This window comes from Phalacrocorax carbo, chromosome 2 (assembly GCF_963921805.1).
Source record: "Phalacrocorax carbo chromosome 2, bPhaCar2.1, whole genome shotgun sequence".
Classification (NCBI taxonomy): Eukaryota; Metazoa; Chordata; class Aves; order Suliformes; family Phalacrocoracidae; genus Phalacrocorax; species Phalacrocorax carbo.
Genome location: NC_087514.1, coordinates 162291022 through 162353987, shown reverse-complemented (window position 1 = coordinate 162353987; position 62966 = coordinate 162291022). Strand labels below are relative to the sequence as shown.

The 62966-nt window shown below is 47.2% G+C and overlaps 1 protein-coding gene across 3 annotated transcripts; it reads right to left on the bottom strand.

The window, feature by feature from the left end:
* Positions 1–2899: 2899 nt before the first annotated feature.
* On the bottom strand, positions 2900–37455 carry XIRP1 (xin actin binding repeat containing 1). Of its 3 annotated transcripts, XM_064445106.1 has the most exons (8): positions 37365–37455; positions 35844–35983; positions 34507–34561; positions 32668–33078; positions 31251–31332; positions 14504–14664; positions 13170–13223; positions 2900–11577 (listed from the first exon to the last, which is right to left on the bottom strand). In XM_064445106.1, the coding sequence occupies exons 2-8, from the start codon at positions 35969–35971 to the stop codon at positions 3904–3906; spliced, it is 8565 nt and encodes a 2854-aa protein (XP_064301176.1). In that variant the 5' UTR covers positions 35972–35983; positions 37365–37455; the 3' UTR covers positions 2900–3903. The 3 variants fall into 3 exon arrangements, with proteins under 3 accessions (XP_064301176.1, XP_009512805.2, XP_064301177.1); XM_009514510.2 differs by lacking the exons at positions 31251–31332; positions 32668–33078; positions 34507–34561; positions 35844–35983; positions 37365–37455 and adding an exon at positions 24675–24813; XM_064445107.1 differs by lacking the exons at positions 14504–14664; positions 31251–31332; positions 32668–33078; ... (1 more) ...; positions 35844–35983; positions 37365–37455 and adding an exon at positions 24675–24812.
* Positions 37456–62966: the final 25511 nt, after the last annotated feature.

Here is a 62966-nt window from a genome sequence, read left to right as displayed (position 1 = left end):
ACTGCGCTGATGCCAATGGGATGGCACTGCTGGTGAAGGTGAAGCAGAAATATACTTTTGAGCGAAGATAAGATAGATCCTTCAAGTGGAAAATGGTAGCAGAAACCATGGAAAGTGATGTCATGTTAGCAGGTGTCTCCAAGAGAAATTGAAGCTCTGCACCTTTAGCATGGATGTCATTTCACTGGAGGCTATATGGCAAAGAACAGCGAGTAGTGATGGGCAGCTGCATGAATACAGCATCATCTGTGACATGGAGCAGAGTGCCAGTCCTGCTGATAATAAATCTCAGCCAATGGATCAACTTTGCTGTATTTGGCAGTACAGATCGCAGTTACACCTAGGTACTCTGGCAGGCAGTGACGAGCTGTCATACGGCGTGAAGATGTGTGTCCTGGCAGAGAAGAGAGTAACTGTTGAGGTGTCTTTGTTTTATAAGAAAAAAATGCTTTCCTTTAACCATGACCAATGAAGGAAGCAGAGCTGTTTAGCAAACAAGATCTCTCTACTCTTAGCTGCGAATGAATGCATGTACTCCTGGAGTGTGTTTCCAAAGTGGGATAATCTTTTATATGGGGTGCAGGCCTCTTTCACCAGGAGATCTATTTTAAGTGCTCACTTCTGACACATGGCAAATACTCTTGCTCTTCAGAGGTACTTTTATCAGCCCCAGGAATAAGCCTTCCTAATGTTCTGGAAAGTAGAGGGGTGATTAGCAGCAATCAAATGACACCGTGGGCAAGGAAATTATCTTAAGACTTCTGTGGAAAGCAGTTACAGAGTGTTTCTGGAAGGCTGTCCTAGCCTACTGCTGATTACTGCCATGCTGAAACTCGCAGCTGGCTTTATGGCTTATCAGTTGTTGCCTTTTTTTCCCTAGGTGAATTAAAATCTTTATAGGAGGAGGGGTCAGCCTGAAAATGCCTGTGTTATTGATAGGTGGAGAAGATGGTGAGCACAAAGATTTCTGACCTAAGACTGGGTATCCTTAGGGAGACCAGTGGCTGAAATGGAGCTGGGAAGGGTAGTACTTGATTTAGGCGCTTCAAATGCGGCATATTTGATTTCTACTGCTGCAAAAAAACCAGATCTGTAGCTGAATTTGTCCTTTGACTACTCAAGGCGGTACAGTCAAGACAAGGTCATCTGTCTTCTGTCCACTGGCCCGTTAATTCTCCCATCTATTTTGCTCTTGAAGATACCTACCTAGATGGTGTGAGAATGTAGTGACCCATTAGGGCAGAGAATGGTGAATAACATCATGTCTTGTATTCAAAGAACACAGAAAAACTATGACAACTCATCTGGGATATGAAAGTTTGTATGTAGTCTGCTGGTTTATTTTTGCGAAGTCTGAGAATATGAGCTGATCCTTCAGTTTGAATTTGAGTTTCAGATCTTTGCACTTTTTTTTTTTTTCTCCAGCCCTTTCAGTGCTTCAAGGAGCCATGTATGGGCCTGAAATAATGCAGCATCTGTCTCCTCATGATATTTCAGTTCCTGGCTGATGGAAATACCGTGAAAGAAACAAATCTCAAATGATTTTGCCTCATAAATGCCTCATTGAGATGTTTAGAAATTCTGTAAAACCAGAAACACAAACAATAAGATCAGTATTTGTAAGTCCTGGCAGTGCAGGATACTTGGGTTTATTTGAGTTTCTTGTGGAATCATTTTCACTGCCCAAGCAACCTGTTTGCAGCTTACTAAAACTGCTCTGCAGCTGTCCTTAAAAAGGAATGAAACAAACATGTGTTACGGGCATCCTGAAACAAGCTGAGACAGGAAACAGCAAAGGATAAGAAAGCAGTGCTGGACAAATTTTGAAGAGCAGCTCCAAATTACTAATTGTCCCTTTCCTACAATTGGTCCTACTAAAACAAATGTGAAGGTCTAAGCAGTTATTTTTTCTGATTCCGTGAAACCAGATATGCTCAGTTTATGATGATCTGCTCTTCTACCTCAGCCTTCAGTGTATTCTTTGGTGGAACTGAAAACAATATTCTTTCGGCATATCTCACTTTCAAATTTATGTGGTCCTAGAGGCAAACCAAAGAGCTCAGGGTATGCGCCTGCTTTTCTGAGTGTTGAAACAGAACTTGGTCTACAACACGTTGAACAAGGTATTGCATGATGTCAGATGTTGTTGCTATCTAAAAACCTAGCTATGGACTCAGGGATATGAAGTGGTAGATGTTGAAACAGTCCCTTCCTCCCCAGTGTCCTGCTCTTCAGTCATCAGTGTGAGGTTACTGTTCCCTTCTGCAGAAAAGTCAACTGATGCACTGAGAGATGAGGTGACCTGCCATAGGCCAGCCAGAGGTCTACAATCAGACCCAGGGGTTGGTAGCCTAAGTGTGAGCCAGGCAGTAGGACACAGCTCCCTGAGAAACCATCCAGTCACTCTGGAGGCTCCTCACCTTCTCCCACACCTGGAGCAAACTCCGTGCTTGCTCGCCTCATTCCCAAACTGAGGCCAGCCTGTGATGTGAGCTGAGGCACAGCACTGAGCAATGGCTTGTCCATCAGCTGCCCCTCCTTGTAAGGCTTGTGGAGGCGCAACACCTCTGCTGCCTTCTCACATGGAGGAAATGGGTACAGGCAAGTGTTCAGACCTTTCTTGGTGAGTACATCCTACCTGGTCTCCACAAACCTACACAGCATCCTCGATTGGGTGGCATATATCACCCTGGACTCAACTCAGTTTTCAGACAAGAGTATGAATGTTGCTTGCCACAGGGCTGTTAATTTACCCGCATTGTAAACAAGAGGTAGACTAAATCTCTCCAATGATTTAGAGTGGTCTCAATACGTGTTTCAACTGGTTCATTGAGAGATGATTTCTAGGTACTTTGAAAGGAAACAAGCACTCAACAAAAGAAACTCAACCAGACCAAAGTATTTTTAGAGGTAATGTTTACCTTCAGAACGCAGCAATAGAAGTTAAAAAAGAAAAAAGCCACAAAATATCTAAAATCTTGAGTTGAGAATGTACAAAACAAAGTCATGATAAAAAGAAAATTGCTTTACAAAGTCGCAAAATGAATTTAAACAGTAAACATGTATGAAAGCATGGAAAATCTAAAATAAGGTTTTTTTGTATATATTGAATAATAAATTACAATTCTAAAAATAGAGAAAGGAAAGCAGTAACCATTCTGACTCAAGTAGAGAATCTTTCATAACGTCTTTCTTCGGGGGAATGGCACCGATAATAGCCGTGGGCCTTGGCTTGACAATTTTCAGTAGCATCGAGTATTTTCCAGGAACTGAAAACTAAACTGACAAATACCTCCCCCAACCCCAATAGTGACCACCATTTGAGATTTTTTTTCCTTTTCATTTTTTGTTAATGGCGAAGAGAAAACCTACCCAATCCACCTATCGATACGAACATGTGTGTATATGCGTGTTTAGGATGCCCTTCTTGGAAAGTCTGTACTGAAATTAGAAAAAGGAGATAACATAAAGGTGTGTGCTTGCCAATGACCAGATTGGTTTGTTCTTTAATTGATCCTACCTGTCCTTTCTTCTGTATTAGTTCAGAGAAGCCCGATACAAACACACCCCCACCCCCCCCCCATCCCAACACTCTAGGGGGAAGAAGCTACACTAAGGTGCCCATGGATGGATTTTTCCATTGTGCTTCCAACAGTGTCAGGGCTCTGGGTTGTGGTGCAGCATCAAGTCTGTTGAGCTGGCCAGGTGAGGGCTGTTCTCCAGTGTCAAGGCAGGCTGCATTTATCCTGTCTGTATACGAACACCAAGATGATAACCCTAAAAAGTCCTTAGGGTGTAGATGAAACCCTGTGTGTAAGGTGGATAAGCCAGGATTATTTTTTTTTTTTTATTGTGGGCTTTGGTTTTTGTCTTATACAGTTCTCTCGTGATCTCCAGAATCTCCTATTTCTTTGGCTTGGTGTTGCCAAAGGTGACAAAGACCACTTCTGGCTCCTGAAAGCTGCCATTGGTGTGGAAGTTTTCACCTGGGCTCTTCAAGTACCTCCGAAACATGGGTGAGGCGGATACTTCATATTGGGGATGAGAGACCACATCACATGTGGAGGATGTCTGTGTCTCAGATTGCTTGGTGACTGTGGTGGATGAAGTGATGATTTTGTTTCCAAACTGGTCCATTTCCTCATACTGCTCCATGACAGTCCGGGTGGCTCCATAAAGCTTGGACCCATCGGGCCCTGTCTGCAGCTCCAAGATGCTTTTCTGCCTCCGTGGACTTTGTGGGCTGGGGGCATTCAGAGAGCAGTAGTCCAAAAAGCCTCCTTTCATCCCACAGTGGCAGCTGCCTTTGGAGGTGTCCAGGGAGCACCTCTCTTTCTCACTGATTGGATGGTTGGCATTGCCAAGGGCGTGCTGTTTCATTGAGCTCAGCCCAGCTTTTGTTTGGATGGGCTCTGGTGTCTTCTCAAAGGGGGTCATGTCATGTCCAGTAGACCCTGCTGATGGATGGTTAGAGGAGCTAAAGTTGTCCTGAGCAAAAGCTTCCCTCTTTCCTGGAGTGTCAAGGCAGTCTGGTGAAGGAACATCCCAGGGGGAATGTGCTGTCCTGGGTGATTCTGCTGGTTTCCTGGCAGCAGACTCGATGGAGATGTAGGAAGGTGAGGAGGGAGAGCTGACACGAGATTGAACGAGGCGGGGGACCTCTAGCTCTGCCTTGGTTACCTCAGCCTTTTCTGCCACCTTTGCAGCTTCCACAGATGCTTCTTCCCCTGTCTCCATTGTGATTCCCTCCTGCTTGGCTTTGCTTGAGACAATGCTGATTTTACGGATATTGCTGCTGCTCACAGAGCTTTGGGTGTTCTCCAGAGACTCCTTGAACAGCCCTGAGAGCCCAGCGATGTCTGAATCAGACTTGAGACTAGAGACAGAATAAAGAGCTTTCTTGATGGCCTCCTCAATGTCCAGGAGCCGGGCAAGTGTCTGCTCCTTCAGGTGGATAATCTCAGCACTTGCCCGTTCCAGGTCCCCAAAAACCAGCTCCACTGAGGAGACACTGTCAGTGTCCTCCTTTGCCAGTGTCTCAGCCCTGTCCTGTTGCTTGGCCTGGTGAGCCTTCTGACGAACAACCCAGTCAGGGACCTTCTCAAAGAAGCTCTTCAGAGCTTTCACATCCACTTTGCTTGTCTCCTCCTCAAACTCCTTTACCCGAGTCAAGATCTCTTGCAGCTCCTCCTGCCTCCTGAGGTTCTCAAAGATCTCCATAGCCTCCTTGACATTGCCTTTCATGATCTCCTCTTTGTGCACTGACAGCCTCTTCCGACGCTCATCTTCTGTTTCTCTCTTGTTTTTTTCTCTCATAACAACTGCTGGCTTCTCCTGGGCAGGTGTCTCTACCCCTCCATCAGGACATTTCAATTTCCCACTGTTCTCCTGCTGTTGCTCCTCAAAGGAGTTCACTGACTGTTGATGGAAGGATATTTGCCTCCTCTCATTCACTTGCTGCACGACTCTCTGACTATCCCACAACCCATAAGAATTAGACACACTTTCCCTTTCCACCTTGGACGAGGCATTTTGTGCAATGTCATCTCCTCTGTTTGGGGGAGTGTTGTGGCCCACAGGAGAGGTGCTTGGCTCAGTCTGTCCTGGCACATTAAGTGCCTGTGCTCTACCAGGACAGGTTGGATGTGATACTGAAGAGCACCCATTCTCGTCTTGGCATAGCTCTGTATGCCTCTGAATCACCTCACCTGGGCATCTCCTTGGGGCTGCTCCTTTCCCATTCATCATTCCCTGCTTGACTTCAGAAATAACCACTCCATTTTTTGTTGACTTTGAAGTCTTAGCACTGTCTAATTCCACCTTTCCTTGTCCTCCTTTGCTGGCCTTGTACCTCTCCTCTGCCACTTGAAGAGGGGTTTTGGGAGTGGTTTTTGGCAGCTTTCTCTCAGGGCTCGTACCCTGAACTGTGACAGGCTTGTTCACAGATGTGTCCAAAGTGCAGCATTTTGCCTGAACCTCCCCATGGCCTGATTGTTCACGTACTTCCACACAGCTTAATTCCAGCTCCATGGGGGAAGGCTTTGGCTTGCTGATGTCCCTCAAGCCTGGAGGTTTTGGAGGCAGGGGTGGAGGGATAGGTTTGGTTGATCTGCTTGTGCTGTTATTTGCAGAGGCAGAATGTGCCTCATGTAAGAGGTGCTCAGGTTTTGGAGGAGGAACAGGTTTTTTCCTGGCTGGGGCAGTAATTTCTGGTTTTGGAGAAGTCCTGGGCTTCTCTGCAGGACTATGATCACTGGGTTTGCAGGACAGAGAAGGGAGGGCAAGAAGAGGGTTCTGGAGTGGTGCAGAACATCCTGGGGCTTCATCTTTGCTGGTTGGAAGTGGAAGGGCACCTTCTTTTGTTGTTTTAGTTGAGGGTGGGCAATGCTCTGCTTTCATCACAGCAACTGAGGGAGGAGGAGGAAAGTCATTATCAGCCTGTGACCCTGAAGCCACTACAGCAGTCTGGTTACTAATGACTTGAGCCTCATTTTTCTTTTTACACACAGAATAGGACTGCCCTGCATTTCTGTATATCATAGCGGCTTTAAAATCCCCTCTGGAGACATTAACGTTAGACTTTTCCAGCGACTGAAGTGTGGCTTTTAAATTACCTCGGACAACATCCTCTTTTTCTACCAGGCGCTGTTCTGTGGCGGCACTTTGCAGTGCTCTGATAGCTGTCTGTACATCCCCTCTGGTAATAACATCTCTTTCTTCTTGCACTGATTGCTCTTTGTAATCAGACTCAACAAAAGGGTTTATATAGGTTTTCACAGGTGTGGCAGTATAAAGGCCATCCTTAATGCTAAAATCTCTACTAGGCACAATTTGGTTTTCCTGGCTCAATAGTTGTCCTCCCTGTACTTCCTCTGAAGCACTGACCTTTTTGTGTGATGCTATGCTCTTCTGAGACATGCTTGTGTGGTTCTTGGATGCCTCCTGCACTCTAGTAGTGGTGGTCCTGATGGCAGTGCTGGTGCTCTCCTGCGTGGTGAATGCAGAGTCTTGTTGGCGTACGGTTGATTGAAGGGTCACTGTCCCCTGTGTGCTGGCTGCCTGCTGCCTGCAGGCCATGTGGACCTCCTCCCTGTTCCTCTGTAGCTTGCTCTGGACATGATGTTGAATGTTTTTTGCTTCTGCTGTTGCTAGCCTCAGGCTTTGCATTGCAGCCTGAAGATCACTCCCAAGGGCCTTTTCTTCTGGTTGCATCTGGCTGGCTTCCCCAGTCACCAAACTTTGCTGTTTCCCAGACACTTCTGTCCTCTGAGCCATCAAATGGGTTGGAAATTTGCCTTGTGTCATATCTTTGGGTTCCTTCAAACTGGCAGTGGTGGCTGCTTCTTTCTCTGCCTTCTTGCTGATATCTGCAACCCTTTGGATTGACTTCGTAGTCACTTTAAGCCCTCCTGACAGAATTTCTTCCTTTCCCATCACTGTGGGCAGGGGCTTCCCAAGACATTGCACTGTGGTGCCTGTCACACCTGCTGCATGCACAGCCTCTCTCTCTAATACACCCTCTTTGCCCATGCTTTCACATGCGAATATCTTTTTTGCTCCCTCCATAACCTCTGGCTCACCCTCTGCAATTACTTTCTCTATTTGTTCTTTGTTTGGTAAGATATGTATCTCAGCCCGCTGCACAACCAATGGGGTGCTCTCATCTGCTCCCTGCTCTGCTTGGGAAGAGATGAGGGATTGTATCTCCGACTCCTGCTGGAGATTCTTCAGATAGTCTAGATCTCCCTTCTCAATGCAGCTTGCATAAAGCTGGACGTTTCCCTTCTCATTGTCCTCACGCTTAACCGTTGCTGTTGCTTTCTGCTCCTGAGAAGAAGCCAACAGGTTGCCTATTGTTGACTTCACATCCCCCTTGACAACTTTCTGCTGGACAGAATGGAACAGGAGGGAGTAGAGAGTCATCTTCACTGACCCTGACTTTGTCTCTTGCAAAACCATCCCCTTTTTGATGGAAGCGTCTTGACTGAGGAGACCCTGTAAAGCCTTAGCCACGTTTCCGCTCAAGTCCTCTTTGCCTTTAACAGCTTCGCTCTGGTCCAGTAGCTGCAATGGGCTTACTTTGATCTTGCCTTCTCTGTCCTCCTCCACCAGCACGCTCTGTGCTTCCACATTGGTTCTGTGCAGAAGCTGCAGCATGATTCTTTGCAAATGGCCTCCCACAATCTCCTCTTTCAGGATCTCTGGAGCACCTGGGCTGCTGAGCTGGTACTTCACCATCTTCACACTCTCCATATCATTGGCTTCAATGAGGATCCCATCATGCTGAATAGCCTGGCAAGTGCAGAGCGTCTCTAAAGTCTCCTTCACGGTCTTTTCTTTCAGTTCTGTTTCTATACTACCTTCAGAAGCTCCGAATTTGTCCAAGGGCGTGCTCTCAAAGAGCCACGTTGTACTTTTCACATCTGCATGAGGGATTGCTTCTTGGGCTCCAGCACTCGCCGTCACCTCTGGGTCCTTAAGGGTATCCATTGGCTGGGTTTCAAACAACCAGGTGCAGCGTTTTACATCCCCTTTCTGGCTGTCCTCTCTCTGCACTGTACTGATAGATGAGCTTCTCTCTGCATCCCCGTACAGGGAGTCTACAGGCTGGTTTTCAAAAAGCCAAGTGGATGTCCTCACATCACCCCTCTGAACATCACTGACACTGACCATCCTCACGTACTTCTTCTGGCCCACTTGCTGAGACTCAAAAAGCTGCTTGTTGGACTGAACGTCTCCCTTCTGCACATCATCTACTGTTCTGGGCACAGATGTCTTTCCCCCTGAGAAGGAGTCAAGAGGCTCTGTCTCAAACCTCCACCGGGCAGCCTGGACATCTCCTTTCTTGATGTCTTCTTGGGTGACAGCCCTAATCACAAACACCTCTTCTTCCTTCTTGATCTGATCCAGGGGTTTAGTTTCAAATAACCATCGGGCACCTTTCACATCACCTTTCATGATTTCTTCTTTCTGCACTGAGGTGACCTCATGGTAACCTCCCTCTTTGTCCTGGATAGCATATAAGGGTTGGCTTTCAAAGAGCATCGTGCAGGACTTGACATTAGCTTTGCTCATGGTGTCTTTCTGGATCTTCTGAAGCTCTGTCTCATCCACTTTGTCATGGATTTGGTCAAGGGAATAGGTCTCAAATACGAACCTTTTGCCACCAACATCTCCCCCCTTGATATCCTTTTCTGGAGGGATTTCCTGGATGCCCTCAGAACTGTCCTTCAGTGAGTCAATGGGGTAGTTCTCAAAAAGCCAAGTGAACTTGTGCACAGATCCAGCTTCAATTGTCCCATCATCCTTCTGGGATGTTGGTTTGGTGGGTGTATCCAAGGGCTTAGCTTCAAAGAATTCCTTCACTCTGGACACCTCCCCAGACTGTATCTCCACACGACTGGAGTACCGCACGGTTTTCTTTTGGTCAGCTTCACTGACAACACTGCTGCCCAAGGGTTCAGTCTCAAATAGGTGCCGGACAGTTTTGACATCCACTCCCTGTAATTCCTCCTGACTGTATGCCTTACTGACTTGTAAATACTGCTCCTCCTGGCCTTTCAGGGAGTCCAGGGGCTGAGTCTCAAACATCCATGTGTATGACTTCACATCAGCTTGGGGCACGCTACCATCGTCCTCCTGCTTCTTTTCAGCCTTCTCATACAGGGTGTGGATGGGCTGAGTCTCAAAAAGCCACCTGCAGGTCTTCACATCCCCCTTTTGGGAGATCTCCCGCTTCACTGAGGGATGCTCCTCACCTTGCTGGTGATGAATGACATCCATGGGCTGAGTTTCAAAGAGCCACTTGGCTGTTCTGACATCACCAGCCACCACCTCTTGTTTTGTGATCCCCCGTATTATATCCACTTTCTTGGTGCTTTCGTCAAACTGGTCCAAGGGCCTGGTTTCAAACATCCATTTGTAGTTCTTGACATCACCACTGATGATTTGCTCTCTGCTTACAGAGGTGACTTCATGGAAATTGCCAAAGCTATCCTTGATAGCATACAGAGGTGTTGTCTCAAACAGGATTTGGTTGGCTTTGACGTTGCCAGCTGGAATCTTCTCCTCCTCTTTGGTAATGGGCTCAGCATCAGCCTGCTTAATGCTGTCCAAGGGGAGAGTCTCAAACAGGGTCTTGAAAGACTTCACATCTCCTTTCACTACCTCTTCCATGCTGGTGGCTGGAATTTCTTCCTCAAATGCCTTGGAGATGCTGCCAAGGGGACAGGTCTCAAAGACATGTTTTCTTTGCTTCACATCTCCCTTCTCCTCTGCTGAAAGTTCTACTTTCTTTAAACGTCCCACCTCAAAATTGTCTTTCAGGGTTTCCATTGGCTGGGTTTCAAACAGCCAGAGTGTAGATTTCACATCACCTCCAATGACTTGTTCTTTGGTTACGACGCTTTCTGAAGCTTCTCCTTTCAGAGAATCGAGAGTCTGGGTCTCAAAGAGCATTCGTTGCTTACTGACATCTGCCCCTGTGACAAAATCTGTCGAAGCCTTGAAATCCTGTTCTTCAACTGTAATTTCTCTGATGGCATCCAGAGGCTGAGTTTCAAATATCCACCTTGCTCCACTGACATCCGGCCTTCCAATTTCTTCTAATGAAATCCCACGGATTATTTGCACTTTGGAAGTGTCCTTGTTGATGGTATCCAGGGGCTGAGTCTCAAACAGCCAGCGAGCTGTTCTGACTGCATTGCTCTGAATTTCTTCTCGGCAGACAGACTTGATTTCGTGGATGTTTCCAGTTTTGTCTCTGATGGCACAGAGGGGCTCTGTTTGGAAGAGCCTGATAGTCTTCTTAACATCCCCTTTTAGCTCCTGGATTTCTGACTTGAGTTGTAGGATGCTCTTCTCCTCCACTGAGCAGCAGCGCCCTATAGCATCCAAGGACTGCGCTTCAAAGAGCTGTCTGGCACCTTTCACATCACCTCCCTGGACAGGCTCCTTGAGAACCGCCTCCTGCACTTCAGTTTCATCCGAATACAGTTTGTTTAATGAGTCTAGTGGTTGGGTTTCAAACAGCCACCGGGCAGTGTGCACATCCCCTCTGGCAAGGTCTGTTTCTGATATCTTGGCCGATGTTGACAGACTGTCCCCATTGATTGACTGGTTTTCAAACCTCAGGGAAGTATTTTTCACATCCCCACCGGGAATGATCTCTTCTTCTGCCAGCTTCTTTGTCGCTTGGTGGTCCCCAATGGAGTCAAGTGCCCAATTCTCAAAAATCCAGCGCATGGACTGAACCTCTCCTGGAAGAACTTTGTCCAGGTTCACAGAGCCTGCATTGGGATCTTCAGTATTAAGCATTTCTGCCAGGTCCTCAGTCACAGCTTCTTCCAAGTTCTTCCTGAGCTCAGGATGCATGTGTCTGTAGAGCCTCTTTAGCTCGTTCACTTGACGCTGCTGGTAGAACTTGGAGAAGGCTTGCTTTGGAGGAGGCACGGGGAGTGGGTTGAGATCCTGGCTCCCTGGAGCGATGGCCTGGACTGAGCCAGGGGCAGGGGGGGGAGGTAAGTCGTCTTCCATTTTCTTGATGGCAACATTAGATGATTTCTGAGCTTCTGACATCTTTAGGGAAACAGTTTTAAATGTCAGCATCATCTCTTACCCCCCAACCCCCATGGCTGTTAATAGTAACAACGGCAAAGGAAAAAGCCAGCTAACAAAGGAAATCCATGCACCTGCTAAGCTCCATACCTTTGGTTCAGTAGCACACAGCACTCCAAAGCACCACACCACTGCACACGCTCCAGGTCTGGGGTTAGCTCTGGTTCCACAGCAACGTGCTCTAAAGCAAGTTCTCTAATCCAGGCATGTGCGGTGGTTAGTCTACGGTCGCCAGGATTCAGTCCAGCTACAGTGTAACAGAGATGCCCAGTGTGGGCTGTGTCAGCAAGAGTGACCACAAGAAGAACATGAAGTCTGCCTCACTGAAAGCTAACCTCTCCCTCCTGCTCCCGAGTGTCCAGGGCAGCGTGAGGACCTGCAGAGAGTCTGGGAACATCAGATATGGGTGGAGGAGAAAGCCAAAGAGCTATTTGTGAAGAGGTCTCAAAACGAAAGTAGGCTGATGAGGACAGCCTATTTTTGGGTAGTGAGCTAGCACGATGGGCTTTTGGTAGCACCATGGGCTGCCCACCGCACAGGAGCTTGGGGCAGGACATTTGTCTAATGATTTATTCTGTTGGACTCCAGAATGGACCCCACTGTCATCATTTGCATAAGAATAGATGCACAGTTATACAATTAGAGACTTAAATGAAGCTTTTCTGACTTGCGGACTTGTACAGGCATGGGACTAACTGGGATTTACACACCGCTGGCATTAGCAAGCCGAATTCTATGCTCTCTAAGGAGGACAAAGCAAGGCTGAGGGACAAGAGGTTGAGGTAACATCCACAGCTGGGGGCCAGCAAAAGTTAGACCTGTTTAGACTCAGTCAGCCCGAGTTCAGCTCAAATTCACAGCAGCGTTGGTATGGAAGTGAACAGCGGGTGCAGTCGTGACGGGGTGGACTGTCATTGTTTAGCCTAACTTTGAGCCTCACTTTCTGCATTTTTTCTCCCTAGCTTGAGAAGCCTGGGTGCTGAACGCTGAACTGAATACCTGCAGCCTGCAGTAGTTTGGCATTTATCCAGAGGGAAGGTAGCTGAGGCCTATAATCATTATCTAAAAGAGACTAAAGAGACTGTAATCCTGGTGGCTTTCCTTTCAGTAAACAGATCTGCTGACCCTTGGCATGCCTGTGGAGTTACGTCTGTAGAGTTATGCCCGGAATATTATTAGTTGTTGCTCAAAGCAATGGCGCGTGGTGTTATTTCACTCTTACACACAGATTGTTCCTGCTAAAAATAAGTATCGAACATTAGTAAAAAAAAAAAAACCACCCCCCAGAATACCAAAATCAGCATATTTTGCAGCAAGAGTAAAATGCAAATCTTTCACATGAGCCAACGCACTTTGAATGCATTTTTTAAAATAAGGGGTTTTTTTTTGATCTGTGAAGAGCTTCTGAACGTGGGGAAGGGCGACCGAGCAGCCAACAGCTATATTCAGTATGAAAACGCTCCTTGCTGCCTTGTGTGGGTATTTAAATCACACTTCACCACAGTCCACAAATATTTGGTTAGATAACGGTGCTTATCTTTAACATTTCTTACCTTGCTTTTTTTTTGTCTGTGGGGAGAATGAATGGAGTTGTCCTTCACAGTACTCTGGAAAAGACATGAGGAGAAATGGCATCAAACTGCATAGGAAGGCACGTTTTCTGTATTTATCTCTCTCTATATATACATATATGTATGTATCAGTTACAGAGACCTGAAAACCATAACAGGTGAGGGTTTATTTTGGTTCACTGGCAGCTCTGTGCAGCTGGAAAAAACAATCTTATTCCAGGTCGATCAGAATATTTGTTTCCAAAAGTCTCAGTCAACAAACAAAACCCCAGACACATTTGTTTAGAGTTGGGGGAAAAACAAAACAAGCACTGATTTCTGCAAAGTTTGATTTAGCCTATTTTTTGTTTATATTTCTATATTTTAAAAATAAAACTGATCTACATTTGTAATTGCATTATGGATTGTGTAATTCATTGTTTGAAATGGCTTTTCTTTCCTTTTTCCATTTTTTTTGAACTTCTAACTGTTGTAATTCTCCAGTTACAGTCTCCACTCATTTATTTTGAACTGGGACTGCTTCAGTCCGGGCTCCTCCAGCACAGAGCCCTGATACATGCTTGAGAGACTGCATCTCTGGACAGGGACCCTGCAAAAGACTGAGAGTAGGAAGGAGCATGGACGTGCCTGCAGGAAAGGTCCGGATGTGAAATCACATCCCACATTACTCCTGGATCACCAGTGGAGCTGGGGAGATGGGAAAATGCAGCTCAGTACCTCATAACCCTTATAACCTGAATTACCCTATGCCCCAATGATCAGCCTGGAGTGGGTGATTAAATCCCTGAATCCCAGGCCAAGGGCTATAAACAGAGGAACGCAGTGAGGCTGCACTGTAAAGTTATGCCTGAGCGTGACATCTATGGATGTATATACTTGTGTGTGTTGGAGTGGAGATGTATGTGTTGCTGTGTGCTGAATATTTCCTCCACGGATGTGAGTGTATAAATACATACATGCAAATAAAGTGGAAACCTTACGAATTAATAAACTGTTGGTATGGGCTAGTGGATGCAGAATTGAGTGTGTGTGTTTGGTGTATGTGTGCATGTGTGAATATAATGTGTATATATGTGTGAGTGTGTATGTATGCGCAGCTTATACATCATATCCACACATCTGATAACATTTATACAATATTTGCAGATGGCAAGGAAAAGCTGGGCATTTTTGGAAAACCAAATGCTGTGTTTCTGCAGATTTAAGGAAGCAGACATGTTCTCTGTCACCCTCTTACAACCACTTGCTGGGACGGGACATTGCTTGGATGCCACTGGTGATTTGTGAGGGGGAGGACGGTGACGGGCGGTGCTTACCGGCTGTGCGGGGCTGCCAGCGTGAGCAGCAGCAGCAGCTGTCTGGGAGAGATAGAGAGCCGACAGCTCCTTCACGGAGGGCGCGGAGAACCTCTCTCGTCCTTGGTGAAGTATGTGGCTAGTGTTGTCTGCTATGTCTAAAAATGACTGCGTCCTCTCATCTGAAACAGGGACAGACGTGTGCGGTGAGGTATGTGCCAAAGACGCGAGGGCTCGGCCAGCCTGGAGCGCGAGGGTCGCTTATCAAAGGCTCTGCCCGGGCGCCTCCGCTGTCTGCACACCGACTCCCCCGGCAGCCCCCACCCTGGTCCCCCAGAGCTTGACATCATGCCCTTTTTATACAGGGAGAAAACTTGGACATTTCCACCTCTTCCATTGCTGAAACAGACTTTGAGCCTGGATGAGAGTGACATATCGGGCAGTGACCTGAGGCCACCATCCTGCTGGTGGGGCACAGAGCCCGCACCCATTCCTGCACCCCTGGACAAGGCCATCACCGAACACAAGCGAGTCAGAGGATGTGAAGGAGCTACACATGTTCAGCTTGAGCCAATTCCCACTTTTTTTTTTGTTCCGAGGCCACACCTGTCTCCTGTTGGTGTGCCTGACAAGTCATATCCATTTATCTTTACCTCTCCCCTGGGAGCCTGTTTCAGGGAACAGAGGTGAAGAGGTTATGAGACTTGCCCAAGGAGGTATCAGGGAGTCTTTGGCAGAGTCAGAGGACCGAACCCTGCTCTTAGTTTAGAGATCTGATATTTTGAGCTGCACCAGCTCCCATGGGGTCCCCTCTGGGGGCCAGCATGGCATTGCTGAGATATTAAAGATATTCAGAGTTCCTCCTACCTTTGTTCAGATACTCCCAAGGGAACACAGAAGGGACTGGATGGCTGGAGCAGTCATGCAGTTTTGTATGATGCTCAGGCCATGCTCCTTCATTACCGCTTGTTTTACTTCATCTCCCTTGGTCCTCATCCCCCTAAACAGTGGGGGCTTCCCCTCCCTCTGTGGGAGGGAGCCATGTCCATCCCCAGAGAGAGGGTCATGTCAAAATTAATGGCTCCAATGCAGATGGGTTCAGAGGCAACTCCAAATTCTAGCTAAGAAATTTCTTTTTGCTTGACTCTGCCAGGTGTGAGCAGGACGGCCATCTCCACCTTCCGGCACAGACGTATATACTTCTACACGTAGAAGTATAGACATATATAGACGTTTACACCTGTGTGATGCATCTTAGTCCTCCAGGTTAGCCAGGGCCATAATTTCTCTGTTACCACTGTAAAAACACGAGAAGGTTCTCCTTTTATCTGCAGACTTGCACTGCTGCATTCGGATTTAGTGCGGTATTTGCAATGCTTTCTGTTTGAACAATGGGTTCTCTCTCCACAAATCCAGCTATTGCACAGCCAGGAAAGGGCTGATGTACTTTTTAATATGTGCACATCAGAAGCACTGCAGCAATTCTAGCGTTCTTTGCCCTCAAATCTCAGTCCCTGCATCATGAGATTTTGTAAATAACAAACTTAACACTTCTTTTCCTTTGTTCGCTACATTTGAGTTCAGATTTTCAAGTTTTTTCTTAAAGTACTGAAAGAGATTTGCTTTTTTTTTTTTTGAAATGACAAGAGCTAATGTTATACACTAACAGGATTCCAGAAGCTGGTGCTTTGGATGAAAAACCAGTTCCTATGGGGAGAAACATGCACCAAAAAGCCATGAAGATAAGAGCAGAGGGACCCCAGCGAGCTTGTCAGACACGGGCTGGGATGCTGCTGGAAGGTGTCAAAACCCAAGGTTTCTTTTGTTCTTGGTTCCAGCTGCCCCTGCAGATGTGCAGGCATTTTGATGCAGATCCGAGGCTGGATGCATGAGGAAGCAGTGGGTTGCAATACAGATTTAGCTGCCCGGTTCTGCCAGAGGTCAGTAGGACACCAGGGGAGGAAACAGAAGAAGATATTTCCTTAATGCTTTTTTTGCTAAGTCACCAGGCAAATATGGGACCTCTCTGCCTGATTTCTGCTGTCCACAGCTTAAACACTAAGTCAAAAGGGATTATTGATCTATGGCCAGTAGACATTGGCGCTGCTGGGGCAGATTTGGTGCATCTTAATACAGGCTGTGAGATTGCAACCACCCTCTGATGGCATCAATTTTTCCCCACTCTGCTCAAGAGACCCCAAACTTTGACTAGATCCCTGGCTTTTTCAGATGACCAGCACCCTGAAAGTGGGGAGGAAAAGGTCAAGACATCGCTGAGATCTCACTTTTACAGGAGCTGGTGCCAGTATCTGCTAGCACAAGCCCTCCCATCTGCTGCAGTGGGCTTCTCCCTTTATTTGGAGGCTCAAGCATGCATTTGAAGGGGTCAACTCTGTCAAAATGGAAAATGAAGCAGCTGCCAGCAAAGGTACCTCAGATTTCATGGTCTTTCCTTATTATGGCCGTACCCTGTGAGAAGAGCATTGAAGCATGTGCTGAATTAGCTGCAGAAAGCTTTGAAGAAGGCTTTGAAAAATCTTGTCTGGGAATCTCTTTCTTTTCTCCTACATTGCTGAATTACTGGAAAGGCAAAAGGGATCTAATCAGTCTGGAAAAGAGAAGCTTTCTTCCTTACAAGATAATGAGGTTCGGCTAAGCCTCCCAGTAAGAGCAATGGGGAGAGCTGGGGAGAGTCAGCTTTGCTAGCTAAAACAGAAAGGAAACCAAGCACAGATTTGCAGCCTTTCTGGTTGGGGAAATGAACACAAGCCCTCGGCAAGGGCATGGCCATGCTGAAAAAACTCTCTTAAAATCTACCTCTAGGAAATGGGAGCACTTCACGGCAAGGCAGGGACCCTAGGCTGACACAAGTATTGCTGTACTTAACTGTTTCGGTGCTAAGTGCTTAGCAAAAGCAACCCTATATCCTAGAGCTGGGCTGGTAACGTTTAATGGTCTCCTCCCACGCCAGGCTGTGGGTATTACCGCTGAGCTGCTATAATTTGTATTGGCCCATGGGCCCGTGGGTCGAGATGCTGCACAAAGAAGAGCAATGTGCCCCTCCAGCCAAGAATAAATAATGCAGCTGAAGGAAGATTTCCAGGCCATGCAGTGGAAAATAGCACAGCCTCAGTGCTGCCTAGTCCTTCATCCGCTAGCTTGGATGGATGAAAGGCCACAGGGCTTCTGTTTTAATGACGGATATAATTAGATACAAGGCTTTCGTTGAAGCCTTCCCCTTATCACTGTCTTTCTTTTTTTTTTCCTTTTCCCTTTTCACATTTTTGCAGTGCACAGGCTGTGCACAGCCCTCTGCTTATCGCTTCTCACAAAACTGCCTGCCTTAGATAGGGGCTGCTCAAACCCGCCGGGCGGGCGGCTGGCTCTGCGCTTGCGGAAAGTCTGGTCTCTCCAAGCTGCTCTGCCTGACGAAACAGGCTGCTGCCACCCTCTAAATTGCTAATTATAGATAAGAGCGAAAGAACAACAGTTCATTCTGCTAACGAGAAAGCCGAGCTGTCACGTGTGTGTGGCTAACGATGTCCAAGAGGCACCTAAGACGACTCAAGAGATGTGAGCAAGGTGCTGCTGCACAGCTTCCCCGGGGAGCGAGGGGGGAACTTCCCAGCTGGGGATGTTAAAGCAAAGCCAAAGGATGTTTTGCAGACTGAGTTTAGGGCACTATTTGTTTTGTATGAGAGGGAGGGCATAGAAGTCCAGTTCAAGACCTATGCCGGGCTCCGTGTTTCTGCCTTGCTGAGCAAAAGGGCTCCGCTGGCATGTTCGGCATCCGTTCCAGCGCTGAGTGATGCATCCTGGACGGCACTGATTGACTAGCACTGACTGCGCCCCCAGGGATTTTAAACCTGATACTTCAAGCATTAAAGCAACCCCTGTGAGCTAAAATAGAAGAAAAGAGCTCCTGAGGACCCCCTCCTCCTGTCCCACCCAGTGGCTGGCACCGTGGCTGACGGCAATGCTGTCGAAGTGTAGGATATGGGGAATGCTCCTCCCCGCTGGGGTTTGTCGGCAAAATGTCCTTCGTGCCAGCGTCTGGCGCCAGATGAATCTGCACATTTCATGTGAGGGGCTGCAATGTTAGGACTGTCCATAGAGAGCAGCTGTCAGGATTTCTTTAGCTCTTCCCTTGCCCCATGTATATGCTATTCAGGCTCAGTTTACAGCCTCACTGCCCCATCAGCCATGCCCCTGGCAAGCAGGGAGGGCTGTGGGACCTGGAAACTTTCAGTGGAGGAAAATCATTCCTCATATTCATTTGCACTCACTGATCTTTCTAGGCACAGGGCAGAAGAAGGGGAAAGGCAAGGCAACAGGGGGAAAAAAGCTCTTAAATACTAATCTAAAAATTCATTCACTTCCTCTTCAGCCCATAAATCACGCAACTGCTCTGTCTCCTGCTGAAGATAATATTACAGGTCTCTTGAACCATGATTGTCTTATATCTGACAGCCAACTCCCAAGAAGTTAAAAACAAATCACTAACAAAAACACTATCCCCTTCCTTCCCCTGAGAAAACCCCACCTCGCCAGTAACATGGCTGCTCTGGCTTGCTCTGCTTTCTATTTAAACAGCTTCATCCTATAAAGAAACAATGCTACCCACCTGCTGGTGTCCACCACCACTGCTGCTGGCACTCCTTTGCAGCCCGGCTCCCACCACCAACCCCAGTGAGCTACCGAGTGCCTGAGTCACCTATTAAAAAAGGAAGCTGCAAGCTCAGCACCAGTCTCCCGGGTGGCCTGGCCAACCACATGTCATCGGCTTTGCTCCCAAAATCAGCTCCCTGAGCAAACACAGCTGCTAAACAAAGCCCTTTGTGTCGCTGTGTGCACCCCACGGCAGTCCGTGAACCAAGGGTTGTGTAACGGGGCCTGAGACTGACACGGGGCTTGCACGAGCTGGAGGGAAAGGGATAGCCCAGTGGTGCAAGTCACGCCAGGGTCCTGTCCTCTCCATCACTTGCTGAAGGGAGCGGTGCTCCAGAGAGCATCCCGTCCCAGCCAGACGAATCTGGCATCCTCCATCACCTGCTCAGCACCTGCCCGACATTGCTCCTCTGCTGACCAACACTGGGTTTGCCATGACAGCTGCTGGACCTGGCATGTCCTATGCCATGGACATCTTTTGGTCTCACCCCTTGGGTCTGCCATGGCTTGTGTGCTGCGAGGCATTCAGTGCACCCCACGGTGCAGGACCCAAACCCCAATACTCAGAGGCCAGTGGAAGCAAAGGGGCCCATGTCCTGGAGCTTCTTAGCATCAGGGAGATCATGATAGGAAGACAACTATTTCTTCAGACTGTGAAAGGGAGACTGTTTTCCAAGGAGATTAGAAGTGACCCAACACGGAGATGCTCCTGGGTTTGTGGTGCTCTGGGCTGGCTGTTTCCTGGGAATTTGGGGCCATTCCTGCTAATCCTCCCTGCCTGGGATGGGCCGTGGGTTACTCCCAGTCCAATAGTCATTACCATTTGGGACCCCTGACTCAGGCTGTCTGGCTGGACAAGTGCCCCCATTCCCACCCGCTTGGCCCCAGCATGCATGTTGGTGAAACCTCAGTAACTCACTGTCCCCCTCCTGAAGCTGGAATCTCATCCCTGCAGATGGGGGCCCCGTTTCGAAGTGTCTCTATCCCTCGATGTCGGAGCTGCGTGTGCTGAATCACACCTACACCACCCTCCTCCCAGCTTTGCGCGCCAGAGAATCTGTCCCCTGACAAAAGGAACTTCTAAATACCGGCACCGCTCCATGGCTGGGCTGGGGGAATTTGATCGGATGGGTAAGCACCCATAAAGGCCGGCTGGGAAACAGTGCTGCCGCTTAATCCAGCAGCCTGGCAGCCCATTGGCGGTGCTTTGTCAGCGGGGAAAGGTTTAAATCTCTGGCCCCAACCCCTGTGCCAGCAGCCCTGGTCTATGGGGAAGCTCTGCTGGAGGAGACACATGCCGAAGGCGGCGTGGGAAGAGGGGCAGGCTGCCGCGCTGCCCCAGTTTGGAGGCTGCTGAAAGGGTGAGTGGTCATGGGATGCTGCAGCAATGGGTGTGCAGGGAAGGGTGGTCTGGGAGGGTGGGGGGGTTGGGGAAGGGAGAACATCACTAGCTATTTCTCACTGGCCTCATGAGCCACTCTTGAGGCTTTAGTGCATATTAAAATGTGATGTGCTTCTTTTTCCAAAGGAAGGGGGAAAAAAGATGGGAAAAGGTTGCAGCAGGGAGCACTGACGGGGTTTTAGGCAGCCTCCAGTAAAGTGTGAGGACCTGCGATACTCTGAAGCATTCTGGTTATCCTCACGGGTACTCCCTCCTGACTCCTGGGTCACGCTTTGCTCTGTTTGCAAACTGCAGTGTTTTCTCTCATTTTCAGTTCTACAAAGGACAGCGAGGATTTGAAATTCAAGATTTTTCTTTCTGCCATGGATTGGCCAGTTATGTGAGACAGTGGCAATTGTAAACATGTCTTTTTTTAAAAAGAAGTTGTCTGGGGTTTTTTTTACTGTTTTGGTCCAAGTTACCTCTTTGTTATAATTACGTAGGCTGGGAATTGCCCTTTAAAAGTGAGAACCGATATGTTCGTATGCTCACCTAACCAACTCAGATGTAAGAACACCACTGGTTACAGTTAGATAACTAACAAAAATGGGACAAATTCACAATACCTTTTTTCTGATTCCAAACTTTCATGAGTAGACCTTCGGCTTTCAAATAAGTTTGTACAGCATGAAGTACAATAGCTCCCTGACTTGGGGGTGGGGAACACCTCTGGTATAGAACATAAATGTAATGACTAATGCACATCAAAAAATGTAAATCATTGTCATTTGAAAGGGTTTAAGAAAGATTTTGTACTGTCTGCAAGCCTTATGCTGCAATCACTTGAACAGCTCTGGCACATAGAGCTAATACGTATTAGCTGGGAAATGGGCTGAAAAGTATCAGAACCAGAGGAAGGTGCTAAACAAATAAAGAAAATAAAAATACATAACTAAAGAGCAGCTGTGCTGAAAAGGAAATGAGATTTAAAATATCATTTCATGCTTTAAGAAGTGTCTACTAAATTATAGTCAATTAACATTTTGCACATGCTTGAAGTTGCATTTGCAAATCAGAGGGGGTGAAGGAAAACACAGCTACTCAAGAGAGTCTTGTTTCCAGCACTTGAATTTCAAAATCAGATCTCTCTACAATTTCCAGCACCTCTAAACTGAAGATTCATGATCTTTAATCACTTCTGCAAGTGTTTTTGTCTCCTCGGTGTCAGCTGGACTTTCCTTTGCAGGAACAATATCACAACCCCCAGGTAATTTAAACAGCTCCTGAGAAGATTCAGGAAAATTTAGCCTCAGGCGGAGCTGAGTATCTGCCCCAAGGCAGCTCAGGGCTATTTCTGGGCTTTGCAAAAATCTAGGAATGTGAAAGACACTATTCCTGGTACCAAAAAATGCCAAGAAGCCCTGCTGAGAGACAGCTGCGAACGGCATTGCTGGTTGGGGATGTGGCCTTCCCGAGTGGGCCAACTGCTGGGGGGCTGTCTTTCCTTAGAGAGGGACTTACACATCACCCAGGTTGGCTCCCCTGCTGCTGGGATATGAAATGTCTAGACAAGGTGGATGCAGCCCTGACAACCTGCTCAGCACTGCGTTATTCTCTGTGTTCCTCTGTTATTTGCAAAGGGTTAATAAAAGCCAAGCGGAGGTTTAATACATTGCTGCCCCAGGCTGTGCATCGCTGGGATCTCGGTATCCAGCACCGCCCTCTGATATGTCGAGGATCGTGTATCACACACCATTCTTGAACCCTCCAGTCACTCTGGAGTAACGTGTTATTTATACAGGAGTTTTTCACTGAAACGGTGATAAACACCCCTGCTGCCAATAGGACTCATTTTATTTCCCTCTTTATCTATTTCACCTATTCCTGAACGCTGGCTGGCAGCAGGCCTACTTTTACCCCTAACCCCTCTGCCAGGGACCCCTCCATGCCCTCTGTGTGCTCTACCTGCTCCCGCAGAGCAGCATCTCAGCCCTTGTAGGCTACAATGCTGGATGACATTTGTGATAGTGGGTTCCCTCCCCCTAAAATCCCCTTCTCCAGGGAAAGCAACACTGAGCTACCCACTGGAATAACCTCTGCCCCGGGGAGAGGGCTTCTTGGCATGCCGCAAATACCAGACCTTTTAAGGGAAGCCTTGTCTAATCACCGCGAAGAGATACCTTGGGAATGTCTACGCAGGCATGACCCCTGCGAGCATCACCGGCTGCACATCCCACCTGGGGTGCAGAGCGCAGGCGGGATCAGGGCTGCGGCGTGCATCTTAAAGCATTTCTTTGCCATGCCACGGTGTTTATGCGGGGGCATTGCATGGATACCACGCAGCTCCGAGGAGCCGCTGAGACCCTGCCTTTGCCTTCTATTCTTATCATGGTGTTTCCATGCTGCTGTCAGCTCTCTATCACTGACAGCCAAGAAAGCTTAATACTGTTTTGGAAGAAACAGCCATAGCCAAAAAAAATTTTAGCAGTATCCTTTAAAGAGAAAACCCCAATTCAGTTGTAGTTATTGAGTTTCCCTGGCATTTCCATTTATTTCTGAATGAGGCAAATTGCCAATGAGGATAAGGGGGAGGAGAGAAATGAGTGGATTTAAATACATAAAATACCAGGCTGTATGGTACTTAATGCACAGATTCTTGCTACCATGTTCAAACCAAGACTTGGGGTTCTTTGCTGATGCCAAAGAAGGATTTCCATCCTCTTAGCATGAGGGTTAGGGCATCGTCACCTGGTTTTCCCCAAAAGGAGGCTTTTGTATCCTGCAAAATACTGCATCTATTCAAGGGCTGAAAACACCCTTTGTAGGGCATTCCTGTGAATCTCCACCAATGCTGGATCCCTTAATTGCTGCTAGTGTATTATCTACCACTTTGCCTAGACAAGAACATGGGTTTTCATATTTTGCCTCTTCTCATCAAGTGGTATCTGTACCTGAGGCACCAGCTCCACCTCTCTTTTGCCAAATCCCTGTTCTCTAATAAAAACCTAAAACTACTTCAGATATTTTCCAGAGAGATTTGGGTGAAAACTGGAGACCCAGAGGGATCTGGGGAAATTGAAGAATTTCTGTTATTCCACATCAATCAGCAGGCCGTGTATCCCAGAAGGAAATGTTAATCACTGCCACATGCACGAGCAGAAAAATACCACTTTCAGCTCAGGCTGTTGGGGTCAGGCTCTTCACACAGTGACTGAAGGGCAGCACTGAGACCTGGACCTGGGTTCTTGGCTCTCCTCTGTTGGCCACAACACAGACCTTAGAGTTAAGAGGCTTCAGCAGATGGATAGTCAGTTATGAGACACACACACGCACACACAGAGGGGTAGGTTTCTGCTTTGTCTTACAGAGTTGCTCAGGTTTTTGGAGTTACTTTCCGTACATGAGCACAAATATGAGTGGTATGGCCAGATCAATGCTGCTAACCCAACAGGCTCCTGAAGCCCTTTATTTGGCTCAGGTTCACAAACATATTTCTCAAGCCCTTCCTGGAGACTGGAAGAGAAGGGGGGAAAGCAATTCCCTCCCTAACTAATTCTACTCTGCCTCCTGTTCCCTAGGGATGTAAGATGAAGAAAAGCTCATTTCTCTCTGAACAGTCCACATTTTGCTGCCTACTTCCTACCAGTCCTGAACACGGTTTTGATCTGGAAGCTGTCCCCTCCACCTCCAGCATCCACCTGGCTCACTCAAATCCCCAGTTTCTGGTTACAGTGGCCAAAGTCATGGTAAATAACAGCATTTTGGTGGGACAGAGTAGACGCTGACATCTGGACCCATAAATTTAGGCCTGAAAGCTAGGAACTTGATTATTTCAGGACAGGGGAAAACCACACATGTACAATGCTCTGTTTCTGTCTTGAACATGCCCAAGTACCCTAGACAACAGTGCTGAACCAGACCAAGGCCACCATTGATGGAACAGAGAGACAGCACCTTCTGCAGCAGAAGGTGGGATTTACTAGACTCTGGGCCAACAAAGTAGAATCCATGGCTTTCCATGAGCTGCAACCACTGCTTTCATAGCACGAGGCACTGAGCATCCTCATTTGCCCTGTTTTTAGCATCAGTCTGAGGTTCGTATTCATGCAACACTTCACCCCTCTCTACCCCAAAATTACTTACAGGGAGGTCTCGCTGGTCCCAGCAGCTGTGTCACGCTGTAGACAGCCTCAGTAGAAAATCTGTGTGAAACTCACGGCCGGGCAGCACTTAGTGTATCCTACGAGGAGCCCTGCTCCACTCCCCACACCCTCAGTCCTGTTCACTGCCTCCCAGTGGTCTCTGGCAGCTGGTTTTATCGCCAAGCGCTGGGCTATGTTGAGAGGATGAACTACTTGCTCTATTTTTAGGGAAGAGTGAAATTGCTCTTCCACCAGGCTGAGTCAATCATGAGTTTTAGCAATGTTACGTGGAGGCTGGGAAAGTCTGGGGGGCTGGCTTATTTTCAGAATTTATTCATTCAAAATACCCCTGGCATAATCCGGTATGGGACAGGGGATGCTTCCAGGCAGTGGTGCAGTGGGGTGGAGGCATTTCCTTGACTCACTGTCACGTCCTCATGTTGTGATCTGCATGGCCAGGCTCCACAGCCAAAGTTTTAAGGGAAAAGCTGGGAAGGTGACAGGTATTAGCTACATTTTCTGGTTCTCTATTTCCTCATCAGATCCAATATTTTAGAACCAATGAAGAAAAATAATATTTTGGAAAAGTGAGCGGAAGCATATATGCCAAGAAGGACGATCAAACTGTCTGCTTTATGGTCAGCTGGGAACCACCCCCATCCTTCCAGTCCCACTGTTAGCAATGCAGTGCTGCAGGAGGTGCTCAGGGTGGTGTTTGAGGAGGGATAACAATAAAGCACTCAGCCCTGGAGGGCTCTTGATGCCCTCAAAGCTCAGCTGGCCAATGGGTGCTATTTTTAGCATATTAGAGGTAGGCACAACTGTGTGCCAGAGCTGGGGACCCTGGCCTGGCCGTGCTGATTTACAAATACAGACATAACCAATGGCTCTGGGGTTTCTTTTAATAGTCCACCTTTACCAGGCTGGGATAGTGGTATCGTTGAGGAACCCAGTAATGTTTGAATCAGGTCCAGCTGCTCTCTCTTTGGTTTACTTTTTCTGTCAGCTTTAGAGAGAATAGGCTTGAGTAAATCACCATGTGGCAATGAAAGACGTAGGTTGGCTATGCCGGTACCAGAAGTGACCATCACCTGAGATAAAACTCACACCCAGAGGTGCTTTGGATCACAGAACACAGAGCAAGAACCACAAGAGACCCATGCTCAGTTCCACTCTGCTTGTACACTCCCAGGCCATGCCCATGGCCCGTAGCACCCAATGCCAACATGGGAGTGCAGCGATGGGGCAGAGGTATGCACGGTTGTGAGCTGTGTTGGACCAGACAGTCTTGGGGCAAAAATGGTATCTGTTTTACCTACCAGCACAGAGCTGTCTTAGCTTTTTTCCTGTGGCGTGTTTGTACAGCCTGTAGCGCAGGGACATCTCCATTTCTGCCAGACTCATTGGTCACGTAAAGACCTCAGCAGCATTGTGCTGAGTAGATGAAGTGTGATCCTGGACCCCAAAGGACCTTTTCTCCAGAGGGCCAAGCAACAAGCCACTGATGATTTTCTGGTTTGAGTTGCTTAAGTTTTCTGGTTCCCTCCTCCTGAACAGCTTTGCTGGAGTTTTATAGGGATGTTTGGAGGGGGTGCTGCCCCTCTCTTTCCCCTATAGGTCTGCAGGTATCAGTCCCTGGAGAGGATGCTACACATCAACCAGGCTGCAGGTCAGCATGTGATGAGGGTTCCTCACCAACGTGGCATCATCACATAACATCACATCACATCTCATCCCACTCCAGGTGACCACCTGTTTTCACTGAGGCTCCTGGAAGGGCCCAGCTCCTGCCTACCATAGCCCAGTTTCTTTAAACAACCTGCAAGGCTACGAGTTACCAGTCCCCTGTTGTCTGTGTTAAGCCTGGTGCCTAAGAAGACCATTACCTCTCCCTCTGAAGTGGTCTCCATTTTCTTTGTTGCTTCCTTCAATAAATGAGGATCAGAGAAAAAAGCTAAATTAGAATGGGCTGAAATGTAACCATCTTGCTGATGGGAGGAAATACAGCCACCTTTCTCACTGCTGCGTGCTGAGGAGGAGACCTTACGTCGCGACAGATGGCTGGGAGCCAGACAGCACTAAGCAGCCAAGGAGGTGCAGAATGAAGTGGCCCCTGCTGAGCGTACCCTGTGATGTGGAGCAGGAAAGCGAGGGATGTCGTTAGGAGGGTGGTGGGCAGGTGTTTGCTGATCAGCGAGGCTGTGAGTCAGAGGGCTAGGGACGGCAGGGAGTGTCAGCAAACACTCACCTACTCAGGTAGCATGAACTGGGTGGCAGGGGTGTCAGTAAACAGACATTTTGCACTATGTCCCCAGTGGCAGGTTGGGGACAGAGGTGTCTTATTTATTCCATATGGGTGGAGGGACTTAAAGGCAAGAGGTGAAGGGTAAAGCATATCGGCTCAGTCAGCAGCTCATGACGGTGTGCGTGTGTGTCCTTGCGGTGTGCATGTGCCCAGTGGGAACACGCAGGGTGCATGCAGATATTTACGCGGCGCTCTCTTCGTCTGCAATATATATTTGCCTCTCTGTCTGTCTAGCTGCAGCACACGGCATATGTATACGGGGTGGTAGTCTGTGTGCATGCATGGCTGGCTGTTGTCTGTCTGATCATCCCTAGGTGGAGGACCTGGTCTTCTACAGTTTGTGGCTTCCATGCATGTCCTCCCATCAGTGACCCTGCAAACTGCCCCTGCAAGCCCTCTCCTGCAAGCCTGCAAGACCTGAGCTACCTGAGAGTTTTCTCTGCACAGCTCCTGGGGAAGGGTTTTCTCCTTCTGTCTGGAAGATAGCAACTAATTAGAAAGCAGGAAATGAAAAAAAATAATAATTAATGTGGTGCTGGACCTTTCTGAGAGGTATTGAGAGTGTAATAGGGGGAGACCAGCGGCCTGGGACATGGGTGTCTGGAGCAGAGGGCAGCCCTGAGCCCTCAACTGAGAGGGGGTGGCTCTTGCTGGGAGCTGAGAGAAGAGGGCAGCAGGGGCTCAGCAGGGAAAAAGCTCTTTAGGTTAGATCAAGTGAGGGCACAGACTAGGGCTTGCAGGAAAAACCAACTAGACAGGACTAGCCCGTCTGTTTTGATCGCTGCTGCCAGCCCAGCTGCTGGCAAGCCTTGGCCAGCTGTGAGCAGAGGCTGATCGCTCCCCTGCCCTCCATGACTGCCTGGGAACTGCTGCATACTCCCATGGCAGCCCCCCAAAAAGGTGCCTGCGATCCCAGCCTCCTCAAATAGCTGTCATAGGGGCTGGGAGAGGTAAACAGGGATGGATGGCATCTGCTTCTGCCCCTTCTTTCTGTGATGTGGGGTGCTCTACTCAGGGGGGCAGATGGATCTCGTGCATAAACAACCCAAGTTTCCCTCCTCGCTGAGTCACAGAGGCACAAAATGCTTAGAGTAGGACAGATTGAATACTTACAAGAGTCCTGACATTCAACTGCTTCTTGTCAAGATCATGAAAAGCAACTGCTGAAAGTCAAATGGGTTTTAAGGGTTATTTTGACTGCAGGAGCCTCTATCAGTGGAAGTGCCAGAGCTGCCTTGAACTCAGAGCTGTCTCTAGCACAAGCACAGCCTTTTATCTTAAATCAGCATTTTCCCCCCTCCTTTCAGATCTTTCCTTTCAGATCAGTTCACTAATGAAATTTTCCCAAACCCATCTGCTGAACGCCATTCTGCAGAAGGGGGGATGCTGGCTGCAAGTCCCCAGGTCTTGGAGAGATAGAGGGCAACAGCCTCCTTCCACCACTGGGGCTGAGACACGGCGTCTGGCAGCTGATGTGCAGCAGCATCCTTGTGGAGACCGATTCTGGGACTGAAGTGGGACAGTTTCATTGTCGCTAGATGGCACCGCACCCCCTTGCAGAAGAAGGTGCTTGTACGACAGCAAGGAGGAGAAAAAAACATCCCCTGCCAAGCAAGCATTGCTACCAAACCTGGGTCTCCCTGCATGCAGGATGGGGCAGCCCACTATTCTCTGCCCTCTCCTTTGCCTCCTCTCCTTGCTTTGGAAATTCCCCATGGATAGAGGTCGAAGTGAATACAGAATAGAAAGGCGAAGGGGGAGGAGGGAATTAAATGCACTTTGGAGGCTGTCTGGATGCTCTGTAATTTGCAGTCACGTCAGGCTCCTGTTTCATCTTTGCTCTGCACTGAGGTAACATCCTTATGTGCCCTTCAGCTGAAAGCACTGAATAATGGAGCTATATTAATACATACATGCACAAGCATATGTATGTGTGTGAGCTGGGGGAACGGCATGCCCACATGCGTGCCCCTCTTTTCTCTTTCTTGGCCATTATTTTCCTTTCTCTCATTGCCAAAATTCATCTAGAAGTTGTTAATTTTTAAACCCAGAGTACTCAGGAGACTCTACCTGCAGCAAATTAGCTGATGTCTTCTCCTCTTTAATATTAAAGGACTCAAGCTTTCAACCATTTTCCTTTAGGAAAAGTGGTTCCTTGATTTGCCATCTTCCCTCCTAGGAAGTATTTTGTTCTATCGTGTAAATATTCCACTGCTCAGTTTAATCTCATTACTGCTAACTATAGCCACTTGGACCTCTTTAATTAGTGACTTGGTGACATCTTTGGTGACAGCTTCCTCCAGATGATCTGATATTGTCAGCATGTCTGGGGATGTAGCCCAGCTGGTTTAGCTGCCTGGGAATGGGTTTTTCTAAGGGGTATACCAGCCTTCCCCTTTGAGCAATGCTCAGGAGTCCAGCAGTGGCTCAGAGGTGACTATTTCATGTCTGGAAGGAGGTACAGCAACCAGTGCTTTGATCTCATGTGTAGTTATTCAGCTCTGAACTGTTGCATGGACATGATTGCTGATAAGCCAAATGCCATTAGGCAGAGCCGTCTTGAATGCTGCCCCCGTATCACAGAATCCCAGACCTGAGAACTGTGCTCTGTACTTAACCTTACAACACTGTGTGGCTTCAAACCACTTGACGCTCTGCCTTCCCCATCCCAGGTCACTGCGTTGGCTGGGTGTCCCCTCCTCCGTCCCGGGAAAGGTCTGTGGGGAAGTCCCTGGGTGATGGTGAGGAGGCTCCTGTGGAAGACCTGCCCCAGTCACTGCTGGGGCATGTGGAATGCTCATGTCTCTCTCACTCCATGAGAACAACCAAACACAGCACAGATATTCTCCTGGACGTGTCTTGTCCCAGAAGAGATATATTGGACAACTGGTTCCTGGACTTTTTAAAGAAACATTACAACTCCTGTCTGTCAGCAAATCCAGCACCTACATCAGAGGTAACATTCATATTCCCAGCCTCCTGGCTGCAATTGCCTCCCTAGAAGGACTCCACACCACACAAATCCTAGCCCTACGAAAGAAGCCGGTGCTGGAGGCGACAAGAAATCTTTGCTATTGCAAGGCCTTTGAGTCAGGGGTTGGAGAGTAGTGTAAGGCTCTAAGATAGACCATGATTCATCATACACCAGCCAGAGGAAGAAGTGTTCTTCACTCTGTAAAAGGCACACTGCAGCTAATACTGTGATTGTGCTTAGCAAGATAGAATGGTGACTTCATGTGCATTGATATTAAAAAAAAAAATAATCCCAGCAACGCTGTGGAAACTTCATCTCCTCCATTTGACTGTGTGCTCATGTAAGAGACTTCTTTTCCCATGCAGTTGGGTAATTAAATACAGTGTCTCAAATTCAGGCAGCGTGTGACTTTTTTTCTCTTGTGTGAAAGAAAAGGAAGAAATAGAACAGAAAGAGACCAAACCCTAGAGAGATGGAATATGGGGTCCCTGGATTCCTGATCCAGGCCCAAATTATGCAGAATGACCTCCCCAGTCCTAAATCCACTCATTATTGGATTGTTTGAAAGTTGTTTCTTTCTGTCCCAAATCTATAAAGCCTTCCCGACAGTGAGAAAAATTCAACCTTTTCCCATGTAAAGCTTCAGCTTGGATCTCTCACTGTTCACAGATGTCTCCTGACTTGAAATATTCCTGACCTGCTTTAGTCCCAATGATATCATAGCATTAGGGATCACTTACATGTCCTATCTTAAGCCAAGGATGACTGTGTCTGATACACCACTGCTGCCAAATCCAAAGAGGAGCCCAGCCAAGAGTCCTTAGTTAGGTACAAAGGAACCTCTCCCTTTTCCTATCCTCAAAGCTGAGGTTCAGGGAGATATTACTCATCCCAAACATACTTCTCTCCTGGTATTTAGTACCAGCTATTTTTAATTCCTGGGATAACAGTATAGGGAGAGTCAGCGTGGCTCTGTGGACTCATCACTGGCCCAGATCCCAGCTGTATTGGGATTTGCCAGCTCCATGCAATGAGACCCATCAGGGCTGGAAGGGGTATGGCTGGAGTCGTGGGGTCGTCTGCTCTCTGCATTCCCTATCCTTGGCAACAGTCCCACATGGCCAGTCCTGGCGGTGCCCACACCATTCCCAGCCAGAATTGCCTGGTCAGCCTCTGCTACAGGATTACACGGGAAATAAAACTTTGCACAAGGATCAAGTAGACCCTTCCCAGTTGCAACTGCAAAGCTGGCAGTAGAGTAGCAGTGATGACTGGTAACCAAAATAAATCCAACTCACAGCTTCTGCCTGTGGCTGAGTCATTGGCTGTATCCGGCACCGAGGAGATGATCATCTGCCTGTCGCGGAGCAGCTTCCCTTCCTGTGTGGGAACAACAGCAGGGAAACAGGTAAATTCCCCAAAATACAGGGGAGGGACTGCACAACACCCCAGTGTGGGGAAGGCGACTGCACCAGAGGCGAAGGTGGCCCTGACATTGCCTCCATACACTGTGTGTGGTTTGGACTTTTTCCTGTAGACCTGACCCAGGCTTGGCTTTGCTCTGTTCTCTCCAAGGTCAGTACTTCACAGCATTTTAGGTGCCTCTCTATTTCCAGACCTAGATGGTCTTTTCTCTGCCCATCCTCATTTTTGAGGCAACCATTTCTGCATTGGGTTTATCCATGCATTTCCTTTACTTGCTCCCACAATGATTTCCATGTCTCAAACCCCATAATGATTGGTGTTGCCCTTTGCTGTACGCAGTGAAGGGACCAGTCCCCTTGTGGAGCAGTAATCATTGGGGTTATATTGTACAGTGGTGAGATGTACATGACCATTTCAGACAGCATCTCATCCCTAATTAATATTCCAGGTGATATTGACTTCATGGGACTCTCTTGTTTCCTTGATATATGTCCCTCTCCAATCTAGGCTGTCCATTCCTACCAACTCCTTTCCCTTCATGAAAAGTATGATAGCAAGGAATAGTTCGTGGAACATATGACCTGTGGCCCTGACAACATTAAATCACCCAGAGCTGGATAGGATTATAGATTAACTATATGAGACCACAGAGAAAATGTTGGGTGTCTGGTCTGAGAAGAGACCAACAGGGCTAAAAGCAAGTTTAAGGCACAGATGATATTCTGAATTTGCCTTTGGTTGTTGTTGTTGTCTGGCTCCAGGTATCATCAGCTGCTTGCATGAATTGGCACTAACTTCCATTTCCAGCTCCTTTGGTGCTTTAGTGTTTAATAGCAGACAGAGTCAGGTCTTTCTTTCAGTTGCCACAGCACAAGGCAACCCTTTTCCACTGGATGCTGTGGCGTTGCACAGCCTGGCCCAAGGAAGACTCGGTGTGTGTTTGTGTCTGCCACCTTTTCATAATACAGAAAGAGAGGTGGCCTTCATGCCATCGGGAGGTGATGTGCCAAGGGGTTTTCTGCAGCAGGCTCTTTTGCTCACCTTCACCACATCTCAGAGCAAGCTCTATCCTGATGGTAGCTCTGATGTTACCACATAATTCCCCTGCAACCTTGCTCCTCCTTCCCTAACCATGGAAGGTTAAGCTTACACAGGGCAGCCCTCATGTCCAGGGATTGGCATCAGTGGATGATGCAGCACCACCATGAAGCCCAACCACTTATAAGGATGACTCTGAACACCCAAAGAAAATAAATTTCCAGGAGCTTTTGATGAAGAGCACCTACTAACCTTTGCAGGAGACTCCTTCCATTTGATGGTGGCAGGACTCCATTGTGCCTTCCTCTGGATGCTCTGAAGAGAGGAAGGGAAGGATAGGTCTTTATGGGGTTTGGTCTCCATGCTCAGTGGTTGGATTGTCGTCATCATTCTGGCATCAGCCTCCCTCTTCCTCAAAATGCCATTGGGAGACGGTGTCTTGAGTGGAGCAAAATGTAAGCTCTTACACTGTGGAGTGGCTTTAGGAGTGTCCAAGCTGGTCAGGAGTCCTTTGAGATTCCTTGTTGGAGAACTGTTGTTAGGGATGGGAAGACTCTCCATGGACTTGCTTGAGCACTTATCACTGGGATGGCTTTGAGATAAGGCGTGTTTTTTACCTATTGGACTGATGTTAGTCTGTGATACGAATCTTCTCTCCATGAGCTAAAAAAACCCAAAACAAACATCAAAATAAGCTCATATCTAACTTCAATAATAAATCTTCTGAAATTCTGATTTCCTGCTCTTTTACTCCAAGCATCACATCTGTTGACCTAACTTTTTGGGATGAAAGACTGTCCCATCACTGTCTGCTCTATGCTCTCTCCCGCAAATGTCAGGGACACAATCTAAACATATTCTAGCCCTTTTTGAAGCGTGGGACAAGTTTCTGTCTTGCCTATTTCCAGCAAAACCTCCTGATTTGTCCATGAACATGCAAGGGAACCTTGGAGTAGAAAAAATATGACCACTGGTTGTCTTCCCTCTTGGATGATTTTCTTATCCCCATCTCCATCCTTCTCCTCTAGCCAAACTGTTTCTAAACAGTCAGGAAATCCCCCTTTCTATCATTTCATAGGAAACCTCCAGTTTCATCTTAAAAACCTGGACTAGAAATAAAAATTTTCAGATTCTGCCTTTTATTAATGAGGTACAATTCATCTTTCTCCGGTCAGTGTGAATCAACCCTGTCTTCAGCAGGGAAATTGGATGAGGTGCAGGGTATCTGTCTTCCAGTGTATGATTTTGTCATTGTTATGCCAGTTTGTAAGAGGCCCTTATCACAAAGCAGGACAAAATATGCAAATACAGAGCAGAGAACTACAACTCATGCCCATGATTTTGCAATCAAATTATAATTTAAGGTACACTGGTAGGTGGGTGGTGCACCTTTGCCATGATGTGAGACTAATAGTCACTGCTTCTAGTTAGGGGAGAATTCAGTTTAAGATGCTCAAATGTAGCCACCTAAATGTAGTTGTGAGAAAAATATATTTGTGAACTTGATGTCTAAGTCCCATTACAGTCAAAAGCTCCAAGAAAGTGATTTCTGCATCCTAGCGTAGAATGACAGAAATCAGACTAAGCACATGCCTTCTTTGGTAGCTGCTCAGTGTCATTTGAGACATGCGAGTAACCCCAAAGCCTCCAGCTGCTGGTACAGAAGGGCAGAGATGCCTCAGTATCGTATTTTTCAGCCCAATGTGGCTGTCTGGGCGCCTTAATGACTTTCTGTGCCTTTGCCTTAGCCTAGATTCTTCCCTTGCTTCCTAACCAGTGCCAAATCCTCTGCCAGGTCCTACATCTCTTGATGGTCTTCCATTAGGTTCTACCCCTACAATTTATCCACTCCAGAGCAATCTGAATGTTATATATGAAGCTTTCATCCCATCCTGGAGCATTTTATATGTGTCAGTCCACCTGGACATACTAAAAGGGAATTGGATCTGACCTGCCCTGAGATGTCTTCAGAACAGCACCAGATATTGTAAAAAATGCTAGGTTTTTATTTTGTCTTGAATTGCCAAGAACTGGAGCATTATGTTGTTAGGACATGCTCTGTTCCACCTAGTCTGAGCCTTTGGCTCTCACCTTGGGATGTTCTTGCTTTGACATGCTGCTTTCACAGTCCAAGATGTTTTGATACCTGCAGAGAAGACAGGAGATGGCACCTTAATCTCTTTTTAGCCTGCCTGACTGTGTTTTTCTATATAGAGACAGGTCTTTCTGCCTTCCCATACCCTCTGGAAAATATCAAACTTACTATACTTCAAAAGCCATTTTGAAGAGTGAGAGAGAGGTGAAAAATCCCAAAGAGGAGTGGTTTTAGGTCTAATGGATTAATTCTGTGCAGTGCCACTAGACCCAGTGCGAGCCCGGTCCTCCCAGGCTCTGTGCAGATGTGACCCTGGAGCACCCTCTCTCCCTGCTGGTGGAAGATGTGCTGGGCCGGGGGTTATATTGGCTGAAAGCACTGTATTACTGCACTTTGATGATATGTGGTTTCCAGCTGAAGTCAGGCTTTCCAGAAGGTCAACATATCGTTTATTTATTCAGCTTTAACCTAATATAAAGAGATTTATCAAGTCATTACCTGACCTAACATAACACCAGTGATGAGTGAGATCTTTGCAGAAGAAACCACCTTCCTTCTCTTCCTTGCTGTGGGGAGTGCACTTTCAGCTTTCTCCAAAGACCCTGTCAGATAGATGGCTATTTACAATGAAAGCTGACTAAGTTTGAGATATTCAGAACTAAACTGTCCCAAGGGGAAGTTCAAGCGACAATCTTGACAGCTGCTCTGTCACTTTTACATTGAAGGAGAGGTACTTTGGGTTCTGCTGCTAATCTTATTTGTCTCGCTCTTGGCAGCGTTGTGGTCTGATCTCAGTTATGGATTGTAACCAGAAAAGAAATTAGCCCTTACAGGGCTCAGTTGGAAATGTGACTCTCCCTGGAGCATTTTGGTTAGAACCAGTTGAGAGAAACTGGGAGGGGATGAGATGCCCATACCCCTCTTGTCTCCCCATCAACTCATCTCTCCAGCATTTGCTGGTTTCTCTCATGGCACTTTAGAGACTATCAAGATTAAAGGCTTTAATTATCCGTATGGGAACACTCCAGTCATTGGGGTTGAGGGAAAAATTCCTCTGTGCCATTGTTTTTGGGGAAGTTTGTCAAGTGGATCTGGCTTTTAAATCAGGACTTCGCTTCCAAGACTAAATAACACATTGGTAATATATAATGGCTAAGAGCACTTACGGCAGAAAAATACTTGCCTCTAGCTCAAAACCTGACACACTGGGATGCTGTGTTTGGGAAAGACCTTATCTGAGTGAGTTTTGTTTATTGTGGAGATGGGAGAGGGAGAGTCCACCCTGGAACCCCCCAGGTCTAAGGTAAACTTATTAAGGGGATTTACCACCCACCTGGCAACCAGTTCAGAGACAGACACAGATTTTCTCAGAACAACTGCTCTGTGCTCTGGGCTGCTCCTTGGAGAATGGCACAGAAAAGGAAAGGACTGAGCTGGCCTCAGCTTCCCAGCTTTTTCCATGTTCTCTGTCTGCTGGCATTGGAACAAGAGAGCAAAGGTTATGGCGCTGGATGTGAAGATCCAGGAAAAAGAGGCCAACAGTTAGTGCATCCGTCTCCATTCCTGGGATCAGTGCACCAGTAGAAGGCTGTGGAAGAAATGCTGTCCTCACTGATACATCTGCAAACCTCATCTCATAGATACACTTTTGAAAAAATAAAATAGGGTTAAAGGACACAATTTAAATTAGATTACTCATAATGTAGGGAATGGGTCTTTTCCACCCCTGCCTATCACTTTTCTCTTTCTCTTAGATCACCTGGTTATTCTCTGTGACAGGGAGAGGCAAAGAACCTGAAGAAGAATTAGCTTTAAATAATTTAAAAATTATTTGATGGAAATTTTTTATATGCATTATAGGTTACATTTTTTCTTTATGTTTCCAATGCTGCATAGACCTGAACCAGCTCTGAATTCAGGCAGTAACTGGAGAATTAAGCACCTCTTGGCCTCTTCTGCCAAAAATATTCTTGTTTTCCAGGCTTCAGACATGTGCAACAGAAGTCTCAGGCATTGGATTTGCAATGACTGATCTGACACTTGGAAGTACATTAGGTCATCTGGGGTTCATTTTCTGAATTTAGACAGAGCTCTAGGGACATACAAGTTCTATGTAATTGCTCTTTAATTACTGACACAGACATTCGAACTATGGGTTTATTAGATACTTGTGTTTAGATTTTGAGAATACTTGTTTTAAAAGCCATGTTGCTTGCAAAATACATTTCATAAGTGATTTCTGTTGCACTGGCCTGAGTGCTGGGCTGTGCCCAGAGCCATTGTCCACCCGTGTTTGGGTGTCCACTTCCAGATGCACTCAAGGGGCAGATTTTCCTGGAGACAGAGGTGTCTTTCAGCAGTTTATGAATCTCTGCCTCCCCTCTCATACCTTTAATACATCAGAAATCAAGACCAGAGGGAGGGAGGTCATCAATTTATCACCAATTGCTTTAGAAATGTCCTTTTCTGTTGTTTTTTTCAGGTCACTTCCCATGGTGTTAGAGAAGAGACAGATTTGTTAGATCACAGGCTCCCACCTCTCACAGTCCAGGATTATTTCTAATTTTTGCAGTGGTGTCTAACATTAAACAATTCCAGGTGAAGAGCCCTCGAGGGATTTACTTTGTGGCAGAAAGAGCCTGTTAGGAGGGAAGCCTTCCCTCATTTTCCATTTATATCCCCCCTTTTCCTTAAATACAGTACAGGCAGTCGATGGAAATACTCTTAGCCCACCCTGAACAGTTCCCACAATCAGCACAGCATCTCCCAGTTGCTAAGGGTTTACAGGATTTTTCTGATATTAATTCATTCCATCTTCTGTGATCTGGGAGGGTTTTTGTGTAAAATCACTTACATGCTAGAGTGCTTTCCTCCACCCGAGATCTGCCATTTGATAGTCTCCTTGGGGCTCTTCGGTACCACGCTTCTGACTCCTTCCTCTCCCCCTTCTTTACAAGACAGGAGGCAAAGTCCCTTGGCATAGCTGCGATTAAATATTAAAAGCTGATGTGGGAATGGGGATGGTGTGAATTGGAGAGCTGGCACTGAAGAGCAGAAGAGACAAAGCCTCCTCCCTGCTCCTGTCAGCCTGTCACCAATTATTGAGGTCTCATTCTTCCCCATAAAAGCACCGGGTAAATTCAGATCCCAGCTGGGGCACCAATAGCCATCTAGATCCAAAGCTAGATTCTGATTTAGGTGGAAATCTTCTGGAATCCATCTCCCCACCTTGTCCCAGGTGGAGCAGAAATGAACTCCTCTGCATGGGCATTTTTAAATGGATGCTTTTGGCACGGGTCATATATTCATCTTCCAAGCCAGTGAGTTTTTTCAGCTCAGCCTGTGGTCCCCAGTGCCTGTGGCTTCACTGGGGAGGTTTTGCATGAGCTGCAGGAGACAGCATCTCCCTGGGGTGCTAACAGCAATAAAGAATACACTGCTCCTCCCAGCAAAAATGAAAGGTGGGCCAGGCCTTGAGGGAGGCAGGGTCCAGATGAAATAAATTTAAGTACTTCACCATTAGAGGCAAGAAAGGGCAGGACTGTCTGATGGGATCCAATTTAAGCAACGTCTAAGTCTGATTAAAGTTAGAGTTTGGCAAAGGTAACTTCTTAGCCCTCTCAAAAATCATCATAACCGCAAACAGAGCTGCTTTTTGCACCTAAAAATAACTGGGTTTCTATGAAGTTCTTTCCGGGGATCTATTCTGTGCACACAGGAAAGTTGACCAAGCAGCAAAGCCAGTGCACGAATAAGAGCAGATAACAGTGTGTTGGTTTATAATGAACAAGAAAGGCTGCATTTGACATCAATTGCTGGAAAATCATTTACCCAGAAATGCCTAAGCTAAGCAAGAAACCTTTGACAGAAGGAGTGAGTGAGATAGGGGAAAGCAGAAATCCAGATAAACAAACTGGCTTTTTCTGTCATTACTTTATGAAATAATAACTTGCACTTCTCCATAAGTTCTGATTCAACTCTTATGGAAAAAAAAATCTTGTTATCAAGCTTTTATTCCAGTACCTAAAAACAACTGAGAAACATTAATGATTTTAGTTCTCTACCCTGTGGAATCAGTGAGCCTGATTTCATATGGTAGACTCTTCTCATGTTCTCAGTCACATTCATTGCAGCAGTGCCTAAGGACCAGCCTAGAGCACAGCCCCGGCTTTGTACATACTCGGATTTGTGCCAGACTTCTGTGCTCCTAGGGTCTCCCTGACCTGCTGGATGTTTCCCACTGAACAAGATTCACTTCTTGGAGGAATTTGTAGGATGACCTGTACCGTAATGGGAAAATACCAGTGACTTTAGTAGCTGCTGGGCTGTCAAAAGACAAGTCTGATGGAGGCTAGGATTTTAGTTGCATCGGCAAAACAAGACTCTGAAGCTGGGATGCTTCCTTGTTAGTTATTTAATTTAGAGGAGATGGATTTGGCTGACAGAATGAAACAATGAACACTGCAGTCCGTCCAATAGTGAGTAACAGAGGCTGCTAAAAGATCGGTGAATTATTTTGGGGACTACTGCTATCCTGTTCCTCTCTCCACAAAAAAGGCTGCATGGACACAATTTTCTGCATCGCTCCAAGGCACACTGACTAGATAAAGTGTGTTTCAAAACTGTTTTTGCCAGGATTACAGTGCCTTAAGCTGCCTTCAGCCACTGTCTCTGCTGGGGGCGTTGCCCAGCTCACAGTGATTTTAGTCTTCGCAGTTAGCGGTGCACTGGGTTTGCTCTGTTGGCAAGCGCCTGCGGGAAGATGGGAATGAATTTTTCCTGCTGAGCAGGTTCTGTGAGCTGAGAAGAAAAGGTGGGTCCCAGTCCAGAGAGAGAGCAATGTCTTCTGCATTAGAGCTATGCACACCTGCACACTGCTGAGCTGCCCCTTTTGCCCCCCTTTAGCCCCTGCTTTCCAGGACAAAATCCCCCAAGTCCTATTCCCTGCTTCTCCTCTCTTTGCGTTATTTTCATGCTGCTGTAAGTAGCTCCACAGGTTTCTGTAGAAAAGTGCCTGAATCAGGTCGACTTGCCTCCAGCTACCAGTGAGGGACTAGTTAGAGGATGGAGGGACTGAATGTACCAGTCCCCAAAAATAAGGAAGGGAAATCATTACTCTTGAAGACTCTTGGGGTTTGCCGCTTGCCTTGTGAGAAGTCAGAAGAGGTTTCTTGTAGAAACTGGGAGCTTTGATGGGACACGATTTCTGAGCTTCAGCGGTTTCCCCAGGTGGAAGAGATAGGGTAAAGAGGTGCTGTGAGGATCCTTCTGTTCACGTTCCCCTGTGGCCCCAAACTCTCTTTCCAGTCACCCTGGAAAGTCAACCTTGACCTGTTTGGGACACAGATTTTCTTTTGGCTGCTCTGCTTCTGCTCTCCAAGGGGAGCAAACAGCTCAGCACTGACTGTGCTCCTGGAAGGGCCTTTCTGGATATCCTTAACTCTAAATAAAATGTGGTGGCCTAGTATGCCAAGCTAGAAAGAGCAGTCAGCCACAAATACTTCCTCTGTTTCTCGCAGAAAGGTGGAAAGAACCATGTTCCTTATGTGTGCCTCCATCCCAAGGACGGTCCATAGGGTCTTGCCCTGTGAAATAAGATAGCTGAGAGGTTTTAAGAAGCCAGGCTTCACTTTCTCTCCTCATTGTGATAAATGGCCAAGTCACACGCTTTTGCCTCAAGCAATGGGGATTTGCCTGCAGAAAATGAGTCCCCCAGCTGCCTTCATGATCCTGGCAGCAAAGTGATGCCACTGGCACCTTCCTCTGTAGGGTCACATCTCTACCTGTTATAGCCATCCACCCTTCCTTGTCCTGTGACTGCAACACAGGCCTTCTCCAGGGTAAGGGCTGGAGTTTTGTTTCAGGCACTACAAGGCTTTATTGCCTGCCCAGGACATCTCCTGACCACCTCGCTAGGAACAAGAAGGTCTGCGTTTTGGTTTTGTTTGCTATAGTCAAACACCCTGTGGGGACACGGAGGGCACTTGGTTTGGCCAGCTGGGGCAGGGCAGGGCATCCAGGCTGGTGTCGCATCCCCTGCCGAGGCGCTGAGCTCTCCAGCAGACATGGGCAGGGGTGGGCAATGCTGCCTGCACCTCGCTGGGGTAGCAGGCAGCAGGCAGGTGGCCATGTGAAGCGGGCAGAAGGAGTACAGGCAGGGCACAGAGGTGCCTAGCGGGGAACTTTGAACTGGGAACTACTAATGGTTAACACAGACAATTATTTCTAGCTGTGTCAAATGGACTGACCTAAGCCCACATGAGATTTGTGCTGACCAGACAGGGACAGTGGTTTACATAACCACCTCTATTATTTTTTTCATCTTCTTTTTTTTGCAGTTGTATAATGTTGTTTTGATAGCTGTATTCCCACTAAAAACGTGCACAATTCCTCTTTTCCCCCATGTGCCCAGCCTGTGTTGCTTCACCGCATGCACGTTTGTGCCCTGCTTATCAGATGGGTGTGTGCGGGGATGGTGGGATGGTGCAGGGTGCGAGCAAGCACAGTAGGGAATAAATCAATTTGGGTGTGAACAGAGATCTGCTAGTTGTTATAAACAGATTGATGCATAAAAGAATTTCTGAAAAATACTGGTTGTGATGTGTGTCTCCTCCAGATATGATCCCCTGTCAGGGAATTTACAGCAAACTGTCTACAAGCAGAGCCAGATTTTGCACTATCCCCTGCATGTGCTCTCCATTTTCGGGGGTAAAGGGAGCTGTGTTTTAGGGGTAAGGGGTGCTGTTTAGGGGAACAAGGTTGTGTATGTGGCTGCATAGTAAGTGTTTGATCCTGTAGCTGAAGGAACTGTGCTGGCAGAGACTATTTCTTTCCTTTGGTCTGCTGGGTAGGGCTCTGCACTAGCAGTTTACTAAGGACGGCTGCATTAGGGGAGGAAAAATCCCTGCAAAGTCTCTGGTATTGCTTTCTCTCCACTCTCTGTCTTTCTTGTGGAGAGTATCTGGATCCTTACAGTCATTTCCATAATTATTGGCTTCATGTTAAGTAACCAAAAAATTATCTATCAAACGCACATGTGGAACTAATGGGACTTACTTGAAAAGACCTGTCTTTGCATTTACAGCTGGCGCATCACTCAGTCCATTTTAATGAGCTTCCACGACATTGGCACGTGCTGGGGAGGGAGCTCACGTGTGCCTTAGCCCCAGGCTGCCCATGCCCCACAGGACTGCGGGGCTCCAGTTTCACCCCAGCATGCTGAAAGACAAATGCGTGATCTGTGGGGGCAAGCGTGGGAAAACTGCTGCAAGAGCCTTCATGAATGCACACCCTTTGAATGCTCGCTGCTGCAGATTGCCAAGTCTTTTTTCTGATTTCTTCATTCAGGGTAGAAAGCTTGGGAGACTGGCTTTTCTTGGGAGACCTCTCTATGGTTGGGTTTTGTGATGGCTGGAAATATCCTGGCAGGATATTCAGTAATTTCCATTTCAGTAAGTAGTATGGCCTCTCTGACTTCCTTAAGGAAAGAAAAAGATCCAGATATTGAAGTTTTTCAGACTTCACCATCCCAAGTTCAGGTGGAGACTGAGCTGCAGAGATGGCCAAGGTTGTAGGGTTCAAGGTGTGGGGACGTCTGAGACCAACTCTAGCTCCTGCTTCACCTCAGCTTTCTCAGAGACCTTGACATGAAATGCAGCAAATCTTGGACTTCAGTGGAGTTAAGATGTGGCCCTCAGGATGTCAGTGTTGCCATCGATAAGCTCATCCACCACTATGTGATACACGAAGATGAAGTTCACCCTGGACTCTAAGAAAATAAAACACTAGGCCCAACATGCTCGAAAGGAGAGAAGGCTTCTGATGGACTTTTGTTTAGAGTTTTATGGTCTGATTTTAAGACTAGCACTGGCTTAGCCTGTAGGACCTGATGGGGTTTGTGAATAGAAAAAACTGCTGCCTGGACTTGACTGTCTTGTGACATACAGGGGACGAAGCTGAGGGAGAGAGGCAAGGCTGTTTGTTGTTTTGGGTTACACTCAGACACAGCCCGTCTCCCCAATGAGCAGAGTGGTCTTTACAGCCTCCCCATGACGCACCACAGCATCTCCCTCTGCATGAAACATCCTGAAATCATCTCCACCAGGGCCAGATGCTGCACCTTGATGGGGTCCTCTCAATGCTCACAGCTTTTTGTGGGGCATCTTAACCACAGGGGTGGGAGCTCCCCACTTTAGGACATGACTCATTTCCCCAAAATGCTGCTGCTTAAAACCTGCTTTGTCCTGTTCCCAGGTGGATTCTGTGCCCATCCCCATGGCTGTCTCCATCGGGGGGAATCAGATCTGAATTTGCCTGTCGTGGACCCAGTGATGTGATCAGCTGCACCACAGGGTCCCCATGCTGATGCTGGGGAGGGGCACCGTGGCACCGTGCCACTGTGGCAGCCATGCCTGTGGAGCAATGCCCCAGGCTTTTCTGAGCTGCTCTAGAAGGCAAATGACTGTCCCCAAAATTACCCTGATTCTTCCCATGCCTATCTATGGGTACAAGCCATGTCCCCTAACTTTTCATTTCACTTATGTATTGGAGAAAGGAAACTACCTATTTATGTGGCAGTGAAAAGTGAATGCTGGAGTGGGATGAAAGGTGGAAAGGAAGAGAAAGAAAGAAGGAAAGAAAGAAGGAAAGAAGGAAAGAGAGAGAGAGAGAAAGAAAGAAGGAAAGAAAGAAAGAAGGAAAGAAAGAAAGAAAGAAAGAAAGAAGGAAAGAAAGAAAGAAGGAAAGAAAGAAAGAAAGAAAGAAAGAAAGAAAGAAAGAAAGAAGGAAGAAGGAAAGAAGGAAAGAAAGAAAGAAAGAAAGAAAGAAAGAAAGAAAGAAAGAAAGAAAGAAAGAAAGAAAGAAAGAAAGAAAGAAAGAAAGAAAGAAAGAAAGAAAGAAAGAAAGAAAGAAAGAAAGAAAGAAAGAAAGAAAGAAAGAAAGAAAGAAAGAAAGAAAGAAAGAAAGAAAGAAAGAAAGAAAGAAAGAAAGAAAGAAAGAAAGAAAGAAAGAAAGAAAGAAAGAAAGAAAGAAAGAAAGAAAGAAGGAAAGAAGGAAAGAAGGAAAGAAAGAAAGAAAGAAAGAAAGAAAGAAAGAAAGAAAGAAAGAAAGAAAGAAAGAAAGAAAGAAAGAAAGAAAGAAAGAAAGAAAGAAAGAAAGAAAGAAAGAAAGAAAGAAAGAAAGAAAGAAAGAAAGAAAGAAAGAAAGAAAGAAAGAAAGAAAGAAAGAAAGAAAGAAAGAAAGAAAGAAAGAAAGAAAGAAAGAAAGAAAGAAAGAAAGAAAGAAAGAAAGAAAGAAAGAAAGAAAGAAAGAAAGAAAGAAAGAAAGAAAGAAAGAAAGAAAGAAAGAAAGAAAGAAAGAAAGAAAGAAAGAAAAAGAAAGAAAAAGAAAGAAAGAAAGAAAGAAAGGGAGGGAGGGAGGGAGGGAGGGAGGGAGAACTAGAGCTACCTTTAATTTCTGAATATGAATAAGCCCATGCAACTAAAAGCTGTGTGACTCTCCTCGCCCTCAGCACTCTGCTTGCCCCATGCACAGCTTTTTCTCAAGAAAAGACTCTGTCTTTTCAACCCTTACTGAACAAACCATCTTATTCTGACCATACAGGACTACAATGTCCCTTCGGGCTGATCATGTTTTTTGTTCACAGGCTTTTCCCTGCGAAAGGGGGTGATTGTCTGAGATTGTTTTATGGAAGTGTTCGGAGGTGGATGTTTCTTCCACCCTCCCCAGCAACATGCGAAACCGCAGATTGTTCAGGCTTCAGTTTCTCATTGAAAAGTATCTTTTTTCCCCTCTGGGGAGCTCTGAAAATTAAAACCAGCCAAAACACATTTCTTGTGAGAAGGAAATATTTCCTGGCTGCCTCTAAGACACCGTGGGGCTATGCGCGTGTGTGGAAACTACACAGTGTGCGTATTCTGTGCTGTTGTACTCTGTGGGCATACATCAGAGCTGGATGCAGCCATAACACAGGGCAAAAGCTTCTGCTTTCCCCATTTTTTTTAATGAGCTGGAGAATACACACTGCTATGATTGATGCTAAAGGAAGGGGACAGGCTACAGCAGCCCCATAGCATCTCTGCCCTCTCCTCCCTGACAAATGTACCCTTGTGCACACTTTGCAGTGTGGTTTTGGGTTGTTTGGAAGATGTGCAAAGGTTTGGTGACCAATAGGGTGTTTTTTTCTCCATGCCTACACTAAAGGCTCTTGGCACTGCAAACTCCTTACCTGAAAGTGCTGACCTGGAGGAAAGGGACGACTGCAGAGCAGCAGCTCAGGGGCGGCTGGCTGAATGGTGCTGCTGCCTGCCAGCCTTGACCACGAGCCTTGCAGCAGATGTGTGGGAAATCTGTTAAGATCTGTCCTGGGGACATGAGCAAGCGCAAATCTGGGTGAGGGGAAGATGCTCCCTGCTTCGGGCTTAGCAGAGTAGGCAAAGGGCCAAGAAGCAGCTCAAGTCCTGCATCAGTACACCGCTGCCAAAACCCATGCTGTATGCAAGCGGCAAGCCTGGCTCTGCTCGTCTCACATTCTCGGTGGTGGAAAATGTGTGTCACTCCGTTGCTTTCAGCTGGGGGTCTGGCCCTGAGCATATCTGGAGCATAATGGCTGCATGAGGACCCAGTGGTGTCGGAGGGCGACGGGGCATCTCCCCAGGGCCCAGCCCAGACAGCCCTGCTCCATCTTCAGCCCCTTTCCAGCTGGCCGGGGTGCTTGGCAGCTGTCGTCGCCTCCTCTCGGTCCCCAGGCTGAGTTCCCTCCTGGTGCGTGGTTAGGAGCAGGGGAAGGGTTTTGGGCCAGGGGATCAGGAATTGGGCAGAATTACATCAGTCTTGTATGTGTTGGGACACAAAACTGCTCTGGCTAGCCTTAAAACCAGATTTTTTTCTACCAAGCTTGGTCTGACCTTCAAGATCAGATACAGAATGAACTGTAGGTTGAAAGGTGCAGGTATGTGCTGGTTTTTGCTGCAAGGGCTTGCAGGCTATAGGTGAAGTGGCTGGGTATCAGTTTTATTAGGCTTTAGTGCCTGCAAGTCCTCACTGAGGAGCTCTATATCTGAGCCCTATGTAGTTATCTTGATGGTCTTCACTTTGCCAGCTTGATGCAAATAGATCTAGCTTCAAATCTGCACGATCCTTTAGGAAGATGCAAATAAGGAGGAAACATTTGCATACCAAAGTGGGATCTGAGTGAGATTTATTCAGTATTATTATTGTTGTTATTATTAACAGTGCTGTGCTTCTGCTAGTCTTTGAAAAGCAGGAAAAGTAGTCCCTGGAAAACAAGAGATCTCTTCTAGCCCTTCTTTTCCTGTAAATAAAGATTTGTGAAGCCTGAAACCTCCCAGCCCATGGTGCCACCACTTACTCAGAATACAGCTATGAGAAACAGTGTAGTGAAGGTTTCAGAGGCTGCCGGTGTGCATCCTGCAGCATCGGGTGTCTGTGGCTCTGAATACGCTCTCAGGCAGCTGTGGAACACACAGAGCTGCAGGGATGTCCCCACCAGGAGAGCGGTCATCTGTCTACAGCAACGTGGGGACATTTGGAAGAGCGTGTCGGCAGGTGTGCTACAGCATGGGCCCTCAGGAGCTTCATGTGCCTCTGACCAGACAAAACCCTGTGGGAACTGTGGGAGAGGAGTCAGCAACTGCAGACCACACGTGGTGGTGGTGGGGAGGTAGGTTTGGTGATGCTGCTCTCTCCTCAACCAGTTACTTTTGCTGTCTGTACGGAAAACTCAGGATTACCTGAGGACAGGTTCTGTGTGGATAAACCCTCAGCTGCAGAGGCTCAAACCCCTGCTGTGTCCTCCCCTCTCCTTGCTTGTGACCTCTTTGCATTCCTCAGCTTCATTTCTTTGTTTACAACCCTGTTCTCTGTCTTGTCTTCATGTCTTCAAAGGTAAATACTCTAAATATGGTGTTTGTCAAGCAGTTTGCCTGTGTTTTCCATAACCAGTATTTTTCCTCCATGTTTGTAATCCCTTTACCCTGAAGGACTGAGGCTCACTGCTCCCCTGACTTCAGAGGGTCTATTCTGAAATGGCCAAGGGTACCCCCAAAGGGCACTGGGGGAGTTTGTCCACCCAAAGAAGGCAGTCCATTGAGGATGGTGGGTTTCGGTGGCTGTTGAATTATTGTTTCCAAATAATTGTGTTCCAAGTAGATATTTTTTTGGGGGGGTTGTCCTGAAAGACCCGCACAGAGTTGCCTACTGCCCACTCATGGAGACCTGCAGCCACCACCTGGTGCATCTCACCCAAAGGGGACAGGCCTGGGAGATATTTCTCCGGTTGAGGTTCAAGAGTCCTGCTTGCAAAGGGGTGTGTCCAGGGACAAGGCACCTTGGTTGGAGCCCTCCTCCATGGATGGGTGCCTTTCCTCCTGTCCTTGTCCTCAGAGGAGCACCGCACCAAGCAGAGGGAAAATGTCTGGGGAGTGGGAAGCACCTTGGCTTTTTTAGGGAGTAAAATATTTCTTGGAAGGTGCCATAAGCCAGTCTCTCAACCACACCCCATTCTGGAAAGGATCTAGAAGGCAAAAATATGTTGGGTGTTGTTTTTTTTTTAAACTTCCCATTCATTTTAACTTTCTGTGCAGTTTATTTTCCCAACTCCCCTCACTGTTGTCTTCCATCTGGCACATTCGTCCCCACAAGCCTCTGCCTGAGGACACACTGGTGAAGCTCTGTGCTGGGGTTCCTGATTGTGCGATAGCACCGGTTTCCACGCTGCCTCTGGACGGTCTTTCCCACTGCTTTTCCAGCAAGAGAGGGAGCTTCTCCCAGGACCACGGTGTCAGACTGGGAGAACTCCCTGTTCCCCTGTCTTCTGCCTTTAGGTAGCAATGGTGTTCCCGACTTGTGCTAAAAGCTCTGAAGAGGAGCGTGCACAAACCCACTATTTTTCGGCAGCAAACCCACTTGGCCTCCTCCGAGGACACAAGAGGGCGCGTCCACCTTACTTTTGGGCAGCATTTCTTCATTTGCAGGCGTTTCTCTCCTCTTCACCCTGTCAGCTGGAGAAGAGCGGGTGAAGGTCTTTAAAGCAGGGAACATGTTTCCATATGTGTTTGCAAGGCACTCAACTGAAGGAAGCTTCATCCTTGAAGGACTTCCAGAGTCTCCCACAGAGAAATTAAATCATATTTATTTATACAAAATAAGGGGTGTCTCCACTTCAGAATCTGATAGATTTTTCAGAGGTTATCTCAGAGGAGCCTGGCTCTGAGACATGTCATTGGTTTTGATTGTTCACTGCGAGAAACACAGACATGCCAAAAGGTCATTGCTGGGATCCAGTTTGAATATTAACAGAAATGATGGATCATGGGGAAATTTCATTTAAAAACAGGAAGTGGGAGCCGGTGAAGGGAGAGGGGACAGATTTGGCACTCACTGCCCCAGTGGGTGCAGTGGCAGAGGGGACGCAGTGAGCACGTCAAACATCTGGTTTCCTGCCTCGAAGGAAGAGGCAGAACGGGTAAGAAAGCTGCCAGAGGTTGGGATACCACCCTGTCTGTGTCTGTTTAATAAAGGTAATTTCCTCCCTAGTGTTCTTTACATGAGAACGTTGTTACCTGCTGTTGGCTGTACCCCAGCTGTGTTCTGGAGATGAAGACGACAGGACTTCTGACCTCCGGGCTGACCTGCAGTGCACAGAAACATCATGACACTGGCAGTTAAAGGTATTCTTTATTTACTGCTATGTCCAAATGCTCCTTACCTGGTGTCTGACCAATGCCCTAGATGTCCAGGCTGCACCGCAGTGATAGTTTACAGGCAGCCTTGATATTCCCTCCGTGGGTCAGCTCACTCCCGGGACCTGGACTCAGTCTCCTGTCTTGGAGTCTGCTTTCCTTCCTCCATCCGCCTTCAAGGGATGCTGTAAGGCTGTTTACAGACAGGAGCACAGAGTTAAGGGACATCTGTGCAATGGGAACATGTTTTGTCTCTCATTGCAGCTATGAGAGCAGGGAGTACTGCAGCTGCACCTAATTACCTACTCATAAATAGAGCCCAATTAGCCAGTGCCCAACTTTTCCTGTGTATCTTTGTCCCATCACCTCTGTTTCAATGTGGGGAAAGCATTTTTTTTCCTTCATGTGTTTGGACAGGGATACTTTTGCTACAGAGCTGGCAGAAAGGGGCAAAATGTTTATACTAGGAGCAGGGCTGACCTGGAGAAGGGCACAGAGTGTGCTGCCAGCAACCTCTCTTCATACAACCTTCATACAATGAAAGCACTGGGATGTTTTTCATCAAGACAGTAGGGCTTTAGGTTTTCCTAGGGCTGCACAGTCTCTAGGATGGAGAGATAGTGGGGTTTTTGTAAGGGTTGGGTGACATTGGATGGATTACTGCCTGGTATTGAAAAAAACAAAAAACAAAAAAAAGCCTATTGAATCAAGATGCTTTTAAGATGCCTGTCTTGCAGAAACTGCACCACTTTCTAGTGTGTAAAGCTGTGTTCTGGAACAAGATGCTCCCCAAACACTAGTTACATGTTAAAGGATTTTTTTTAAAGTGTTCTAGTTTTAAAAGAGCAACAAAAGCCATTAGGGGAAAAAGAAACTAAAGGTGCTTGGCATCTTTGAAAATCATAGTGCCTTTCTTTAGGTCCTCGAATGTAGAGGTTGACACAGAAAGACAGATTTCCAGAGTATCCATATCTTCTTGGGGCTGGAGTTGGTGAGGGGAGTTGCGAGCAGCACTGCCAGGCTCTGAAACTGTGTTCTTCCTTTTCAGCCAGCTACAAGTGACTTAAACAGATCATTCTTCTCCACTGTCTCATCCCAGGTCCAGTCCAAATGTTTGTCAGAAGAAAGAAATTTGGGGCAGTCAGGGTGAGGTTGTGTCTGTCTCCTCCTCTCCATGCCTCAGCTCCTTTCCTCAGCTCCAACCCAACCTTGGCAACCTCTGATCCCAGCCTTGCCCTTCAGCCTGGAGCATCCTCTGATAGGGCTGGAGGCAGGAAGGACTCAAGGAGTCTTTGAGCCCAGCTTTCTGCCCTGGTGCCTAATTGCCTCCTCTCTGCACCATTGCCTTGGTGGATTTTGGCCACAGAACCAAGGCCAAAGTAGTAGGATGGCAGAGCAGGACACCTTGTCTCCTGGTAAGACCATTTTTTGAGACCAGCAGGTCACAACCAAGCACATTTTCTTCATCAATGTACACCCTGGCCTTGTTTTGGCCTGGGGTAGCCCCAATGCTTGAGTTGGCTTTGGATGTGGCCACACTCCTCTCGGTCTCACCATATGTATGCAAGACATACCATGTCTTCAGGACTACAGACTGACTTTTTATTAGCCCAGAGGTCTCTCAGACTTGGGGATCACACTTAAAAACATGATTAGTTCTCAATGTTCATCGAGGGTCCTGTGAAAACTAAACCTATCTGTTGAATGTCTGATCCTTTCTGAAAGAAAGTAGGACATCTAGGTGAAAGAAGCCAATGTGGTTAAGAACTTTTTCATTAGACAAGCACTGTCTGGAGAACCTTTCAGATGGGTCGTGCTCTTGTGCATGATGTGGCACAGGTATTGGTATTTAAAACTCCAAAATGGCATTTATTTCTCCATCAGCAGAGAAATGTGACAAAATCTTCCTCTTTGTAACCCTAATGCTGTCTGTTGGAAGGATCTTCCCAACAGTCTTGTCCCCTTTTCCCTGAAGAGCCTGTCTGAACCATCCTCCTTTCTCCTAAGTTTAAAACCTTGACCTTCGTATCAGGCAAGAAGTTGTCAGAGAATTTCATCAGGGGAACCTGCACCTATTTGTCTTAGTAGGTGGGACCAGTTTTTTTCTGGGTCCTTTGGGTGTCTATACGCCCCATTTTAGTTACTTCTTCAGGACTTGGCCTTGCAGCGTTTTCTTACTGTTGTTTTCACATTTGCAAGTTGCCTTTTCCCACTGGGCTCCAGGATTGCACAGGAAAATATCCCAGATCAGATACCATAAACCCATGAGCAGTGTTGCTTAATGCAATCCATTTTGCAATGTTTCCATCCGTATCTGTTTATCCCCCTTGCCTGCCTTTTCACAGCAGGGCGGAGGCATTTGCTCCACAGCTCTTGGCAGTTACGACCTCTGCATTCGCAGGGACATGCTGGCCAGGCTCAGCTGAGCACAGATGTGAGAATGTATTGCAGATATTCTCCACTTTTTCTTGACCATATAAGGGAACATTGCCCTTCCTAATGCTGGGGAACAGGGGTAGTATGAATAACTTGGAAGCTTAAGAATGAAATCTGGAGCCTTTCCCCTCTCCTGCTCGCAGGCTTGTGGGCTGGGGAGGTTTGTTACCATCTGAAGGTTGGTGAAATGGGTTGACTCCTCACTGCTCAGCTCCCCAAGTTTGTTCCGGCAGTTTGTTGGCAGTTCTGAATGGGTCTGGGGATCCAGCCTGGATGGACTCTTCCAAACCAAGGCTGGAGAATACTGAGACAGCCTGCATGCAAAATCTGCAGTCACTCGCTGTGTCCCCACTCTGTGGCTAAATAGGGCACTCGAGTCTTCAGGGCTGAAGTCCATTTGGCTCTTCAGAGTCACTTAAGCAGTGCTTTCAAACAGCAGCTGCCAGGGCACCCTTTTCTGCTGCTTTGTATGCCAAGAAAGAGAAGACCACCCTTTGTCTGCAAGGGACACAAGTTCAGTGTCTATTAACCAGTCCCAGCTGCTGCTCTCAGACAGGGAAGCCTCATGGGTGTAGAGGAAATGCGGAGAAGGTGGTCCTGTAGTCCCACCTCTGCCCTGGGAATTTGTGCAAGGAGTGGTGATCTGTCCAAGGGGAAGAAGCTGGGAGATAATTTTAACAGCATCTTGTAAGTGAGTTGGGTGCAGACAAAGCCTGTTCCCACTGAATGTGCAGAGCTGTTGCGTTGATGGGAGAGGAAGCAGAGCTCTATGGCACTGTGTTGGGATGACTCTTTGAAAAGGCCTCCAAGGTGGTCCGTGACAAGTGAGAAGCTCAGCTATGAATTGTGTGTGCTCCCGGTGCAAGGCTTTCAGCAAGGTTAAGGCACAGCCCTAGGCACCTGAATCCAAACCATTTGGTTTGGTTTGACCCAGAATTACCTCTGAGCTTGGCCATGTGCTGCCATGTCCATGCTCCCTGGTGTTGGCAATATTGCTATTTCCTGACTGAAGCTGGGCCACCCTCCTCTGGTCATATTTTCTGTCCCGCTTACTCCCCAGCCTTCTCTCCTTTGTCCTGTCAGCTCCCCCCTGCTGGGAGTTGAACCTCTTTCCAGATGCCTGGCTGATCTCCCAGAAGCAGCACAGCACCATTGTAATGTGTAATTAGGCTGGAATTCTCTTCCAACCCCCTCTTTTATTTAAATTACACCAACCGTTGGGTATGCAAGAGGTTATAAACCCACACAGAACAGGGTCCTCACACTTTGTCCTTTCTTACATAGCCTTTCAGTGTTTTACCTGACAACACAGGAAAAATATCAACAATAATAAAGACCAGCACTGAAAGAGGACATGTCTTGGAAAAACGAGGTAGTGCAATATTCATCTTGTGAATGAGATGGGGCAGAAGAAGTGTTGAGTGAGTTTACCAAGGCTACCTGGCACAGTAACAGTGAAGAGAGATAAAAAAGCACTTCCAAGGCTGGTCCTAATCCTCCTTCCACTGGCCAACACCAAAATAGCTCCAACATAAGATCAGGGCTAAATCTTTCATGGACAGTTATTAGAAACAAACTGTAGCCAGACATCAAAATGATACTAAATGCGTATAGTAGTGCCAACCTGGATCTTCATTTTAGTGGTTAAAGTCCAAGGAAAACATTGAAGCATTTTCAGAAGCCCAGCTCAGATAAAGACTGCTGAATGGACACTTCAGAGATGACCATTTCTCATAACCTTTTTCATCAGCTGAGAATTGGCAGCTGTGTCTTCAAGGCTGGTTACTGCAGTCACCCCTTCTGAAGACAGCAACTGTTTGACCTCATTAGAGGGTTTGACCTAATGCAGGGTAGACAGATCCCCTCAAAGAAACCAGGACATTTTTAATGCCTAAAAGGAAAGACCACTCTCCCTCTTTGGTAGCCAGTCTGCATAACTTTCTTGTGACAGGCCAACCTCGCTGCCATTGCAAGGGCTCAGGGCTGCATCTGCAGTGGGATGTCAAGGTGTAGCTCCATGTACCCTCGTTGCTGATGTGACCCTGGGCAGGCAAAAATACCATGGAGATAAAGATTGCATTTGCAAGGCATTAAAGGAAGGAGGCGTTTCTAGAAAAGTCCCACTTTCACTGCAGACTTTAAATGCATATAAATGCATGGGAAAAAATACAGATTATAGTTACAGATGCTTGGAAATTCCCAGGTCTCCCTTATTCCCATTTGCTTTGTGTTGGCCCTGTCCTCTGCATCAAACCAAACCAAAACACCCAGAAATTGGACTGGGTGGTTTAAACCTCATCAGAGCAGCTCTTGAACTGTCTGACATTGTCAGACCCCATCGTGCTTTTTGTCGGTGTTGATCTAATCTATACTAGCAGGAAGGTTAGTTCCTCCAAATTGTTACAAGGTAACAGCCACATGACTTTTTTTTCCTGTGAAGCAGTTTCTGTAGCATTGACAGCTTTTGGATTACAGGTCCAACTCAATGACTGTCAAAAGGATGTATTTCTCCAGTATCTCTTGCTATGAAGCACAGCTGGGATCCTCCTGAGTGCCTGAGCTGATCCCTGTTTTAGATATTCGTGCATCTCAGCTCCCTGGGCAGACCCTAGACCCTGGTGTTGACCAAGGTAGTGGCTGTCACACCAGTCAGGACTATCTGAGGACTTGAGGTGCTGTAACCCCTGCTTGGTGCTTGCTAACAATTTCACCTCTGCGTCCCCTCTGCCAAGGATGTGAGCCTGTTACACTCCCAATTGTACAGCTCTTCCTGGGGCTGCAGAAAGAACTATTTTTTGCTTCAGAGGGCATTAGCCCACCTGCTGAGGTGCGTGTAAAAGTGGCAGCCCTCAGATGAGCTTAGAAAATAAGGAGCATTTGTGCGGTAGCTCTCGAAACCACCTGCACTGTTCCAGGGTTGTGCACAAGAAAGCCCAGATCTTCATCCTGATGAGGTTTGTCATCTGTATCAAATCTCAGAAAGACCAAATGCTTAGGAAATGTCACCTTTCCCCAGCTTTAAGTACTGCCACTGTTAATCAGTGCCTTACACAGGGAAGGGTGTAGTGAGAGTGGAAGGCCAAGGAGTGGATGTACAAGGTCGGTTCATTCCTCCACAATGTTTGTCCTGATCTGGGAAAAGAGGGAAAGAAGAGAGCTAAGGAGACTTAATAACTTATTGTAGCTCCTAGATACTGCTTAGCAGCTCATGGGACTCAAATAGTGACTTCCATGCTCTTCAAAAGTCCCTCATATGGGTGTCTGGGTGCCACACAATGTAGCCTAGATCTCTGCTCCAGCAAACAGAACCTAAAACAAGACCTCATCCAAATGCTATCAAAGGGAATCTTTTGGGGTGAATGGGCCGGGTCCCTTGCAGGGACACAGACACCCTGTGCAGCAAATGCATGCTCTGTTCCCTTCATTGCAGTGTGCTTTGGCTGCTCTGACAATGGGACCCTCTATGTGGGCAGCTGAGACTTTCTTCAACACACCCCCACCGGAATGGCTGCACATTCAGAGATGTGTGCCATGTTGGGTCGTGCATCTATAGGTGAATCTAAATGCAGCCAAGAGCTACTGCAAACAGAACCTTAAATAGGACCTGATCTAAATGTTATCTTAGTCTGGGTATTTCTTTCTTCATCTCTGATTTTTTTAACTTTCTGTGAGAAGGGTCTCGCTAAAATGAATGGGGTTCTCTTGCAGTAGTTTTTATTATAGTCTTTTGCTATGTGCAGGCTGTCTCTAGAGTACCACCATAGCATGTAAACTCTGAGTGCTGTATAGTTGCATTGTATAACACAGTGTTATTCTCCTATTTTGTGGCTGGCCCTTGCAGAAAGGGAGATATGGGTGAAAAGCCCTCAATTGTAATGTACATTTTTCTCCCTTGGTGCAGACCAGACTGGTTTTCCAGCATGCTTGAGTTATACATCATCCATAGCCAGTCACAAAATGACACTAAGCCTTTCCCAAGCAGAAATGAGATTTAAACATTTTTTTTAAAAGTGAGAAGCAACTGTTTTTTATATAAATTCCCATCTTTCATCAAACACATCTGCTAAGCACTGAAGTCTTGAGATGAAAAACAGGACCCACTTACCTCTCAGGAATCTTCCTTCCCAGCATAAGAGACAATTCTGCGTTGGGTCTGATGGACAACATGGACACATTGGTGACGTGACTAGTTCAGGGTCATGGTACTGTACCTAGATGAGAACATGCTGATAGCGGGACCTCTCTGTCCAGGCTGTGCCAGATACCAGTGTCCCTCAGGTGGAGGGTTAAGGGTCAGGCCATTGAGCTCTGTGCGGCACATGAAGCTGAAGGGGGAGAAATGGACCGTAACGCAGCACTGCAAACACAGGTCTACCTGTAAGCATGTGACAAGACTCGCTTATCCAAAATCTCACATTCAGTGCACAGGTCTGGACAGACCCGGAGCTGTGGTAGCTTCTGGAGTGTTGTATTTTGTTCCCTCTCCCCTTCTGTGGGCTGAGACACCCAACCAGACTATGTGCCATGAACAATGGACTCTGTGATGTGTTGTTTCCTTTCGCCAGTGATAACCACCTGTAAGTCTTACTAAGTACAGAGCTGACAAAATCTCAAAAGCAGGAACCCTTGCCAAAATCCCAATTCCCCTAGAAATCTTTGACTAAAACTACAGTTTTTATTCTATTTGAAAAATTTAAAGGTAAGAAACTACCAAACAAAATAAAACTAACCCTGTATCTAGTCCAGCTGAGTATTTAGCCAGGATTTAGGCACCTATATTTTATTTTTGAGACATTATAAGTGGTTTTGGACATGAGATGTTAAAAAAAATCTTCAGTTCTGGGAAGCTACCCATGACAAGCTCAATTCTTACGGCCCAGATAATTCTTAGGGCTGATGCTCAGCATGCAGACTACCAGGATATACTACAGATGTACCTCATCTCTTGAAATTCCTGGTACCTCCAGGAAACCAAAGAGAAATGGAAAGCCCTGCCCTGGTAACATTTTTTTCCAAGCCATATCTGGTACTATCTTCTCTGTTACAGCTCCTGCTGCAAGATTTATGATCATGTCATAAATTTATTACAGGGTGACTGTACATACTGATTTGGCTGGTAGTTGTCCCAGGAGATGGAGGACGTTCCCACCATCCTGAAAATAACCCTTGGGGTGGTTGTCTTTAATTAGGACATGATCTTTCTCCTGTATCTCTTGAGCTTGTCCCTGGGAACCAGCCCATCCTGAGGGATAAGAAAGTGGCAGAGCTCAGCGTTGGTGTTGGTGCCAGTTCTAGGGCACATAATCTGATAAGGTGAGTGCCCCATGTCCTGGCACCCTGTGTAAATGTCATGGTTTCTCTATCTCCACTTTTTTAACACTCTACTGTAATTTGTTATATACCCATCTAGAGACATTAAACCATTTTGAGGCTCCATTGTGATTGGCATTGCTTGTAGGGGCTGCCTTGGAGAAATCACCCTAGATGGATGAGGCAATTACCTGCCTCTTTTTTACCTGTGTGGGCTGGGAGGCAGACAAGATCAAAGTGCCCAAGGTGGGACTAAAACTGATGCCTCTGTGCTTGATGGCTTAATGACAAAGTCAGCTCTCCTTAGCTAGAGGCAACTGGAAGAGAAAGCTATCTGTGCTGCTCCTGCTGAGAGTCGTGTAGGGTTTGGGCTGGGTATGTCCTCACACATACCTGCTGAAGTGGCAGATGTCCTAAAGCCCTGACAGCCATGACAGAGTTCAGTCTGCTTGCAGCTAAGGAGAATCCATCACCTTGCACTGGGGATTTTGCTGCCATTCATCAAGTGATATCTCAGCTGTGACAACTTGTCAGAGAAATTTTAGTGTGGATGCTTTATCCCCTTACAACTTCCATTGGACACCTTGATTTACAGCTTCCAGCTCTCAGCCCAGATGGAGCAGCACAGCGACGGTATTGGGCGATGCAGCCTGTGCAAGCTGGGGAAATGCTGCTGTGTCACCCAGCAATGTGAAGACAACATGAACCATCTGCTGTCCTTTTTACCTGTGACCACAGTGACACAGAAGTGCCAGTTTGTAACAGGAGGAAAGAGGATTAGCTCTGGGACCAGCTCTCTGCCTGCGCATCACCCAGCATGCACCCTACTGCCCATCAATATCCTGTACATGGGCTTCAGCAAAATGTACTCATGGGCTCTGGAAAAAAGGGTCTGGCTTTCTGTTGACCCATATTCTCCGTTTCACTGTCTTTTCCTCACTCTGCCCTTTGGTAGAGAGTGGGAGGCAGGGAGTATGTGACCCTGGGAAGAGACATCTCATCTCTGAAGTGGCTTTCTCCTCGGGAGGCAGAGGCTGTGCTGATGTGGGCTCTGGCATGCCTGCACATCCGTGTGCCAGAGTGACGGGCTGGGGAGTGCAGCCCTGCCGCAGGCAGCAGAAACCTCTCTCAGTGGCTTTGCACATCCACAAGGCTGATCCAGCTCCCTCCCCTCCGGCTCTGGCACAGTCAGTCCTACACATCCCTCCCTCGTCATATTTCCTGGTGGATGTTGGCTCGTGCAGGGGCTGGAATAAACTGTGCAGTTGTGGCTGGCCAGGGCAGGGAGGGAGGTCAACGCCACCCAAATCCACAGTCCTCTGGAGCAGGTGAGAAGAAGCTGATGTTCAGCAGAAGGATAGTAAGTATTAACCTCTCATCTGCCAGCACCTGAGGCACTAGGTGCTAGCTATTCAATATGCATCTCTAAAACCACGAGGCAAGTGTCAAGCCCTTGTTAGTGCCTCTGGGCACAGCCTGGCTCTGCAAGTATGCCTGCATGGCTTGCTGCAAGCCAAAACAAGTCAAGAGCCACATTAACCCTGCAGAAAGGCAGGATAGGCTAATTCAGCCTTTAGGATGCTTAGAATCATAGAATCATTAAAGTTGGAAAAGACTTCTAGGATCATCCAGTCCAGCTGTCAACCCAACGCTACCAAGCTTCCTAAACCATGCCCTGAAGTGCCACGTCTGCACATTTTTTTGAACACCTCCGGGAACGGTGACACCCCCACCTCTCTGGGCAGCCTGTGCCAGGGCCTGACCACTCTTGCAGTGAAGACATTTTTCCTAATATTCAATCTAAGCCTCCCCTGATGCAGCTTGAGGCCATTTCGTCTCTTTCTATCACTAGTAACTTGGCAGAAGAGACCAACCCCCACCTCACTACAACCTCCTTTCAGGCAGTTGTAGAGAGCAATAAGGTCTCCCCTCAGCCTCCTCTTTCCAGATGAAACAACCTAGTTCCTTCAACCTCTCCCCACCAGACTTGTTCTCCAGACCCTTCCCCAGCTCCGTTGCCCTTCTCTGGACACGCTCCAGCACCTCAATGTTCTTTTTGTCCTGAGAGGCCCAAACCTGAGCCCAGCATTCGAGGTGGGGCCTCCCCAGGGCCGAGCACAGGGGCCCCATCCCTGCTCTGCTCCTGCTGGCCACACCAGTGCTGACACAAGCCCGGGGGCTGGTGGCCTCCTTGGCCACCTGGGCACTGCTGGCTCATGCCCAGCCAGCTTTCAGCCAGCACCCCCAGGGCGTTCTCCGCCGGGCAGCTCTCCAACCACTCTGCCCCAAGCTTGCTTGGGTAACGGCATTGTGCTGACTGCGTTTGCAGAGACCTGCTTAGCCCAGCATGGGCTGCACTTGCTGTGAGCTGCTTACAAAACGCCATGGACCTTTGCCTGCAGGAGCTGGGTTAATCTGTACTCATATCACTCCTGAAGGAGCTCCTGAAGACCTTCTAAGATAGGGGCTAAGTCAGAGAGCAGCTGTGTAGGAACTAACATGAAAGATCTGAAAGATCAGATTGTCTTGGTAATCAGTAAACACTACCTCAGATATTCAGGATATGGAGAGCAAGGGATTGATCATTATTAAAAATCTCCATTCCTTTATTTCCTTACCCAGGATAGTGTTCACACATCTTGGTGTAGGGTGTGAGGAGGTTTTTATTGGCATGCGTTTGGGCAATCTCATTATTCATGAATGACAGAGCGAGGCGAAGGGAGTGAGTTATGTTGGCCTTTGCAGACAAGTGGCAATAAAATAAGTTTATGGTACTGCTTCCTGCACCATCACATATTTATGTCCGTATTTATCTTGCTTTGTTAGCTGTTTGTGCTTGCTTGTCTTGCAAGGCCATCCTGCCTCCATTCCCCCAGACTAGCAAAGGGTTGGATTCCGATATTGCATCTTATGCTGGGCAGCAGTGACTCCACTCCAGCTCCCTGGAGACATCCAGGCTAAAGTCCTTTTTGGCATCAGTGAGGGCCAACCCTACCTATATGTTGGCTTCCTCCAGGTTCAAGCCAAGAGTCTCTGCAGGCTCTCGGTTGTGTTGAGCCCAACCTCTCAGCAGTTTGGGATGCGACCTGCTCAGAAGACTGCTGAGATCTTGAACCATAGCTGGTGCAGCCCATAGGTATCTGCTCTGGTAAGCAAGACTTTTGCTCCTTAATTCAAGCTTGCATGTCTGAGAGATTCCACTTCACCCCTTGCATTTGCAATGCTACAATTTGACTTTTCATGTATGCCAAGAAGGTAAGTGTTGACAGGTGGCAGTTTTATGAGCACCACTGTCTCCAGTTTCCCTGCAGATTAATATCTCCTGATTTATTTTTTTAATTGCTTGTATTAAAAGCACCCATTTTCCTCGAATAAACCCGTCACCTCTTCTCACACTCATTGGGCTTGCCAGCAACCATGTTTGGCTGTAGAAATCAGCCCCTTTGGTTGCAAAATTATTAAGGACAAATTGATTCCAGGAAATTCAATTCTCCTGCCTTTGTTCATGTACTGTAACTGTCTATGAGATATCCTCCCCAGCATCTGGTTAACAGGTTCAAGTTACACAGTACAAGAACATATGTAGACATATCTGCATGTGTGCCAATCACTTGTTGGGACTGGAGAACGTAATGTTGATATTTGGAGTAAGAAGATGTTTTCTTTTCCTTCTTCCAGGATGTTGTCTTCAGATCTGTGCTGCCGTCTCTCTCTCTCTCAGTCCCTCTTTATCAAGGAAAGGGGTAGGAGCATTTTAGAGATGGGGCTCTTCCTGTGAGTGCTAAACTCAATTTAGGCTGCACAACCCCTGCAGAAAACAAGAGGAGGAGTGGGAATTTGTTCTGGCCTGGAAAAGAAAGGAGCAGTTATCAGGTGAGGAGAAAAGGGGCTGGAAACAAGGCTGGAAAGAAACAGCCAGTTGTGTTGCAACTTGCAGACTGGACAACTGCATGTTTGGATATCATCATGTCCCTGTGGCCAAGGACAGTTTGGTTCCTTGGTATCTGACAACACCAGAGTTTCTCCATTCCATGGAAGGTCCATCCCATGTCAAAGCTGGACAGAGGGAAGGGGATTAAGCCCTGAGTGGAGAGGACCTGATTCTGTCTTCTTTAAAGCCAACAGTGAGATTTAGACTGCATCCCCAGCCAGAGGGGTCAAATGCATGGTTTTCATTATAGACCCCCACTCTGCTTTTTCCCCAATTTTCTGTTCCCTGGCCAGTCCATGGTGTGCAGTGACAATACAAAGACATGAAATTGTAGTCCTTTGTAACATTTGACAGCAGCACACAGTCCCCCATCTGTCCCCAGGGGCTGCTCTGCAGCATGACCCTGCCATTGTGCTCCAGCCCTGTCTGGAGGGCAGTGATTTGGCTTTGCTCTCATGAATTACCTGTGGAAGGACAGACATCTGTAAGATACAAAGTAAAGGACACTAAACTATGATAAACGGTGCTTTCTATTTCACTTCATGAGGGTGTAGTGATAACTCTTCTCCAAGTTGTCTCTGCTTCCCTTTTCCAAGTTATTGACATCTATTCCTTTTTGCTGCCAGCTTCGACAGCTGCTGCTAACTCAGCCAGCACCCGTCTTTCGGCCCTGAGAAATCAAGTGACTGGGACAGCTAACAGAAGGACAGTCTCCCTCTAGGAGAAGATGGTCCTGATGTACAAACACATTCAAACACAATGAGGTTAAAAGGAGAGGGCCAGGTGGGCAGAATGCCCGTGCTGGTACACTGTGATTTTAAACACATGATAGTGAAGGACAACAAAATTTCTACCACAGTATTAATCCTATGTGACTGCCTGTTTCAGTCTTGCATGCTCAGTGCAGCTCTGCTCTGCCTGATCCATCTGCCTTTCCTCCCCAGGACTCTACTCCAGCAGTCAGGAGTGGGAGAGGCTGCAAAAGAGCCAAATTTGTCCTTTTCATACCCAACGTGGTGGTGCTAAGGTGGTAAGCTGAACAAAATAGTGGAGTCCCAGTTCCTCAGCCTCCTATCAAGAAGGAAATCCCATCCCACCAGTAAGGAGAGCAAGGTTTAGTAGCATTCAAGATAGAGGCTCCCTCCCTCCGTCACAACAACCCATCCAAGTCCTGAGTCCCGCTAATATCTTCCAAAAGGTTGAATGATACCCAGACAATTGGAAATATTATGGTGTTTCATTGGTGTTGGTACTGTGGAAGACTTAAAGGGTGTCACTATCAGCCTTGATACAAGCTTGACCTTCCCTTGATGCCATCTCTCACGCTTTGCACTCACACCAGCCAGCTTCAGCAAGTTCTCCCTGAAAGATGTTGCAGATGTGCTCAGCAGGACTTGCCTACACACAGCAAGTGTTTATGTATTTACGGGATCCAAGCTAATACCTTCCTCACTAAGCACTCAGAGCATGAAATGCAGTGGTCACATCTAGGCAGCCTACCTGGAGCTCTGGAAATTTTTAGTGTAAAAATGAAACACACTGATTTGGAGAGGGAGAAAGAAACACAAAAGGTCTTAAGATTTCACTGATTTCTCCTGAGACCCTTTTCTGTACACAAAGTGTTTCCTGCTCTGTTCTTGGAAGCATTACCCTTGGCTGGGCCTGGCCTTTAAAACATTACCAGCTGTATGCAAAATAGAGTGCAAAGTGCCAAAAAGCCCTGCAGGCTATTTACATTTGGCTGGAGCTTGCTGTGCTGGCCAAGCTACAGAGATACTTTGTTCATCAGCCTTGCAAGGAAAGCAGCTACTTCAAGCTGTTTGGTCCTGTTTATACACAGAGTTACCATGGAAGTCCCCATGCCTTACAGCTTTTCACACTCACATGTCCAGGGTATATGTTTCTGGGACCTGGTTTGTCTCCCCTCTCCCCTCTCATCTGGCAGGGGATTGGTAGGAAATTCTGGGATGAGGTTCTTTGGTAGATGTTGGGTGCAAGCTGATTTATGTCTACAGTGAAGTGCTGCTTGGTGCTGTGCGGATCCTGTCTTGATGCAAGCAAAAGCAGGTGGAGCAATGGGATACCTACTGGGTTGGTAAGAACATTTTTCCTGGGGTGAATATGGGGAAAGTATTATGAAGCAAGTGGCAAATCCTGCAGTGACTGGCATAAGAATAAATGGTTTTTTAGGAGACTTTAGGGAAAACGTAACAATCTTTGCAACATTTCTGGTTAAGTGTGGTTGGTTGAATCCTTGGGCTACCAACCCAACTTGCTGGGCTGCTTCTTGCTGTTTCTGTCTTCTATTGTTTGATACTTTACCTGTTGCATTAAAAAGAGTTCTTATAGCTGAAGACTTGTCATTAATCACTTGCAAACACATCATAGTCAGACATTCATGGGCACGGCATAGCTGGATGCAAGGGTATAGCTGGAGGCCCTCTTCTCCTGGCTGGCTCTAGGTCTCCAGCTTAGGGCGTTTTACACGTCTGCCCTGGGAACCGGTGCTGGAGCAGACCACACATTGCTTCCTTGGCCTTGTGCCGAGGCCCAGGATCATCTCATGTGCTAGATGGGGTGGTTTGAATACAGCCTTCGGTGCTGCAAGAAATTGTGTCCTCCGCAAGTGTTCAGAGGGACCGCTCTGCTGAAGGGAGTGGAAACGCATGAACTTCTCCAGCTGATGATGAAACACTCTGCCCTGTGTCTGAAATCTGACCTCAGAGGCTGAGTAAGGTCAATGACAACTCTTCCCACTCATTTTAGCAGAGCAAGAGCTTGACACAGAGGTGCTGCAGTTATGAACAGGTGGAGGGGGAGCAAAGCTAAGCCCTACAGGCTGGCCAAAGGCATTCAAGCCCAGTTGGCTGAGGTGGAGCCTGAACAATGCAGTTATACCTGTGAAATAAAGGTTCTCTTGCTACTTTGGCTATCAAACATCCTCACTCAGGAGCAGAAATGCTTGGGAAGTGAAACAGCAATGTGTCTGTGCACTTGCTCTCTACCGAGGAGGGAGCCAGCCAAGCCTGGAGTTCATTCTGTCTTGGCCAATAGTTAATAATAACCCTGCAACAGCTTC

Excerpts from the sequence above, each read along its gene's own strand:
- XIRP1 (XM_064445106.1), bottom strand. The coding sequence starts at position 35,971 with ATGGAAAAAGCTGGGAAGCTGAGGCCAGCTCAGTCCTTTCCTTTTCTG. Across the intron at positions 33,079-34,506 it reads CAAAGCAAGAACATCCCAAG|CTCATGGAGAGAAGATTCGT; the intron begins GTGAGAGCCAAA and ends GGGTTTTTTTAG. Across the intron at positions 11,578-13,169 it reads ACAGACAAAAAAAAAGCAAG|ATGTCAGAAGCTCAGAAATC; the intron begins GTAAGAAATGTT and ends GTTTCCCTAAAG.